The 72,089-nt window shown below is 37.0% G+C and overlaps 1 protein-coding gene across 1 annotated transcript; it reads left to right on the top strand.

Moving 5' to 3' along the window:
- The first annotated feature begins 18,474 nt into the window (after positions 1-18,474).
- Positions 18,475-58,618, top strand: LOC121374523 (multiple epidermal growth factor-like domains protein 10). The gene is made up of 18 exons (XM_041501626.1): positions 18,475-18,637; positions 19,354-19,410; positions 23,544-23,675; positions 25,663-25,815; positions 26,284-26,430; positions 27,604-27,747; positions 28,859-29,008; positions 30,431-30,583; positions 31,097-31,243; positions 34,506-34,652; positions 36,756-36,902; positions 38,201-38,341; positions 40,394-40,537; positions 47,470-47,610; positions 52,252-52,395; positions 53,708-53,851; positions 56,116-56,215; positions 57,434-58,618. The coding sequence occupies exons 1-16, from the start codon at positions 18,475-18,477 to the stop codon at positions 53,758-53,760; spliced, it is 2,163 nt and encodes a 720-aa protein (XP_041357560.1). The 3' UTR covers positions 53,761-53,851; positions 56,116-56,215; positions 57,434-58,618.
- The last annotated feature ends 13,471 nt before the right edge of the window (positions 58,619-72,089 follow it).

Below are 72,089 nucleotides of genomic sequence, written 5' to 3'. Positions count from 1 at the left end.
GTATCTTTCAATATTTTAATGTGACAGAAATAAAATGTATATGTTATAATTTACCATTTACTGCTTTATTAACGTTTAAAATATGAAAGAAGTGCAATGTTATTTGTTAATATGGCAAGACATTTAATGAAATAGCCTAAATAAAATACATCCTGCACGCGTGGCTACTTTCGATTTGTCAAGATGCACTGGGCAATAGGTCAGCTATTTGTGTAAGAGGTCAGCCATAGACAGATAGTCCCGAAATATGACTATCAGGTTTTATGTGGGTTTTTTAAAAGTATTATCATTGTTTGTAAATTAAGTTCTGGGTCGATTTGAATGAAATTTGGTACTTGGTTAGGTGACAGTGTGTGCGTATATGCGGGTTGGGGGGGGGGGGGGTAATTATTGATGTAATTATATAATATTAGTAAGCCTGAGTAATAGGTGGCGGCGTGTGCGTGTATATATATATATATATATATATATATATGTGTGTGTGTGTGTGTGTGTGTGTGTGTGTGTGTGTGTGTGTGTGTGTGGGATGGATGGGTGGGGTAATTATTGCTGTAATTAAATAATGTATAATTATGTCTGAGAAATGTACAGCTATTAAATCCATCATTATCACTTGCGGTTATATTTATAATTTTTATTAATTCTTCTTTTTCTTGGTTTGGTTTTCATGATCAACTTTAAAATGTACTCTAAATGTGTTCTGGTTTTCTCATTGAAGCCTTTAATAATCAATATTTTTTTTTTAATCGTGAACTCGGTGCTATAATTATTGCTTATGTGGGTATTAGGGGCTGGTTGGACTTGATGGCTGTCTGGTCAGTACTGGGTGAACGACTGGAGCACGCTAAGCTGTATTATGTTTTGTGTTGTATGTTATGGATAAAAACAACACGCAATACAGCATAGCGTTTTACTATACGTCGTATCGCGCTCGACTCGTTCCATCCAGTACTACTAAAACGCCAGCAACTCCAACCAGGAACCGAACACCGGCGCTTTCCATCTGTCCTCATGTGTATCTCTGCACAAAATGTCCAACACAATAACTCGTTAATCAATTATCAAAGTTGTGGTGGTACCGAATGAAATGTAGAGGACAATTCAACTGTAGAGGTGAATGCAGTTGTTATGGAGCATAATCATGAGACAAATATAATATTCAAAAGGAATGACATATTCAACGTTAACGCGTTTAGTTGTTCTAAATTTCGACAAATTAATATACATGTTTGTTAAATATTAATTTTATGTTGACATATGAGAATATGGGTAAATATGTCACACGACTTACCTAATTCGTCTCCCAGTGAGGATACTATTTTTCTGTTATTATCGGAGGGAGGAAGACTTTATTTAACAACGCATCAGACATTTTAATTACTATTATATGGCGTCGGACATATGATTAAGAAAACCCGCTGCCGCCATGCAATGGGTTACTCTTTCCGATTAGCAGCAAGGGATATTTTATATGGAGCATCCCACAGACAGGATAGTTCGGCCTTTGTTACACCAGTTGTGGAACACTGGCTGGAACCAGAAATGGGCTACGTTCTGCCCCTCTGTTAGTATCGTCCACAGAAAAATAAGCACAATCAAGGTTGGGATTTTCAATATTAATTATTAGTATTATATCCTAAAGCGAGAAGTTGATTTACAATTTGAGGCATAAGACGTTTGGGGCCACATTAGAGGTTACCATATGTACAAACTAATTAGACTTTTAAAGGAAATGAAATAGTTCACTTTGTTTTTCCATTACCATAGTTTGACACCCAATAACCGATGTATTTTTCGCGCTGAGATGTCGTTAAACATTCATTAATTCATTAATTCATTCTTGAAGGTACCCAATACTTTCCGATAATATATAATATCAAACGTCGACTGTTTTAAACTAACCACTCCCACTATTATAACGCAAAGGGTGTATTATGTTATCTGAGGTTAAGGCTTAGTTGCAACGGATTTTGCCAATAATTTAGTAGAAAGGGTTTATGGAACAAACTAATCAGTAGTTTTATCTCATCAGATAAGTTGAGAAGAAAGGGTGTCCAGGTGTACACTAACACAAGGGAGAGAACGTCTAACACTGGACATCTGTGTGGTACTGTGACTGGTAGATCAGACGGGTCTGACATTCCTGATGTGATAACCATCACCTGTGGCATCAGCGTGAGATATGTGACAATCTACCAAGGAACCGATAATGGTGGATCAACCGCCTTGGACTTCCTGGAAGTTGAAGTCTATGGTAATATTCCAAGTTTTGCTTGCTGATTTAATTAATATATTGAGTAAACAAATAAGACACGCTTCCCCAAACGCATTATGGTTCTAGTCAAATAGTTTAAGCCTAAGTTTGTTGATATTTGTTCCTAAAGTTACTTATATATTCTATTCAATATGTTCTTGTGTTAAATGCACATACAAACATTCACAAACCTCAACATAAATCATACATAATTCATCATCCAAAATGCTCAAAGATTAGTTATTACAATTATAAACAAATATATTTCTCATATCAATATCTAAAGGTATATGAGTCCTGAAGCTACGAGAAAGTCAGTATAGCTTGTTTCATTATCAGTTCCTTGTTTTGTGTAATGTATACCACCGTTCTTTAATATGTACTGCAAATATGTATGCACAAACTACATGTAATAACCCGATGTATATCCAATTTTAATTAATTATACAAACATGTATGCATTTTATTTATTTATATAATATTATGAACTAACTGACCGTACCCATAACAAGGTCAGATTATAACAGATTCTGCAGTAAGAGGTCTGGTGAACTCTCCCCTGCCCCAGCATTGTTTTGTTTTCATTTGGGACCATCTTGTGATTCAATCATTTTTATGTATGAAGTAATAAATACTGTTCATACATTTTTGGACGATGTAACACTTACCCCTCCGATATGTACTGACCTGAAAATCCCTAATAATTATAATTGATTCATTGTATGTACATTTGTCAATTGTGAATATAAATTATAAATTATTTTATTTTATTTATAACGTTGATTGAGTAGCAAATTATTTATCATTGCACGTGGTATAGTAGCAATATGTAATCAACAGAAAATACAAAATGAGAGGGGTATATGAGTTGACTGTTCACAGAAAATGTATTATTTGACATGCCGTATATTATTTTATTTTTATTGTAAACCATGGTTAAAATATATATGCTTAGAAACGATTAGTATATATAGATAGATAGAGAGAGATTATTATACGAGCTTATGTTTCGTACAGATTTTATGAAATGAGTGTTAGGATTCTTGTATTGCCGGAGCGAGAGCGAGGGTAATACATGAATCCTAATACGAGTTTCGTAAAATCAGTACAATCCACATACGAGTGTAACATTTTTTTATTATTCACAATATTATTTTTAGGAGTGACAAGGACCATGTCAAACTGTTTCAAACATTACTAGAAAGAGATGATGAAATGACGTCATTTTCAGAAATGACGTCCTATTGGTAAGACTGGGGAAGCCGCATTATGTTATGATGTCGCTTCCCAAACTTACCACATTTGCTGTTCCCGTGAAATAAATATGACATATGTGTGTTATACTGGTTATATTTTCATGTATATCTTGAACTATGCGGTTAATAAATTGTATTATATCCAGGGAGAATTCCAGTGGGAGTCAACAACAGCCGATGAAGGGCCCTTTCTTTTTAGCAATCTTAGCCTACGTAATCGTAAAATCATTGTATGCTGGGACATTGCGCACGATATTGCTATCAGTTGTTAAACGGAGGGGGGGGGGGGGGGCGTAACCCAGTAGTAAAGCGTTCGATTGGTGCACGGTCGGTCTGGGATCGATCCTCGTCGGTGGGGAATTTCTGGATGGGGTGTTTCAGATGTACGATTAAAATTGCTTTTGTTCGAGTTCCCATTAGGCTGTTTCTCGATCCAGCCAGTACACCACGACTGGCATATCAAAGGCCGTGATATGTACTACCTTGTCTGTGGGATGGTGCATATAAAAGAACCCTTCCTGATAATCGAAAAGAGTAGCCCATGAAGTGGCGAAAGCGGGTTTCCTCTCTCAATATCTGTGTGGTCCTTAACCATATAAACCGAAAATAAAATGTGTTGAGTGCGTCGTTAAATAAACCATTTCATTTTAATTTCGTTTCTTGTTTGTTAAACGGTGGGGTTCGAATTACGTGCTTTGCTTTTTAAAGGCTATTTCACATAGATATTATTAAAGCCTTCAGTTTATAGAAGAAAATATATTTCTGCATTAACAGTTTGGTTCATTCTCGGCTGTTAAATGTTAAACATAATAAATATCCCCTGCGTGTGCTGTAACCTCACCGTGGTGCAGGGGTGTAACCTTCTCTTTGAGAATGGCCAATACAGCACAAATTGAAATTTTGAGTAAAAGTCAGTATCTATCTGTGATATTTGTATTTTTGCACAATTCTTTACACTGTGTTTTTGTTTAAATCTTGGGTTTTTATATTGATGTTGATCATCACTTTATTTGTTTGCATTACCATAGTTTGACACCCAATAGCCGATGTATTTTTCGTGTTGGGGTGTCGTTAAACATTCATCCAATCTTTCATAGGAAATATGTGCATTCTTCGACTGACCAACGTCGTATTGTGACGTGCACATTTACAGACGGTCTCCTTTGTTTCAAACATCATTGTTTTAAAATGCATGCGAAAATGTATGGTTCTGAGTGAGCGACATTCATGCCAGGCGTCTCTACTGACATCACATGATTTTAGACTGATGAATGTTCAAAAACAACTAATGCATGTCCAAAAAATGGTATACAAGAATATTCAATTAAACGTTTAAATTTGAAGGAAAATGATATAACAGCAAATACAAAGGTTAGCTTGATATGTACAATTTTAATAGCATCTACAATATGTTTATATTATTTTAAAGGTTTTTTTTTTCTTTATTATTAAGATGGCATAAAATATAGTCATTAATATTACATTTTGTTTTCAAGCTATACATATTCCCATGTCAAACAGAAATGTCCGAACACAACAAATAGATACTGAAAGTACCGAATTCGAAGTTTTAAGTGTGCTGGTGAAAATAAATCAACATTATGTGCAGTTTTAGACCCGATATATATCGAGTTCCTTGTATTGGTGTCTGAATACGTTATACATAGGGAGTGTATGTGCATTTGATCAAACATAAACAATTTTCCCACAGATCAGAACAAAATGTTTCACATTAGAAGTTTGACGCACCACCCATAAGGGTGTATACTACCAAATCAAATCCCATAGACGACAATAGTAACATATGTGGCTAAAACTCCTACCTGCAACGTATCAATCGACATAAACGCCACGGATATAAATACTACCACCCCTCATCCTTAAAGTGAATCACAAAAAAGTGGGTGTTAAGCTGCTCATTTCTGAGATAACGGGTAGCGTCTATGACTACCCTAGTTCCGCACAAAATTTGAGTACTTTATTTTACAGGTACCCCATACATGTTCCAAGCATAAGGCTACTCGACACAGTGGTACTAGATGAAATAAACTTGCATACATTTTTAGCCCAGATGAAACTAATTTTTTTTACAACCAACACACTCACATTTATAACCAATCACAGGACTTGTGGTGTTCACTTCTCTATCAAAAGTTGGGTGCACCTCGAACTTTGACCCAGCCGGAAGTTATTTGGTTTAGTACTACCATAAGAACGTTATATATATGTATAACACAGCATAGAAGTCAACAGAAAACACGATTGGTTTTCAAATACATTAATACAAATATTGTGAACTCGGGCACTAAAGGTCTGATCTATGCTATACAAATATAATTTGATCGATTTTCAATCATAAGTCGGTAGCTACTAGCTGTCTGCTACGGCTTGATTCACATACATCGTAATAGAGGATTTCTTTTCTTAATAATGAGCGAATGAACTATCTAATTAATTTAAAAAAAAAAACGCATGAAGTATATATAATTTATATTAAAAAGAAATAAACGAAAAAAGATGTTCCATAATATATGAAATAAATACATGTAGTTATATATTAAATACAAAATTATTTAGTTTGCTTTCAATTTAACAAAAGTAACAAGAAGAAGAGAAAACTCAATAGGAACTCACAAAAGGCAAACTATATACATGTAACTTTCAGGATTAAGATATACTTTAGAAACGTTTGAGCTGAGTTAATATTGGTTTACATCGGCATACAATTCCGCGTTTGATGGTGATATTTATACATTTTAAATGCATTAAAATTAGAAGTAAATAAGAACTGACACAACACCAAACAATCGAAGCGCTCAAAACACTGCCTATTTTGTCGACGTTTTTGACGTCACATAAACTGGCAGCAATACCGTGAGTCACTCTACAGAAAGCATCACTTTTCAAAATACAAATTCAAGATAAAGCAATGAAACTATATGGAAACTAGATGAACAAAAAACCCCAGAACAGATCATATCTGGCCATGCAGCGCTGTAATGGGTCTGCACTCGATGTCATTGGTGTCATAATTCAGGAGTGTGATCCAACTGGTTTGTAACGATCAAGAGCGCACATGGATGTGTTATTTGGGTGTCCCTAATAACATAAGAAACAAGATTAAGTTAACGATCCATTCATTTATTCATTTATGTAGTTATTTTCGTATTTATACAAATTATGTTGATCATCACTTTATTTGTTTGCCTTTACCATAGTTTGACACCCAATAGCCGATGTATGTTTCGTGCTGGGGTGTCGTTAAACATTCATTCATTCATTCATTTCTTTGATAGCTTACATTGTTTCATGAAGCGTATATACCACGTGACGAACAACTCAGTCTGCATCCACCCAGACTTATGAACCACACACAGTGAGCCAAGAGGTGCCCAAATCTTCAAATTATATTTCATTCTCACCCTAGAGAATATGATCATTGGTGGGATATAATTTGCAAGTGCGTCCATACATATAGTGGCAATGCTCAGTGTTACCACGTTCTCACTTGAACAATTTTTCTACGCGAATTCCGTGCGACTGCCAAATCGTACAGGGCGTACGGGAGTCACACGGCAGTATGTTGGTGATTCGCACACGTTGTAGGGGTGTCGTGTTTTTCAAATGTTGAACATTTCCATACGGCTGTTGCACGTTTCGCATAGTTCGCATTGGTCGCATGAGGGTTGCGACATATATTAGACTGCCGTGCACCCTGTGTGAATCTCATGCGAGCGTATGCGAGCCCGGTGCGACTGCCATCAGACTGCTGTACAAGCTGTATGAATATCATGCAAGTGCGATGCGGCCTCATGTGAGCGCGGTGCTACTGCCGTCCAGCCTGGGCGGATCTCATAAAAAAAAAACACATAAAAAGCGGCCTCAACGGCCTGAAAATCATTCGACGCCAAAAGGCCCCGCTTTTATGCGATTCGCGCGGATCGAATGGCGCTTGTATTGGGGTTGCACCACGTTGGTTGTACGGCGGTTGTACGGCATGTGTACAGGTCGCACGCGAGTTGAACAAAAATCGCATGGTGTTTGCGCGGGACACGTACAGGTCGCGCTGTAGTCGCACGGAACTTGAACCGTTGTCGGATGTATCGGGAGGAAAAGTCGCACGGGAGTTGAAGAAGGAAATGTGTTATTTAACGATGCCCTCAACACATTTTTTTTTACGGTTATATGGCGTCGGACTTATGGTTAAGAACCACACAGATATTGAGGGAGGAAACCCGCTGTCGCCACTTCTTGGGCTACTCTTTTCGATTAGCAGCAAGGAATCTTATATATGCACCATCCCATAGACAGGATAACACATACCACGGCCTTTGGTGTACCTGTCGTGGTGCACTAGTTGGAGCGAGAAATTGCCCAATGGTCCCACCGACGGGGATCGATCCCAACCCGACCGCGCATCAAGCGAGCGCTTTACCACTGGGCTACGCATGTTTCGTCAGGTCAGGTCATAGGGCTTTACGTGCACATTCAGAGCATGCTGTTGTTGCGCACGCATGTCCTGGGCATGTTTTGAAAGAAAGAAATGTTTTATCTAATGACGCACTCAACACATTTTATTTACTGTTATATGGCGTCAGACATATGGTTAAGGACCACATAGATGTTGAGAGACAAACCCTCTGTCGCCACTTCATGGGCTACTCTTTTTGATTAGCAGCAAGGTTTCTTTGATATGCACCGTCCCACAAACAGGGTAGTACATACCACGACCTTTGATATACCAGTAATGGTGCACTGGCTGGAACGAGAAATAGCTCAAATGGGCCCACCGACGTGGATCGATCCCAGACCATACCTTCAGCTATATGCCTATAAAAAATTACAACCAAATAATTCCATTTACTAGAAGAAAATATGCATTTTACGGGGGAATCTTGAGAGTGTCACACGCATTAACTAGTTAATAATTATAAACTGTTGAAACTAATATAATTGAAAGATAGCGGTCATTAGTGGGGAATGCACTTGTTGAACTTCACACAAATAAAATTTAAAAGTATCTTGATAAAGCAATTATCTACATCTGATTACAGTGAATGTCTGACATTTGACAGGCTATCAAAGTTCGAGAGCCTGAATACTGTTCAGTTATATCTAAGATATCAAACAAAATGTGAATATTAGTGTTACAAGTAATGTAGATATACTGTGATTCATATTATTAGGTTAAATAATATGGGGAACAAAATAAATGGAAGTTCAACAAGGGCTACATGTCGTGACGTAGATGCAGATTTCAGTAAATTTTAAATCGAAATCGGCCAGCTAGACCACTGCTGCTATTACGAGTATTTACTTATGATACTAATCTACCTAGCTGATGAAGAAAAAGAGAGACAGAAGGTAGTCAAAATGTTATTTTAATTGGACCTGAAATCTGCCAGTTACTGCAGAATGAATCACATGCTCCCTATATGAGATGTTCTAAATGCACCAAGACAAAGCCTAAGTCCCTGGTTGTGTATAGTATCTAGCATTTGCAGGTAAGACTTGCGTGTCGACCCATACACAATGCATCCATAATCAAGTTTTGACCGCGCAAGAGATCTAGACAGAATGAGAATAACCTTTCGGTCTGCTCCCCATTCCGTATTAACAATAACTTTTTAAATATAGACAGCTTTTAAACCATTATTTTTAACATATTTAAGATGGGGCACAAAAGATAGCTTCCTGTCAAAAGTAATCCCCAGAAATTAATCTCCTCCAAACACAACTGTGGATCCAAGTGGAGACCTCTTTTCTGGCAAATATCCCATATTTTTATGTACTGACACTAAAATAAAAAAAATGACCTGCCTGTCAAACGTGACGAACTAGTCAAATTACACTAAGATGTGTGATTTTTATTGAATACGAAAACAAAATAACCGTTTTGTGATTGCTGTCCATTTTAGGACTAACATGGAACTGCACCACTGTAAACTTAAGTAATACATTTTTTTTTATAGAATGTTATTTAACTTCACAGAACATCAAGTGTTTTTGCCTAAACCGTTTTCTTTTTTCCCTACTTTGACACAAACAAAAATTACATATGAAAAACATGTTTTGGGTTTATTTTGCGCAAGAATATATACCACGAAACTGCATAGCGATCGAGTGGTATGTTCTTACGCAAAATCAACGAGTGCAATAAATAGGAAGCGAAAGCAACGTATGTGAGTTTCTTTATTGATTACACCCCTGCGTGTGCTGTAACCTCACCGTGGTGCAGGGGTGTAACATTCTCTTTGAGAATGGCCAATACAGCACAAAATTGAAGTTTTGAGTAAAATTCAGTATCCGTAAAATTCTGTGATATTTGTGTTTTTGCACAGTTCTTTACACTGTTTTTGTTTAAGTCTTGAATTTTTATATTGATGTTGATCATCACTTTATTTATTTTCATTGCCATTGTATGACACCCAATAGCCGATGTATTATGTGTGCTGGGGTGTCGTTAAACACCCATTCAATTCAATTATTGATTACATACATTTTATTTTTCTTACAAAAACGGTTTTTAATTTAACGTCATAACGACACTTTGTTAAATCTATTAACAAATCCTCCTTTCGTGGATTTTCTTAATGTTAAGAGTCATACTCTACGGCAATCATGTGTAATGTTTCAAATGCGAAGTGGCGTAATTTGTAAAACATACATGACTTCATTAACAAAAAAGCTCTAAACTTCAGTAAAAATAAAAAGGCAATTCCACAATTGCAAGTTCCGGTCCAGATCGCACATAATATGTCGAAACAAAAGTTTAAAGTAGAAAGATTTATTCCATATTAAAATGTACTAAATGTTTAATAAACAATGAGCTTCATGGGTTAATTTATTTCATGATAATGAGTAACCGACATATATCATGCTAGCTTAATATCTTTGAAAACAAGAATAAGAAACAAACACCATGCCTCATCTTCTACTCCTTTCTCCTCTTTCTTATCTTTACTTTATAAAATCCCAGATCAAACCAGTTGCATGTATGTATATTTACTACTCTAGTAATATATATATATATATATATATATATATATATATATATATATAGTGTGTGTGCGTGCGTGTGTGCGTGTATGTGTGTGTGTGTGTGTAATGAGGTAATATGTATATTACCTGAAATATTCGTATTACCGGAGTCACTCTGTTAATGTACATTTTATCTAAACACGTCAGGTAATATATATATTACCTGAAAGGGACATTCCTGAGTTTGCTACATTGTACGATGCTTCCGACTAATAAAATATCTCTACGAGTAAACTTACATATTAAATATATATTTAATGTTTAGAATATCAGTGTCTGTATATTTAATGTGTTTCTGGTCGTCGTAATATTTGCAAAAAGCCGAAACTGGATTTTGTTTTCAAATAATTTACGTACGAAAAAATATATTTTAGGAAATAAAATGAAATTTAACCTAGTACAGATACTAGAAACGATCAGAAACACGTTTAATATATTATGCAGAAAAATATATTTGATATGTAATTACAATCATTAAAAAGTCTCTGTTAGTCTTGCAGCAAACTCAGGAATGTCCCTTGAAATATGTACCACCATGTTATACAGATTACCTGAAATTTTCAGAATGCTATCAACAATGTTGTAGTTTAACTCGGCAAAGGCAACTTATCCAACTAATCCAGTGTATCTCTCTACTTGATACATATTACCTGCCACTTTCCAAGACAAAACAATCAGATTGTATTGTGGTAAACTTTATTCACCGGAACCCTCATATTAATCACTATTGCATTATAGTGCAACATCACATGAGCGAGTTTGATAATATCAAAGGTCTGCTCAATACTAACAAAGTATAATGGGCTTTCCTGGTATTTGCGTTTTCGGATTACCTGTTGAATATCACCGCATTGCTTACCATAGCTTGATACCCAATAGCCGATGTATTTTTCATGCCATAACTCTATAACTCTGCCATAGTTCAGCACCATTATTGCTGCTTAATTAGCAGTCATTTCCACATACAAGCTTATAAACCATAACCCCGCACTGTTGTTCCAACTAATCCTGTCTCTTACTTTGAAAGACTTTACCGGCATCGGTGGAGTCGTGGTCAAGTCATCAGAATACAGACTGGTAGGTACAGGGTTTGCAGCCCGGTACCGGTTCCAACCATGTGCGAGTTCTAAAGGGCTCAGTGGGTGGGTACAAGGCCATTACACACTCTTCTTCCTCACTAACCACTAACCAACTAACAACTAACCCACTGTCCTGGACAGACATCCCTGATAGCTGAGGTGTGTGCCCATGACAGCGAGCTTCAACCTTAATTAGATATAAGCACGAAAATAAGTTGAAATGAAATGAAAACCTTTGATGTTCATTGTCACATCATTTCCACATACCGGTAATCTTGTGTTAGAATGAAAATGTACATGTGCATCAAAGATATAATTACATTAAGAAAATATATATACTCTGTCAAAAATGAAACGCATAGGCGAAATTCATGGAATTATCTCTTTAATACAAAGTGGCAAAATTTCGTTATTTATGATGGTATCACAGTAAAATTTGACGTGAGTATGTGACAATGTTCGTGCTATGGACTGACGGCAGTGGAAGCGTTTTCGTTACCAAACAGCGTCGCGCGAGGGCGCTGAAAGTAGTACCTTGTGTGGCCACCAGCAGCAACGTACACGTCTGTCCAGTTCGTGCCATTGATGTTCAATGGGGTTGAGATCTGGCGATCTTGATGGCCATGGCAGCACATTAATGTTCTCATTATGTTAGAAATCCATTGTTACACGTGCCGTATGCGGCCTGGCATTGTCCCACTGAAAGAGTTCTTCCTGTCGATCCAAAATGGGAAGCATGTGACGGCGAATAATTTCATCTCGGTAGCGTAGCTGTCAGGTTGCCTTGTACGAACACAAGTTCGCTTCTGCCGGTGTATTAGATGGCTCCGTGCATTAAATTTGTTTTAGGGTCCATTTGGGCATGCTGTCCCATTCCAGGAACATTAACAAACATGGTCATTCAGAAACATTGTAAAAAAAACCCCGATATTTTGTAAAATTAAACACTTTTCTTCTTCCCCTATCACCTATGCGTTTCTTTTTTGACAGAGTATATGTGTAATGCATATGTGTGTGTGTGTGTGTGTGTGTGTGTGTGTGTGTGTGTGTGTATACTCTTTAAAAAAGTAGGGGAACCTAAAATATTAATGTTAATGTCAACTATTAGACCGAACATACGTTTTGACCACAGATATCCTAGTAAAGAACGTTCAACACACCAAAACACATTCCAAAGTGTGCACGTGCCTCACGCAGTGGCTCCGTACACGTGCGTGTGGTGTCATTCTCTTTTGACAATTTCCAGGAAGGTCGGTTAATCACTGTGGCACATTATTGCTGTCAATCTGTTTCATTCTGCTGATCATACAGTTGTTATTGTTTTGTTTTTAGTTATTTTTATTGTTTGAATTTGCGATTTATTGATAAAAAATCGTCAACTTTCAAATTTCACTTCTGACCCCAATCGTCCTACAATATCTTTGGTGGTCATAAAACCTATTGTAATACTGAACTACCGGTTGTAATGTTTGCCCAATTAATTCACTATTATCATATAACCATTCCATGTGTGTGGAGAGAGAGAGAGAGAGAGAGAGAGAGAGAGAGAGAGAGAGAGAGAGAGAGAGAGAGAGAGAGAGAGAGAGAGCGAGCGAGAGACAGAGACAGAGTATAACAATGTGATATAGTTATATGTACTGCAGTGATTCAGGACTCCAATCCCCGATAGAGAGAGAGGGGGCGGAGGCAGGCAGACAGACAAACAGGGTATATATGATATACAGTTATTATATGTACGGCAGTGATTCAGGACTCCCATCCCTGACATTGATGCTTGTAATCTGGGACAATTAAAATAATAATAGGAAATTGTAGCAGTCTATATCACGTGCACCGTTATTAATCAGCGTTGTTTTCTTTTCCAAGCACAGTGTCTGCTGAATATAAACTACGGACCTTACTGTAGTATGTACTGTGACCAACGTAAATGCGCGTCTTCTAATCCATCCTGTGACGTACAGTCAGGGCACTGTGGTACTGGCGGATGTCAACCTGGATACCAGGGAGACGACTGTATTCGAGGTATCTTAACTTTATATTTGTATTTATACAAAATAATGTAATGTGTAATTACCTATTATCATCATTGAGGTTGGAAAGAAAATTACTGTACACGGACATTAGCGAGTTTTATAGTTAAGAACAGCATTCTATTTTTTTTAAAGAGCGAAAAACGTGCTTTAATCAACAATCGATGATATAATAGTCATGATTCTTCTATGATATTTAAACCATATTTTACTCCATGGCAGTATTACATCTCCTTTGTATGGTTCTAGATGTTTACTATGTGTAGTGATGTTTATAATGATAATTAAACACCATCTTAGATCATATCAATATTACCTATCCGTGGAGTGGTTCTACTTGTCCACTGCTCTAGTACCTATTAGGAATCTTAACTTCTCTATCTTTTGTTTTCGCGAAATTCGCATCAATTAATAAATATTATGTTTCAATTTAATGATTAATGAAACTTGCTCATTTCTCCCACGAGTTCAATCTGTTTCGACCCTTTCTGTCAGTTTCCCCCGACTCTGTCTTCTGAGTTGTTCATACTATCGTCTACTTGTCTCAACTTCCTTGAGGAGTGCAATCTCTGTGTACTTCTCTGCATGAATGAATGAATGAATGAATGTATGTTTAACGACACCCCAGCACGAAAAATACATCGGCTATTGGGTGTCAAACTATGGTAATGCAAATAAATAAAGTGATGATCAACATCAATATAAAAATTCAAGATTTAAACAAAAACAGTGTAAAGAACTGTGCAAAAACACAAATATCACAGATAGATACTGCATTTTACTAAAAACTTCAATTTTGTGCTGTATTGGCCATTGTCAAAGAAAATGTTACACCCCTGCACCACGGTGAGGTTACAGCACGCGCAGGGGACTTCTCTGCAACCACTAACGACCGCCGGTAGTAGGGGTGTATAGTAGGTGGTAACTACTGAACACTCCCCGAAGTAGTCAGACTAAGCACACAGCTAAAAGCTGATGGGGAATGGTAGGTGTGTGGCACAGGTAGCCACAAGAGACAAGCACCTGTCGCGGTTGGAGAGACAAGGACTGGGAGGTGGAGGCGGACAGCGAACTAAATTGAAAGAGGGGAGGAGATGCCAGATCGGGAAGCAATGAGATGGAACTTAAAGGAGAGAAAGGAAAGGGGCAGTGGGATAAAACATTTTTTAATATGTATATATTTTTTTAAATATAAATATAGTCTTATATTATATTACTTAAATCATAGGTCACCGGACCAATTTTTTTTATCCACGAGTCATAAAGTGAATGGATGGATCACTATGACGTTTCCTTTTTTCCGTGTGTAGTCGAATTAATCATGTTTCATATACATTAATCATATTTAATTATAAACATGTAATTGAAAGAGAACATTAGTTGTGTTGCTTAAACTGACATTCAGCAGCCACACACGTACATATCTTCACTACTAAAACGGGAGTTTTAAATGGATTGGAACTAAAGGAAACCAGGACTTTTTAAAATATTTACTATTTGCTGTACGGTTGTTTAAAGAATCTAGAAGTTATTACACATTTATAATTTTTACAAAGATAGTAATGCCGGATGAGTAAATCAATATGATTAAAACGTTTTTACAGTCAAAACTTGAAATAGCCCATACATAGATACAAATTAATTATATTTCCACTATAAAAAACCCAGCTTCATTGGATGGGTCAAACAATACAAATAACATTATTTCCAATAAAAAGAAATACATTCTGGGGCTAGGGTCGAGGCGGACGACGGGGGTGGGGTGGGGTCATTATCCCCACATATCTATACATACTGATACTAATGCCATAACATGACCGGCCAGATAGCACACCACGGTTGGCCCAACGTTGGCCCAACATAAACCGTTACAGTTGGCCCAACGTAAATTGCCGATGTTGGCATATGATCATTTTGACCGTTGGGCCGACGTTGGCTCACTGTTGCTAATTCCACGTTGCACCAACGGTGTAACAACGTTGTGCCAACATTTTCATACCACGTTATATAGTTGGCCCATCGTTGTGCCAACACTGGACCAATGTAATTAAGAATAACAAAAGCACAGTTGTAACATTTATTATCAAACTACATATCAATTTTGTTCATCATCTTTATACAGATTCTGCTAAGTTCACCATTATTAAACAAAATATAGGTAGGGGGTCCAAAGATGTCCAGCCCCACCCCCACTTCGATGACTTTTAACAGGAATAACCCTAATAAAATTATAAACAGAAAATAGTCAAATATGATGGCAAAAACTAACTCATTTTCTTATCATGCGTCCTTTTGCGGCCCCCACTTTGGCACGATGCATATCTCAACCAATTTCTAAGAATGGATCCACCGAGGTGGATGTGCACCGACTGCACAAATATAATCAGCTACTGTGTTATAATAATTTTCTAGACAAATAAATTATAGACAGTTCACCAAAGAGTTGAATATTGGGAAAATTAGGCACTGCAGACAACTGAACTTTTTCACAAAACCAGTTCATTATGATACGCGGCTTACATTTAAAATAGCGTGTGATTCAAAACGTGGTGTCAAAAAAGCTATACCAATGAGAACGTACTCAACTATTCACGACTTTCTTTCACAAAGTCGAGACATGCTGTGGGCAAAATTAACACTCGAAGAAACAAAGAAGTGTATCATATTCTAGAGGAAAACAAATAATAAAAAAGACTATGGGCTATAGGAGAAACAAAAAGCGACCGTTATTTTAGTATGTACAGACAATGTACAGTGGAGCAGATAACAGCAATTTTACAGTGAAATCGTGCAGATGGTGATACAAGCATCACATTTAGCACAGTGATTCCCATTGGAATGCTTAACAAATCAGTCAGATTGACCATTTGAAAATTCGCCAAATTGTCCTTGAGCGAGCTAAATGATCTTATTAGTCCCCTACTGGTACAACCAGACAGGACTATAAGTTTCACATCTGTTCTTCTGTATGTATGTATTTATTTATTGCTGTCCATCCGTACGTCCGTCTCTCCAACATATAGTTCTCTGGATTTGATTTTCACAATGCCTCAAGATATTGAGATGGAATTTTGTGTATAGCTTTAGCATGTACTGCTATAGATCAGGTTTGACTTTCATAGCGATTTACCCATTTTGACACAGAGTACTGGTCCTTGAAATTTAAGAGATATTTAAATTGTTTGCTGGACGTTTTTTTTTTTTTTTGTGCATTGCCTCAAGATACTGAGCTGCTGAACTTTTGTGTATAGCTTTACCATGTTCCGTTGGAGATCACGTTTGACTGTCATTGCGATTTACACAATTGTGACGGAGTTACGGAATAAGAGACATAAAAAGGTGTTGGGTCCGGTAAGGGGCATGTATTGCTTTAGCAGTACTCTGAGAATGCTTGTTGTTGATTTGTATGTTTAAGGCATGCTGCATTCATTTTTGTCTAGTTTTGAAAGCCCAAAATTAACATTTCTCTCAGTTTTCGCGATATGATGCTTTTTATCACATGGCCAGCCAACCATGCAAGACAACAGTGGAGTTAGGTCTCATTACACAGATTACATCTGTCATTGAAATCCATGTTAAACTGCTCAACTTCAAGTGAAGATTGCCAATAGAATGGGTTCTCGGTGGCATTAACAACATACACCATTGCGAATATACATTATATACATTGTATAAGCATTTGTTTTCACTCACACATTGTGAACATTTCCGTCTCAGTTTTTTGCTATATGACCGCATCTGGCTGTTGTACTGGTCCGAACAGGTGGTTCATTAACCGATTCACTTCGGCTGTCTCTTGCGCTATTCACCCATGTCCCAAAAGGTCAATGCACAATATTACAAAATAACATGGGCAAAATACAGCCAGAAGGCTTACCATTAAACATACATATTGTTTTAATTCTTTCCCAATTCCTAGAAGTGAATGTGTGAACCACAATATGTGTCACAATTAGGAACTATAATGGACCGTGATGAATGAACTTTCACCCGGAAGTGAACTGTGTAGCGAGACCTTAAAGTCTATTAACAGATTTTGTCAAACTTGTTTTGAAGTCATTTTGATAGTTTGGGTAATTTATACCCAAAAAAAGCCACACTAGACCAGTGTAATTTATGAACACCAAAAGATAGATGCACCATACCATCCAATAAAACGTAATATCACATTGTCACACCTTGGTCATCCACTCAATAGATGGCCATCAAACACACAGCCACTACATGATAATGTTTTACTTTTTTGGTAGTTGTGTTATAAGGAACATACAAAGAAGGTAATTATCTAGTTAGTTCATTAAACATATTAGTTTTCACAAATGGTTGCTATTTAATAGTGAAGTGTTGAAACTCTCACCCATAAGTGAACTGTGTAGTGAGACCTCAGTTAGTTGAAGTGAACATTTAATCATTACTGCCCTTGTTTTGAGACCAGGTTCACTGTTGCAACCACAAAGCACGCCATGAAGAAGATCCTGAATACAGTAGCGTACTTTAACCCTTAGCAGACAACTGTCATAAATGCTATATTCCATAGCCAAACATATCCAGTAGCAGGGATTCAAGTATGGAGATATCAAACATTGCTGCACTGGGATCAGCAGGGACACTACTAGGAGATAGTGGCTGTACTAGTGTCATTGAATAAGGTTGGTGTGGCCTCATCTTGTACAGTAGTCTTTCCTAACTGCATCAAGTCTCACCAGAATAAGGCTGGCTCATCTGATCAGAACTCGCAGCCTGTAAACACTGCTGGAAGAAGCATACCAAGATTACTACTATTAGCAGTCTGGAATATTAACCGTGACTTTTGAATGGTGGCTGGACGCGAAGTATGTCATCCAGTTGCTGGATATCAGACAACATCAATTGTGAAAGATGCAACTATCACCAACAGAGCGCCCAGAAGTCTGTCCCTGAGAAGGTGGAAGTCAGAAGACCTGGAGCTAGAGACAAGCGAACTCGCTGAAATGATTGGTACAAATCATCAGGTAGGCGGTGATCAGTTTCAATTATTCATGGATGGCTTGCCAAATGAAGGACCAGGTATATTCTAGTATTCAATTAAGTAGAACAAAGATGATTGTCAGTTGTTCTCGTGACTGTTCGTCGCCTGCCAGTACAGAGAGTGTGACTTTCAAGATTTATTCAAACATGAGAATCAGTCAGAATCTGTCTCTCTCAGTAACAGTAACACACTTTATATGTGCCAGATGTTCTAGCTGGTTGAAATTATCCAAGAACAGAGAGAGAACCAGAGGGAAATACCATCAGCAATAACTGAGCCCTTAGCAAAGCCGTATCGCCCCGGATGTCAAAGACATATGATGTCTATGCCCGAGGAGTCCTGAGGAGTCCTGAGGAGCAGATATTCGGATATTCACACATGCTAGGGATTCTACGATTATTCTAATCATACATATCTACAAAACCTTGGTCTCCAGAACATGTGAATTGGAGTTAGCCAAGGAGCTAGTGTTTGATAGATTCCAGTTCATAAGGTAGTTTATGCAATAGGCCCTATCAAAGACACTGGGATCATATACTTCCATCGTGTCTGTTTTCCGTGAAAAGGTAAAGACATTTCCATTGCTGATATGGGATGTCTGTGACAACTTCCAACTGAAGTTTATGATGGTGACCTGCTGGAACTGGAAACTTCGTTGTCCTCATGTACGACACATATTGTGCAGCCATTGGTGTGGACGAGGCAAGGTCAGATCAGTTTGCCCACAACCTGAAGTCGTCTTGTACATTTCAACTATAGACTTGATGCCAGTAGGTTGTGCTTATGACAGGTGCCATCGGTGGGACAGAATATGCTAACCTTTCCTGAACAACAGTTTTCACAGAGATTCATGAGTGCATGTTATCACAGCTAATATATATATATATATATATATATATATATATATATATATATGTGTGTGTGTGTGTGTGTGTGTGTGTGTGTGTGTGTCATTGTCTGCCCTGTACACGTTTGGGTTTCTAAGCTAGTATTTCAAGTGGCAGTCCTCCTACAAGCAGTGTAGAAAGGATAGAAAGGATAATACGTCTTGTTACGGATCTCCTAGGGGTGTGACGGTCCTACTAATGACGAGTATCCGATTGTGAACCATGGAAACGACTTGGCCTAAAACATCCATAGATACAGTTTTGATCACAGAATACGGTTTTGTCATTCAAATCCAGTACAACCCCACCAAACAATAAAATGCATTACAAGAACATGAACAACGTGCAGCCTACCAGATTGGGATCATCTGAGGTCATACAGGCTACTATCTCCAATGCGGATATATGCAGCCCTTCTGAGTCGAAATGGATGCAAAAAGGAGAGACATGGAAGATATGTTGGACAACCCTTGAAACTGTTATTACAAGTTTATATATATTATTATAATTATTTAAAGTTTGATTTTTTTAATATATAAAAACAAATCGTCATTTTATATTACTAAAATATTGTAAGGCTGCTGAAATTAGGACAGATTAATCTGTCATTCTTGAAAACATACAAATCGATACCAACATCATTCATATGTACTAAATAAGTCAATTTGGCAGCTATCTTTAAAAATGGCTTTCATCTTGGATTTTCAAATGGCCAATCAGGCAGATTTGTTAAGTATACCACTATGCCAAATTTAGTGTTTGTATCACTATTTGCTCGATTCTTCTGTTATCTTCTCCACTAATAGTATGTAGTCAATAGTAGGCTTATAGCACATTTTGATATTATTTTTTGTGTTAAGCGCAGTTTGAAAAGTGTGTCATGTATGAACATATTTTTTACTTTCAATAGACAACACAATATACTGATTTTTATTTGCAAAACTGCAATGTTCTGATTTACATATTTGTTCCGCTATTCAACAGCTATTTGTCTTCAAAAAGTGGGATTTTTAAAAATCACCCTTTATTTATATTATTTTGTGTAGACTGTCCCAGAGAATCCCTGTCTCAAATTTAAAATGTTTTGAATCACAATTCTACAATACATTATTTTGTCAGACCGTCCCAGAGAATCTATGTCAACTTTCAAAAATACTCAATCAAAACGCTAGGAGAAAATACATGTTAAACCTTTCATTGTTAAATGTAACTTTAGATTTGATAGCTTTCAATACAAACTCAAACATTTTGAAATATCTCGTATTAGTGTGTGGACATGCCCCTCCCAAACAAAAACAACAACAACAAACAAACTCACAGACATAAAACAGGTTTTACGGACAACAGACAATGTTACAAGAAAAGCTCTGCCGAGGAAATCCTGGTGGAATTAAAAATAATGTTCTATCTGCCTCACATATTACCAGCATATACCAGCATCTTTATTGTAATGAATACAAAATAAATTCGTTTCTAGCTTGGTCACACATGTAATCATGTTGCAGCTATGCTATTCGTAGGAATATCCTTGCAGTGGTGTGCACTTCCAACTCTTCCATGGAAGTGATAATACATAATTTTATTACTATTATCATTATTATTATTCAAACAACATTTTTGTTTTTATTTGCATAGCGCACATGTTATACGGTTTTATGAGGAGAGGAAATAGTCCAGAATTTTTCAATATATAAAATAAACCCAATTTGAATTAAAGCATACTAAAGAGTACAATAACCGTCAGACACACTTATAATTTAAAAATAATTTGAAAATAATGTCCCATATATAATTATTCGTAGATAACGCTTTATACATTGAAAATCGTTAATATGTAGGAAATCAGGGGCCGCGGAATAATGAGAGGGGATAGGGGGCATACTTACAGTCTATGTTACCTAGATATTATGCTCAGAAGGCTGGAAACACCGTGTGTGAATACATAAAATGTAACATTGTCGCTGAGGAGCATGCCCCTCAATCCCTTTTTTTTCGGGTTTGGGCCCTCAAATGTCCACACATACACCGTACCATCGCATAGCAGTGTTCTTTCCCCCCATACTTTCAAATACACTCTGCAGATCTTTACGAAGAAGTATATCAGCAAAATAAGTATTAACTTTAAAAGGGTTTCTCTAACTCTTAACGGTTATCAAATACTGTCAAAAGCTAGACCAAATAAGCAGCTGAAATTCTATCTGAATAATCTAGGATAAACTGTCATGCTGCTAAGGGTAAATAACAGCCCAAAATCGCATTTATACTCTCACCTTGTTGAGTCGTTGTCTCTATTAAGTCGTGCCATTTGGGAGTTTACCCCTTTTTAAAGTAATGCACCACTTACCGTTTGTTTACGTTCCAAATCTCACAGTAAGATATGTAGACAGTCAAATAGCTAAGAAATTTTAAGTATATCTAATTATTTGCTACAGATTACCTTAAAAATTATTTTTGTACACATGAACCAAAATAGGTCAAAATTGCATGACCCGTATGTCAATAAAAACATTTGTAGTTTTCGTAATTCATGACGATCATGCCTAAAATATATATCGAAGTGTCGTCTGCATGTGCATGTTTATTTTTACGTATTAGTGAGTGACGTCAGTAAAAATGTGCGGTAACACGTCAATCGTTTTTCCATGTATGCAAATAAGGGCGCTAAAATTTGAAGACGTAAACTAAGGTCTAGATCAATACAGTTTTGCATTAAAAATATGGCTATTACTACAATATGTATAGTGAGTATTATATTTGAATAAATATTTTTAAAATATTCAGATAAAAATTACAATTAGAAATAACCAAAGCTATTGAAAAAAAAAAAAAAAATCTTTGTCCCACCTTATCTTGCAAGCAGTATTTTAAACACCATGCAGCAACCTGCTGACTGCTAAATCAATAATTATTTTCATAAAAACGGTTCATTTTTTATTGATTTCTTCAAGACATAAATTCAACCAAGCAAATTGCTGATATACTTTGTTCTCATGACGTTTTTCGCTTCTATACTTGAAAATAGTAAATAACACGACTCAATAGGGTTATGTTTGATTAGTAAGCGGGGTAGACCGATTGTAAGCACGTGTGTACTTTTGATTGCATCAAGTATGTCGATTTTTCTGCATTGTTGATTCAAGTAACAATTAAAATATTTCTTCAACTAATAATTATAATAAAATTACAAAGCAGTTTTAAAATATGCTGATACAATTATTAAGTACCTCTACCCACCAGGGTCCCATTTTACACACAGTTTGATTGAAATTAGTTCACATTGCCAGGGGCCCTGTCAGTGTTTCGTTCGGGCAATCAAAACACTACTGACAGAATCGTGTATTCACCCACACGGAACTCATTTTAAAATGGGTCCGGCCTCGGCAGTATATAAGTGGTGAAGCTATCGGCCTTAAGGCTACTATGTACTGGGTTCTCGTACCGGTACCAGGCAAGGCGGAACGAAGTAGACACTGGGGTGGGTGGGGAGCTGACAGATCAAAGACGCAGAGTAACGTTTCTAGGGGAGTTCGGGGTATGCTCCGTTTTTGATAACTGAAATCATAGTTTACGTGCCTCTGAGAAGTAACAGCTATAAAGTCCAGTTTTAGAGGGTATTTCACCATTTCAAAGTCACAGACTCCTGTTTCACTCAATTGTAATTTTATCCAAATGTGTTACGGGTTTGTAGATTAACTGAACTTAGTGTTAATTTTCACGGGTTAAAACTAGGGTCTGTCCCTTTAAGAGTTACTACCAATAATAATTTTTATTCGCCGTGCCTGGGTACTGGTTACCCCCAAACTGTTCTACATTAAACTGATTTGAATTGTTTCAACGTGATATATGTATTGCCTTTTGTCTTTTTAACATAATATTATATGTTTTTATCACAGTAGGGCAATATATATATATATATATATATATATATATATATGTATATATATATATACACACACTTAAATACGATATATTTTAGTTTGCAGCTTAGGGTGGTATGGTTCTGGATGCACACAACGGTGCTCAACTCGACGGTGTGCGAGAGACCAGACATGTGATCATGTACATGGAGTCTGTGTGAACGGGTGCCGAGCTGGATGGAAGGGAACAGACTGCCTGAACTGTAAGTGAACATTTTTCTTCATAACTTTTGAACAGGCGAATAAAGTAAATATAATACATGCATAAGATCCGATGGGCTGTAGTTGAGTGCGTCGTTAAATAAAACATTTCCTTCCTTCGATGGGCTGTGGAACCGATCTCCGTTATTCCACCTATCAATTGTTGTCCTTTCCAACCAATGCTCCATTGCAAATTCCTCTAATTATATCTGTGGTCCTTAACTATATGGCCGACGCCATATAACCGTAGTTAAAATATGTGTTGTGTGTCAAATAAAACATTTCTGTCTTTAATTTACATAACCAAGGTCGTTGTATATGATGATGTATATGGTGACATTTAAGGACAGTATTTTGTTTTTAAACAGCTCTTCATTTCATTGCAACACAATTTAAAACGTCTTGGGAGTGTAATTTCATAATACAATGTTTAACAAGTATATTTATCTAGCAATAGCTCCTAACGTTATACCTGAGATAATTGGTATGATAGACATTAGTCCGAGTACTCTGACTGTAAGAGAGCTAGACGGACATTTCGACATAAATACGCTCTCATTACAGTCAGAGACCAAGCTATGTATTGTTTTGGCAATTCCCGACAACCAAAAAGTTGGCAAAGATTTCCGCTCTAATACCACAACAATCCTATGTTTGACGTCAAATACCTTTACATCGATCATTTTCGAGTTGACCGATTTAAAAAAATCCACATATTAATCACTAATACACATAGTACAGAAAGAAATCCGACAGCACCCACATTCAGCTACGCTTCGTGACACTCCGTCGCAAGAATTACAAAGCTCGGTGACCTATTTCGTGACGTAGATCACGTGATCGCCCACTGGCCGATTCCGCCTAGTAGACGGAATGGCTGAGTGGGCGATCATGTGACGCAACGTCACGATATAGGTCGGCGAACTTAGAATTCTGCTGTCCGGAGTTTGCAGAAGCCTAGCTGAATGTGGGTGCTGTCGGGTTTCTTTCTGTAGTGTGTGTATTAGTGATTAATATGTGCATGTTTTTTTAATCAATTAACTCGAAAATTATCGATGTAAAAGCATTTAACGTCAAATATAGGATTGTTGTGATATTAGAGCGGAAATCTTTGCCAACTTTTTGGTTGTCGGGAATTGCCAAAAAAATACATAGCTTGGTCTCGGACTGTAATGAGAGCGTATTTGTCCGTCTAGCTCTCTTACAGTTAGATAATCTAATTAAAATTAGCTCCACTATTACATGTGGATCTAACACCAGCCAGTTGGAGCTCATGTCCACCAATCAAAACCGTACTTGCAGAATCATGCCAGTGATTTGAAAATAATTTGAAAATATTCCGAATTATCCTGAGGTTATACGATATGTTTCATGTGAATTACGAATGCCTTATTTAGACCAATAGAACTAATTTTAATCGGATTGTTACAACACTGCGTAGTCTCCAATGTCCAGGTAACATTTCGTAAGTAAATAATAATTTAAATATTGACCAATCACACTTCGCCTTTTATAACGTTATTTGGGAGCATACAAATTCTAAAAATATCGGGCGAGTCTATTTTAGTGGCCGCAGTACAGCGAACCATAGCAATACGTACGGGATAGGTTATCAGTCTTCAATTTTACATTAAAAATTATTTATTTATTTATAAAAAAAAAAAAACCCAACTAAATCAATCTTCAGTTTTACATTACAAATTATTTATTTTATAAAATAAAACATGTTTAAGGCATTCGTAATTCACACGAAACATGTCGTATACCCTCAGGATAATTCGGAATGTTTTCAAATTATTTTTAAATCACTGGCATGATTTTGCAAGTAAGGTTTTGATTGGTGGACATGAGCTCCAACTGGCTGGTGTTAGATCCACATGCAATAGTGGAGCTAATTTTAATTAGATTGACAGTCAGAGTACTCGGGCTAGATAGACATACGCTGTGTTTTTAACATGAAGAGGACTAACATTAGCTCTTCCTCTCCAGCGTGTACACGGGGAGACAACTATGGAGCTAACTGTAACAATAATTGCCGAGACAGACACTGTGTTTCTTCATCTCCGCCCTGCAGTACAGAAACAGGAGATTGTGGTACCGAGGAATGTCAACCTGGCTGGAAGGGAGGCGACTGTACACAACGTATATGATTTTTTTCAGTCATTAGTTTAACTAGTAATACTTGCTAATTGTAAATATAGTAAATGTAAATAAAGTACATGTTTAAATACTCTGGTCGTAATATACCTTCGATGGTTTATACATGTTGCTAATTAGATTGTGAAAACAATAATATGCATTTTGGAAAACAAACAGACAATTAAGAAATGTTTCCAGTTTGTAATATGTGGCTAACTTTAATGATCGCACTTTTCACCGTCATCACTGACAGTGAGCCTACCACGATGCGTTGTTACTTGGACATCTTTGTTATTATAATAAATGATATTGCTATTTATACATATTAATTATTATTTAAACACATATGTTTATAGGGTTTTTTTTTAATTTGGAGATATGATATCATCTTTATCTCATTTACTTTTACTAAGGATTTTAATAACACAATTTTAATGGCAATATGAACATTTCAGAACCTTGTTTTTACAGAATGTCAGGAAAATACCAAGTATGGCTATAACTGTAATAAGTTCTGTCATCTTCGATATTGTGCTGTATCATCAACCTGCAGTAGAGAGACAGGCGCCTGTGACGGTGCATGTAAACCCGGATGGGCAGGAGTCGACTGTGCTCAAGGTATAGATATATTGTCTTATCGTCGGTACCATAATAGCATGTTCTATAATATACTAGTAATTTATCCGGAACATGTGCTCAAACGGGTTTGATATAGATGTTTTATTTTCAGCACAACTGCAAAAACACGCTATTTGTCACTGCTACATTTGTATTTTTTAAATTAGTATGTAGTACACATAATGGTTTGTCAGTTTCTAAATGTTAACGAAAGTAACGAAAGAAACGCTTTTAATTTTTAATAGTCTTTATTGTATATGTTAGTTTACTCTTTAATGCCAATACCAGCAACTAGTTTCGATTCCAGACTGCTGCACATTCATGGATTCTCTTGTATATTTAACATATTACGATCTGACACTATCCCAATATCACTCCTCATAAACACACCATGATAATAATTTTTGAAAATACTAACACAGAGTACTTTTTCTACTTTTATACACACTGTAGTTTTTCTTTTTCTTTTCTTTGTGTTGTTTTTGCGGAATATTAAATGAATAACAGAAGTCAAAAATTGGTGATGTAGTTTCTATTTCACTTTCCAACATAAATTATGATTAACAAGTTAACAACATTGTGATACAGATAATATATGTCTACGGTCAGCGACTAAGAACCCCAAGGGAATGAACAGCAGAGCTGTCCTTGGGCCCCGCTTTGGTGTATCTGGGTCTATATCTTTCGCTTCTCACTTGGGTCTCTCTAGGTCTATTTTATAGGACCCGGCTTAAATGGTTACATGTTAATGTGTTTCGGGAATTTATTTCTTATCACTAGTGTTGCTCTAGGAAACATACCCAGGGTAAGACCTCTTTTGGGAATTGTGTCGTTAGTTGTCACATACCCATTATTTTATCAAATGACACAGTGTAATCTACTAACTGCTGCCGATTTGGACATAATAATAAATAGATACGTTTGTTGGCACATTGGGTATCAGCTGGGGCAGCGATTAAAATTCATAATGTTCTTGATTGCTGTAATTTAGTTTCACACTAATTGGTCTGATTACTAGCCCCTCTTTAACTAAAGACTAAGTTATTGCTAAATTGTCAGGTGGCACAATAACAATTAATTGAATCGTACAGCCAATTATATATAAATTGCATTTGAATATAGTTGCAAATGTTTCACTATGACAATACAAACAACAACAACAAATTGTTTCAGCTTGTAGTAAAGGTAAATACGGCGCTGCGTGTTCTCTGCAATGTTCTGCTCGACAGTGTGAGGGAGACTTGACATGTCATCACATAACCGGTGTATGTGTTAATGGATGTCAGGCCGGATGGATGGGGACTGACTGCACGACAGGTAATGGAAACATTTTAAAAATAATTGTGAGTAAATGCATTGTATAAATGCGATTATGTACTTATACAAGTATAATTTTCGATAGTTATATACGTGAAACACATGCAATGACTGATATGTAAACAATTACACCAACAAAACACAGGTGACGCGCTAATTCCAGCTCACTTCACACAAAAAGTGTAAATTTTTAAACATAAACGCGTATGACTTTAAAATAAATGCTTCGAAATAAAGATAATCAACAATATAAATGAACGGCAATATAAAATGTACCTTTAGGTAAACATTTGAAACCACAAGCAGTGTAGTGCGAACTGGCAACCTTACGCCAGTTGTGGATCACTTTGTCCAGTTCCAAATCAGTTTTGAAAATAGCATCTGACGATTTCAATAACACAATTTCCAACATCTTAGCACTTTCAATATGTTCGTGGATCCTACCTGACATATTTTATTTTCATTTGCAACTCCATGAGGTGCCCATCCCCTGATTATGCCCCTAGATAACAATTTCTAAAATCGATTGTCACCAGGATCTACGGGGCTTGTGTTAAAAAACATAATAATTGCAACGTGCAACTTAGTGCTAGGCGCACATAAAGTGAAATAACCAAACACTTTATACGTTCCTTCGTTCGTTTATATTATATTATATTTTCTTGTACTGTATTGTAGTATGTTGTCTATATACATTACTACGCATATAGTACATTACACTACTCTACATTATACTTCATTAAACCACACTACACTGCACTATACATCACCACACCAAACTAAACTACTCTGTACCACACTAGTCGACACTAAGCTACAAAAATGAACTATAGTCTATAAATCAAGAGATAATAGTTTGTTCAAGATATACCGACATATACATTACACCTGTTATATGTTTAACACACACACACACACACACACACACACACACACACACACACACATACATACGCCGCACAAAATAAAACGAATTAAAAAAACGACAGGCATAAAATCAGAAAATAAATACGAACTAGTGAACTACGCTATTTCTCACAGAGGACCTAACCAGTTATTTTTGTCAGTCATGGATGTTATATATGAAAGTATCCAATGTCTGCTTTTACAGCATGTTCGAGTGAACACAACTATGGACCAAACTGTATGAAATACTGTCATCAACGTCACTGTGTGTCATCTACATCCTGTGATATAAAGACAGGAGCCTGTGATGCTGGGGGATGTACTGCTGGCTGGATGGAAGCTGATTGTACAAAATGTAGCCAAAAAAAATTCTGCATATGCATGCATATTACACGTACAAGCCAGTTTTATTGTATGTTGCTTGCGATTTCTCATTACATCATGGAGTTTGATCTCAAGCATGCGTAAACTAAATTATGTGGTTTAGATTTTTTTCAAGTTTTGTTAAACAACACTGAGACACATTGCAATGTGTAACAAGAGGACATTTCCAATAACTAACATATATGACAAGAACAGGCGTCAACATAGAAGGGGCGGGACGTAGCTCAGTGGTAAAGTGCCCGCTTGGTATATTGCAAAAAGTGATTTTTGACCTTGGTCTACAAGGTGTTGCTTTGCATTAAAAAACAATTCCCATTATATTTGCGCGGTCGGTCGGGGATCGATCCCCGTCGATGGGCCCATTGGGCTATTTCTCGTCCCAGCCAGTGCACCACGACTGGTATATCAAAGGCCGTGGTATGTACTACCCTGTTTGTGGGATGGTGCATATAAAGGATCCTTTGCTGCTAATCGGGAAGAGTAGCCCATGAAGTGGCGACAGCGGGTTTCCTCTCTCAATATCTGTGTGGTATTTAACCATATGTCTGACGCCATATAACCGTAAATAAAATGTGTTGAGTGCGTCGTTAAATAAAACATGTCCATCCTTCCTTCCTTCCTTCAACATAGAAGTATCTATATCTATAAAACACAAAAATCTTCAAGACCATTTCGAAATATTGAAAATAAAAATGGTGATAAATCCCCCCCCCCCCCCCCCCACCCCCCACCCCCCTTACGAATCGTAGTCTGACAACTGTGTTGCCCGAATTGGTGAGTTTCTTTGTCCACTGGGGAGGGAGCTTAGTTATATGTGGCATTAGAAGTACACGCGCCTGTTATAAACATTTTGTAAAATTAAAACATTGCAAAACAAAACTTAAATCAGAAAAAGAATAAAAGGTTAATAAAGTCGTGTGCCTAGGAAAGCGTGCCTGAATATTATTTGAATATAAGGACGAAAACAAAAATAAATAGAACGAAATGTTGGAATAATAAATAGAAAGAATTCCAACGATTACAATAGCAAGTATTAATTTAGTAGTAGTTGACATAGTAGTAATAGCAGTGTTAGTAATAGTAGTAGTCGTAGTAGTAATAGTAATATAATTAGTCGTAGTAGTACTAGTAGAAGTAGTAGTAATAGTTGTAATAGTAGTAGTCGCCGTACAAGTAGTAATAGTAGCAGTAGTAATAGTAGTAGTAATAGTAGTTGTAGTAGTAGTAAGTGATAGTAGTAGTATTAGTAGTACTAGAAATAGTAGTAGCAGTAATAGCCACAGTAGTAGTAATAGCCACAGTAGTAGTAATAGTAGTAGTAGTAGTAGTAGTGGTAGTAGTAGCAACAGTAGTAGTAGTAGCGTTTAAAATATTATTTCTCTGTTCTGTATAGCATGTGTCCGGGGTGTAACGTACGGCTCTAACTGTATCAAGTCGTGTGCTACTCGTCACTGTGATTCTAGATACTCGTCGCAGTGTCCTACAGATACTGGAAAATGTTCTCGGGGATGTGAACCAGGATGGAAGGGGGACGACTGTACACAAGGTATTGTAGTTCATAATGAAAGGTATTTTACTGTATAATATTAGCTCATCAGATGGCCTAAACACACACACACACACACACAAACACACACACGTACACACACACAGTGACACATACATTCACAAACACATAAGCACCAACAACGTTTTAGCACTTCATTTTTGTTAAGCACTTCAGTTTCGTTATCGTCGTTGATGAATAGCTGTCTATGTTTGAGAGTGGCTGTAGTATGATAACGGCTCGCAGCCACCGCATGGTTAAATTCGCTTGTTGATACATTTACGTCTGATCCATCGTAGTGAATTGTGAATTAGAAATAAGTAGCATTAGTATTGCAACTTAAATCACACACACACACACACACCTACCTCATAATGTGGATATACTATCGGTTTACTGCATTTGCAACCGCACCAGCGTCCGCTTTTGTATACATGAAAAGCGTTCATGGTAACAACGAGTTTCATTAAATGCTGGTTGGGGACTTATTTGAAAACATATTCTGTGTTATAGAATGCCAGGAAGGACTAGCCTACGGTTCTGGCTGTACGAATCAGTGTGCTGGTCGTCACTGTCTACAGAATTCTTCTTGTGACACGAAGACAGGGAGATGTGTAGGAGGATGTCGACCAGGATGGAGAGAACCAGACTGTTCACAAGGTAGGCATATGGTGTAAATACTGGTTTTATTATTGATCTATGCGTGCGGTGCAGGCAGAAAGAAAGAAAGAAATATTTTATTTAACGACGCACTCAACACATTTTATTTACGGTTATATGGCGTCAGACATATGGTTAAGGACCATACAGATTTTGAGAGGAAACCCGCTGTCGCCACTACATGGGCTACTCTTCCGATTAGCAGCAAGGGATCTTTTATTTGCGCTTCCCACAGGCAGGATAGCACAAACCATGGCCTTTGTTGAACCAGTTATGGATCACTGGTCGGTGTAAGTGGTTTACACCTACCCATTGAGCCTTGCGGAGCACTCACTCAGGGTTTGGAGTCGGTATCTGGATTTAAAATCCCATGTCTCGACTGGGATCCGAACCCAGTACCTACCAGCCTGTAGACCGATGGCCTGCCACGACGCCACCGAGGCCGGTACCGGTGCAGGTAGAATCAGGCCGGTAATAAATGTTCTCAAAAAGAGAAGCATGTTATTCAAACATTATGAACTAACTACCATGATGTCTCTTAAAGATACAAGTATCATATATCGCGATGTTTACATATAGTTGTAATAACTAACTATATCTTAATCGATTCTACGTATAACATTTGTATAATTAACTCGAGAATATCAAAAGTATAATGTGTTGCCACTGGGCTAAAACAGTGGTTTCCTTGAGAATCATTTCCAAAAGCAAAACAAAAAGTAAATGCATTACATCAATTACAACAGCAGCCAGCCTTTTTATCAAGATGAAGATGCAATTCGAATTTAAACTGTGGCGTTATGTGTTAACATGTTGGTCACCCTTATTGGAGTGTGCAATAATATAATTTAATTTATAAAATAATAGTATCAACTGGAACTATTTGAGTGTAATGTTTTGTAGTATATTATAATGCAAGGTATCATCTTTACATTTCACAAAATTATTAAATATTTCAATTATACAAGTTTGATACTTCCCCATTAATGCATTGTACATCACTGGGCTATTCGTGTTAGCAATTTGTTAAATATACTGGCTTTTCTATTGTCTGGCAAAATCAGGGTGTAGGGAATGAAATGCCGTTTTTATTATTATTAGAGCGAATATTAAAATATATGTTTATACAGGGTTGGCATTCGAGATTATACCTTTCTTCAAAAGCATCACTATACCGATATATATGTAACCAAGTGTAGTTTTTGCTATTTAATATATTATTAATTAGATAGTTAGGGCATTAATTGTTTGTCGTTAGTCACTTACCTTATTACAGTTTATATATTAATAGTGAGGGTAATGTTATCGGTTGGTTGGTTTAGATTGGATATTGGGTTGGTATGTTTTCGGTGGCACGTGTAATTAGTGACAGGTGACGGTTGACTGAATTCAGTGACGCTTAGGACAGTAGCACTGCATGTTGGGTATTTTGTCCACCTGTTCCCGCCAAATTAACCACACCCGATCTCATTCTTTGTTCTGCTTTGATCTGAACAACATCTTTCAATTTACGACTGCAAAGTCAAAGATTAACTATTATATTTTCACATGAGTTTTAGTGCAAACTAGAACGAGATGTCTGGTAAGTGAATGTTTTATAATAACATATTTTAACTCAATATTTAATACCAGACTGTTATATTTTATTTGATATAAGACAAATGTATGAAATATGTTTTTATATAGACATGTACATGCACAGGTGTTTGTAATGAATGAAGGTGTGAGTGAATGAAAGAATGAGTGAGTGAATGATTGAACATCTCTATTATTATTATTAGTATATTGATTTAAACACGATTATAAGAAATGTATTATTGTTATTGCAGGTTTTTCATATGATCATCATTAATAAATGAACCTGTGGAAACAAATCTTGTTATTGTCTTCACTACCCGAGGTTACATATATATTAAATATTATTTCTTATAAATCATATTTAGACAGTATTTCTGTTGGAAAGTATAAAACTGATTTAACGAACTTCGCATTGCTGCTCATAGATTATTAATTGAACGGGAAGATGGGCAAATCCTAACCCGATTGCACTGGAAAATCGTAACTGTGTTACTTGATATTTAAAGAAAATGAATTCCATTCTAAACTTGTTTGTCGTATGTACATATCAATCAGACATTACATACCAAAATATTACAAACATGTATGTTAAAATTTATAGAATTGTTAAATAACAAAAATGAACGAATGGTAAGACGATTAGCTTTTTATTGTTTTAAAGCCTTTGAAAAAAGAAACATAATTTTGTACAATTAAGTTTTCCCTGCATTTGATTGTGAATGCGTAAGAAGAAAGTTTGTTATAGTTATTATGTGTATCTATAATTTAGTATTTATTTATTTTATAAACATCATGTTAATACTCATACGCGCTGCCCCTGCGTGTGCTGTAACCTCACCGTGGTGCAGGGGTGTAACATTCTCTTTGAGAATGGCCAATACAGCACAAAATTAAAGTTTTTGAGTAATATTCAGTATCCGTAAAATTCTGTGATATTTGTGTTTTTGCACAGTTCTTTACACTGTTTTTGCACAGTTCTTTACACTGTTTTTGAATTTTTATATTGATGTTGATCATCACTTTGTTTTTCCCATTACCATAGTTTGACACCCAATAGCCGATGTATTTTTCGTGCTGGGGTGTCGTTAAACATTCATTCATTCATTCATTCATACGCGCTATGTCACTAATGTAACCGAATTATGTGTCAATGCGATTTTACGTTATACAAGTTGTATACTAACAATATATTTCTGTATATATGTATATATTATGGATTCAAGGCCCATTAGGCCAAATGCGAATAAAGTTATTATTATGCATATATTCTGTAGCTAAAATATTGTGTAATAATATCTGGTAGCAATCCAATTAATCACACAGTTACCCTTTTGTTTTGTATTCCTATCATACCTTAGTCAATATTTGTGGTCATCTACAGAACAATAATCGACATATTGGCATTTGTTTCATAATCTGTATTGTTTACTTTGTAATTCTATGCGCTATTGATCGAACTGTGTAAGCGCAAATTCCTCACAAACAATTTATAAGATCTATGATATTTAATGGGAACTCACATTTTGTTGCTAAAATATTGTGTAATAATGCCTGCTAGTAATCCAGTGAATAACAGTGTTACCTTTTGTTTTGTATTCCTATCATACCGTAGTGAGTATTTTTATCGTCTACAGAATAATAATCGGCATATTGGTATTTTGTTTCATAATCTCTATCGTTTTAGCTTGTTACTCTGAGCGCTATGGACCAAGATGTTCACTACAGTGTTCATCTCGACACTGTAAGAGGAGCTCATCTTCAACATGTAATCCAGTAAATGGGTCATGTGACAATGGTTGTCAATCTGGTTGGCAAGGCATTGACTGCACAGGTAATCATCCTAGACCAAAATTAATTTATAAAAAGGACTTGCTTTGGCATATTTGTTATTTCCGGCAAAGTATTGCTTGGTGTAATCTACATGACATACTAGTACTAAAAATAAGAGGCGGAAATATGTATATCAAATGAACGCAATGCCACTAACCTACAACATGTATGAGTCATATTAGTATTATTATTTATTATTCAGTTTCAATTCCATTAGTTGTTGAGTCTATTAAAAATTATAATTATCTTATGTATATGTAATGCCCATTTTGACAGTCTATTTACGGAATTAATATTGTCTTTAATGTTTTGTTATTAAAATATTCACGTATATTTTATTGTTCGCTATATGTACACCACCTAAAATGTATCTAACAAAATAATAAATATATCAAGTGGATTGAAATGAATGTCTGAAAATTTATACAATTTGGGATAAAAAAGAGGAAAAGTAAACACATGTATGTCTTTGTATAACAATTAACAGTATATACCATCTAAAAGTCTAAATTTTGTCAAGCTGACTTGAAAAGAGAAAAATGATGAATCATATTCCAGGTCCCTTTTCAGTTATATTTGATCGAGTGAAATAATTGTATGTGACCTGTTCAATGAATATTTTTAATATTGTAAATTACATATCACTCGTACATCCTAATATCAACTGTTTGCCGCATGTTTCTAACCTTAAAGAGACATTCCTGAGTTTGCTGCAATTTTTAAGATGTTATCGACTAACAGAGACATTTTAACTATTGTAATTACATATCAAATATATTTTTCTGTCTAAAATATTAGTAGCTGTATATTAAACGAGTTTCTGATCGTTCTACTATTTGTACTAGGTTAAGTTTAATTTTATTTCCTAAAATATTTTTTTTTTGGTACTTACGAAATTATTTGAAAACAAAATCCAGTTTGGGCCTTTTACAAATATTAAGACGAGCTGAAACACATTGAATATACAAACACTGACATTCTAAACAAGAAAATATATTTAATATGTAAGTTTAATCGTAGAAATATTTTATTTTTCGTAAACATCTTACAATGCAGCAAACTCAGGAATGTTCCTTTAATGGGCAGTATTTTGTTTTATACTCATGACAGATGGTATTTCAAATTTATACACACATCGTTTTTATCATTATAATTTTATTCTTACACACCCGTTTTAAAAACATACGACTGGCTGCTATAGGAGATGACCAGGTTACCAATGTCATACCATCCAATTAAAAATTAGCTCACTGGTTTATTACCTGTGGATCTAACAGCACCCCGTTGGAGCTTCTGTCAGTTGACCTTGCATTCGATCAATCAAAACCTTACTTGCAAAACGTGATTTGAAAATAATTTGAAAACATTCGGGATTATGCCGAGGGTATACGAAATGATTCGGGTGAATTACGAAGTATGCCGGAAACTAATTTCAATATAACATGTTATATAAAATTCGTTTCAAGACGAAAAAAAAACCCTCCGTGATGGTATAGCCATAAATTCTGTTTATACTAGTATACAATCCAGAGTTTACTACTATACTTTTCCCTCTGTTTTTTAATGTTGAAATAGACCAACAAGTTCGCCTACAGCATAAATAGTCTCGCCCAATATTTGTAGAATTTGTATGCTCCCGAATAACGCTATAAAAAACGAAGTGTAATTGGTTGATATTTAAATTACTATTTATAGATGAAATGTCACCTGGACACGGGAGTCTACACAATATTGTTACATCTACTGGTAGACCAGTAGAGCTAATTGTAATCAGATTGGGTCGAACCGATCCCTCTGTCACGTACAATTTAACCTGAAATTGACTTGTCTGAGACACTCTATAAATATGTTTATTTTGAAAAGGTGTTTAAATTTATTTTTAATCTGTTTTTGTTTCCAAGATATGTAAAAACTAGAATACTACATTCCTATCCGTCAGATAACATTTATCATACTACTCATTTAAAAACGTATGCAACTCGATTTCGCTCGTTACATACGTTTTAAAACAACCCGTCATAAGACAAATGATATCGAACGGTCATGCATGTAGTATTCTCTATCTATCACAAACTATGATACATAATTATGGTTTCTATTACAGATTGTAAAGGAGGACTGACTTACGGTAATAACTGTGGCAAGCGATGTGCTGATCGTCACTGTCTTAATAACTCGACATGTGAAGCTAACACTGGACTGTGTGTAGGAGGTTGTCAGCCGGGTTGGAAAGACGTCGATTGTTCAAAAGGTATAAAATGTGTGTGTGTGTGTGTGTGTGTGTGTGTGTGTGTGTGTTATTACAGGGGACGGTTACGGGGTCGACCCATGTACACGCGTGCGCGTGCGCACACACAAACACATATATATATATATATGGACACATCCCTCCCTGGCAGGGGCGGGACGTAGCCCAGTGGTAAAGAGTTCGCTTGATGCGCGGTCGGTCCAGGATCGATCCCCGTTGGTGGACCCATTGGACTATTTCTTGTTCCTGCCAGTGCTCCACAACTGGTGTAACAAAGGCCGTGGAATATACTATCCTGTCTGTGGGCTGGTGCATATAAAAGAGCCCTTGCTGCTAATCGAAAAGAGTAGCTCATGAAGTGGCAACAGCGGGTTTCCTCTATCAATATTTGTGTGGTCCTTATTCATATGTCCGAAGCCATATAACCGTAAATGAAATGTGTTCAGTTCATCGTTAAATAAAACATTTCCTTCCTTCCCTCCTCCACCCTAACGCCTCCACTAGCGCCTGGGGTGTGCATGGCTGTGTGTGTATGAACATCGATGGATGGACGTATGGATGGGTGGATATGTGGATGGATGGACCCATAGCTACCTTGGTGTATGGCTACCTGAATGTGTGTATGTACATACACACTTACGCATACATACAGAAACACGTATGTGTTTACATTATTAAAGGGACATTCCTGAGTTTGCTGCAATTTTAAAGATGTTATCGACTAACAGAGACTTTGTAACGACTAATTACATATCAAATATATTTTTCTGGATACAATATTAGTGGCTGTATATTAAACGTGTTTCTGATCGTTCTAATATTTGTACTACGTTAAATTTCATTTTATTTCCTCAAGTATACGTTTTTTCGTACGTACGAAATTATTTCAAGACAAAATCCAGTTTGGGCTCCTTACAAATATTAAGATGACCAGAAACACATTGAATATACAGACACTGATATTCTAAACAAGAAAATATATTTAATATGTAAGTTTAATCATAGAAATGTTTTATTAGTCGGAAACATCTTACAGTGAAGCAAAGTCAGGAATGTCCCTTTAATTAATTTAAAAGATAAAATATATATTAACTTTGTACGAACTATACATGCATTAACATTCGGTTTTAATATAAATATAGTATTTGAAAACTTGCTAGAAAATAACACCGACTAAAACAATGTAAATTACAATCCACCCGTTTGTACCTTAATGTGTTTAGAACATTTACAAGAATTGTGTTTCTCAATACTATTGATATACACTATTGCATTTCCTAATAAATGTGCTTTCCTTGCAGTTTGTTTCTGGCCGTGGTATGGAGCCAACTGTTCCCTGTCATGTACAGACAGACACTGTAATGGACAGTCACGTTGTAATAAGACTGATGGGAAATGTGAAACAGGTTGTCAGACAGGGTGGAAGGGTGTAGACTGTACAGGTACAAAGCCGTTGCTGTGCAGCTAAATCATTTTAATTGGAAGCTGTGTTCCATTTACTGTTGTAGCCAGGATTTTATATTAGAGGGGCCAACCACATTATATACGAGTCATGTTATGACATTGTGGCGACAGAAAAATATATAACGTGGTGGTTCTCTAGTCATGTTAATGTAGATGTGTGTGTGTGAAATAACTTGATAGTCTATTTAGGGTTAATTTGGGAAATGTGGTCACAAATCCTTTTCAATGTATCATAATTAATAATATAGTCCAACAATGGTCGAAATGCATGAATTAATCCTATTTGCAACCCTCAAAGTCCCGATTTGGATACCATAATTTGTACTATTTATTTGTTTCCTGTTTTAGTAGCATATATTAAACTTCTCTTTTATTTCAGTTTTCAAAACATGTTTCTTATGTCTGGTTCACATTTGCCCCGGGCGCCGTGCGATAAATGGGTCTACGATTTTCCGTACGATTTTTGAGGCATCGTAAGTGGCTACGGGCTACGGCGTATGTGTTCACATTGTGTACGAGCATCGTGCGATTTTTCGTACGGGCCCTCCTGGGCAGGCCGGGGCAAAGCCGTACAGAGGCTGCGCGGAGATTGTACGGAAATCGTGCAATTTCAGTGCAGTTGTCGTGCAGTCTCCGCAGCCTCCGCACGGAAATCGTACGGAACCCGTGCGGTGACCGTGCAGCCGCCGTGCCGTTTTTGAGCGTCCGAGTCCCAAGTGTATAAGGAGGAGCTCTGTGTACTTCACATTTCTGCTTGTGTTTGCCGATCGCACATTGACAATCAAGAAGTTCAAGATATTTTTTCAACATTGTGTAGAAACAATACAATGGCACCTAAAACAAGCAAAGGTGGAAAGGGAAAGAAGTCCAAGAAGGACCCACAGCCTGCTGAGACAGAAGTTGAGAGGCCTGATGACGACGACGAACCTGACGACGAAGAAGCTGACATCAACGACAGGGTTGTGCAGTTTTTTGAGGACCGGCCCTACTTCTACGACATCGCCCATGAAAGATGGACCAACAAGAAGCTGAAGGCGTCCTCTCCCTGCGCCCCTATCGGGCCTGCTGCTCTTCCAGGACGGCCAGGGCTGCAATGATCACCTGCTCTATTCTTCTGTTCTGCCTGAACTGCAACCGGAGGTACGCCAGTGTCACCCTGCGGGGTGGTATCAGCGGCATCTTTTTCTTCTTTGACTTCTTTGACTCCTCTGAAGAACTGAGACGAGTGATAAGGAACTGCTGGAGATGACCCATCTGAAAAATGTTTGGTCCATCTCAAGGCGGCTGCACGGCCATGGTGCGGCCGCTGTGGGGTTGCCGCGGGATGACTGCTCAATATCCGTGCGATTTCACGGTTACTGCATGGGCAACGAGCGGCAAACTTGTGATAGCTGTGCGAGGGCCGTGAGATTGTCCCAAGAGCCTAAAATGTCCGTACGATTTTTTTTTGCCCCAATGTCCACCTAAACTCTTGCATTTGCTGTACGATCAGCGCGCGGCGCCCGTGCGGGGATTGTGCAATGCCACCTATGGGCTACGGGCTTACGATTTTTTCAAATGTGTATAACTTCTCGCTAAACAAAATCGTAGAGGCCGCGGCGCCCGTGAATCCGTACGAAAATCTCACGGCCGCATCCTGCCTCCGCACGGAGGCCGCACGGAAAGGGGGATACGGACAGGATACGGGCTCCGTAGTCCCATCGCAGGTCAAATGTGAATTAGGCATTACATACAATACAAGTCCATCTAGCAGACCTATATGAATTACAGATTTGGCCAATCAAAGAAGAAAAGTATATGTTAATTCAACTAGTTTTCGTGTAAATCTATCTGGTTTAATATTGTGTAAGTATACATGTATGTATTGTTTTATCCACACCACACTATGTATTATATACGATGCGAGTATATTGATGATAAAATATACATTAGCCAACATTGATAGTTCTGATAAATATGTTACTTGTTAAATGTTTAACATGAACACTTAGATACAGAATAATATACCAAGTCATGCACGATTATTTCAGAATGTGACCACAGATATGGTATGAACTGTAGTCTAGACTGTAGTTCGAGACACTGTAAGGACGACAACTCGCCGTGTGATTCCCGGACTGGAGCGTGTGTTGGAGGCTGTAAACCTGGTTGGATCCTTGCAACCTGTACTGAACGTATGCATAAATTTATAATAATTTGTAAATGAGTGGGTGAACGGTCGTAGACGGTCGTAAATGTAAATGTAACTCTTTTTTTTCTTCTTTTTTTTTCTTTTTTTTTAAATATTTATTTCCCCCAGTCCATTCTGACCATGTCAAGGTTGGGGAGCCTTGAATTCATGGCCTTACATCAAAGTAATATAATTTATATACAAGTACATATATCTAATTTGTTGTATAGTAATGTTATATAGTCATATATAACAATTTGATACATAAATGCATTTGTAATGTTTCTGTATAAATTAAAGATTGGTACAAAAACAATTGCTATGACGCATATAATGGAAAGGACTGGGAACTATAGGAGAAGAAGAAAGAAGATATAATGGTTAAAACACATACTAATAAATTGATAAATAAATAAATATGCAAACAAACAAACAAAACAAAACAAAACACAAAACAAAACAAAACAAAACAAAATAAATAAATAAATAAATAAATACATGGGGGGGGGAGGGGGAAGGGGAGGGGGGAGGGGGGGTAAATCTATACTAGCGCGAAACGAAAAAGGCCTGGAATTCGAAACAAGCTATGTTTAGGAAATGCGTTTCAATATACGTTCAAAATAAATGGACACAAATAGATAAATAGATAAATTGAGCAACAGTGTTCACCGAAACCAGATATACACACGTCGAAAATTTGCGAATAAATCATCAATGAAAATATAGCAAAATCCAATTCAAATAAAATCCAAATAAATAAATAAATAAACGGTACTGTTGTTGAGCGAGAAACTGCCGGTTCGTTATATAGTAAATATGATTAAACACTCATCCTCTCAATATAAAACAACACATTTTACACACATTTTATTTTCATTGTTGTAATCTTTAGAGTGTAATAAACTGTTGATTAACGTTTGTTAATTTTAGACATTTTTCAGATAGATTTTGCAAATGAAAATTGCACATATTTGTGCAGTTTGTGTCTTTAAATCTATGAAGGTCACAGAAATAAAAATTAGTATCTTAGAATTAATCCTTCACTGCTTTATTAACGTGTAGAATATGAAACAAGTACAATGCTATTTGTTAATATGGCAAGACATTTAATGAAATAGCCTAACCAAACTACATTCTGCAAGCAAGGCTACTTCAGACGACTGGTCGCGATGCACTGGACAATAGGTGAGGTCTGTATGTAAGAGGTCAGCCATCGACAGCTGCTGCCCTGTTTTAAAGGAATACTTGGCTGAAATTTGTTAGTTGGATAGGTGACGGTATGTGCATATATGTGGGTTGGGGGGGGGGGGGGGGGGAGGGCGTATTTTTTTTAATGTAATTATACTGAAACACAATGAAAAAACTACTTTTCATTGCAAATAACGACAAACTATTAATGAATTGATGGATAATGTAATATGACATTAATGACTGGTATTCATGAGATACATTCACATGGAAACATGGCCAGATATCATCATCAGTAATCGAGTTGAATTCGTAATCGAAAAGTTCAACCACCCATATCAAGGTCAGTATCTGGTGTGTCCACCGTTGGCCCGTGACCATGCGTGAAGACGACGGGGAAAGGATTGGCACAAACATCTCAAATAAGCCACAGGAATGTTCCTCCACTCCTCCTGCAACGCCTGTGCAAGCTCAGCGACGTTACGCGGTGGCGGCTGGCGGTGACGTACACGACGTCCTAACTCATCCCACATGTGTTCAATTGGGTTCATATCCGATGAAACGGCGGGCCAGTTCATAACGGTGATACCGGCTTGTTGCAGAAATGCCTGGGTAATTTTTGCAGTATGTGGACGGGCATTGTCTTGTTGAAACAGAAGGGGACCTCCTGGTCTTCGGTGACGGCGCAAAAGTGGCTGGAGAACTAGTCTTAGAATAACGATGGGCTGTAAGGGCATCGTGGACAATGATGAGATCACTCCTGAAATCACAGTTGATTGCCCCCCATACCATCAGACAACTGTCAGCGTACCGTTCATGGAGTCCCCTGTACACACGTGCTCTTCCATCGGCAAAAGAGAGAAACGGGATTCATCTGAGAAAACAATGCTTCGGTTAAAGGCTGGTTGATGATTACCATTCTGGAGAGCAAACTGTAGTCTCGCAGCACGATGTCGCGGTGTCATGATGTTACCGTTGTACGGGCGTCTCCGTCTAAGTCCAGCCGTTCTGAGTCGACGGATGACCGTCATCGGATGAATAGGCCTTCCATGACGTCATATCGTGTTGTTTGCTGTCATCGTCGCAGTTCTGAACCGGTCACGGAGGTGGTGTCGTCGAATCTGCCAATCTTGGCGTGGGGTCGTAACAGGACGTTGACCAGGTCGAGGTCGATCACGGACACTCCCGGTATGTTGATGACGTTCAACAAGTCGTCCAATAGTTGATGGATGGACTCTGAAGGTCTAGCAACTTGGCTGTGCGAAGTTCCCCCTTGAACCATGCCCAACGCTCGCTCCCTTTGTTCTTCTTTGAGTCGTGGCATTCTTAATGTGACGAGGAATATGACACCGTTACGTGACTTTTATGTGTCCACATACTGGCATTTCACGTGCATTGCATGCAACATGATTGAGCATGTAGTGAACGCATTTCACATCATTTTGTGTGTTTCTGCTATTGTATGTGTAAATAGAACAAAACCAGGATTAAAACCCAGACAAAAGTACCAATCAATGGCTTCCTCTCATAAATTGTTATTTCAAGTCCAATAAATATATTTTTCATTAATCACAACAAAATATTGAAAAATATCTGTTTTGCGTTTTCATTGTGTATCAGTATACTTAACCTAAGTAAGTATTAGTAATAGGTAATAGTGTGCGAGTGTTCGTGTGTGTGTGTGCGTGTGTGCGGGTTGAGGTGGGGGTGTAATTATAGCTGTTATTAAATAACGTATAAATATGTCGGAGTAATGTACAGCTATTACAGCTTGGGAATCGTCATTACCACTTGCAGTTATATTTAGTAGTAGTAGTAGTAGTAGTAGTAATAATAGTAGTACTATTGCCTATGTAGTGTCATCTTGTAAGAACTGTTCTGGTCTGATTTAGCTGAAATTTGATATGTAGTTGTGTACTTCGGGGGGGGGGGGGGGGGGAATTGATCGTATTAAAACATTAGGTTATGTGTATTGGCCTCATTCGCAAATGTTTTAGTATTTTGTATTAGATTTAATTTCTACTGCCTATCTACACAAAAGTATTGAAATATTAATTAATCTGCTGCGTCCGGGTCCCTTTCGGCCAGTTTTTTGGGGGGTTTTTAATGTGAAAATCAGTGTAAGTCAATAAGTTGTCAAGTTATACCAATAATATTTTCACACTTGTAATCTACTCTTTAGAGAATAAGAAACTGTCGATTTACATTTTTGTAAAAAACAACAATTAATCTTTCACACAGATTTTCCAAATGAAATTTGCACATATTTGCATCTTTAAATTGATGAAGTTCACACAAATAATTCGTATGTTAGAATTAATCATTCACTGCTTTATTAACGTGTAAAATATGAAAAAATTGCAGTTATTATTAATATGGCAAGTCAAAATAAAACCGCAATACAGTCTGCATACGTGGCTATTGCGGGCATCTGTTTGAAAACTGATGACACGAGTGGTCAATACACAACACACTTTACCTGCTTTTGGTGTGTAAGGTCAGCCTTATTGTTATAGGTATCTTATCATATTCTGTTTGTGGGTTTTTAAAATTTTAATATTGTTGTTTGTAAAGAAAGTTGTAGGTTGATTTGGCTAATGTTGTAGTTGGTTAGTTGAGTGTGTGCTATGACAGTGATTCATGAGTGCATCACAGCTGTACCATTGAGTTCAGTCCGATGCTAGTTCTGATTTAGTAAACTATTCTGGGAAGGAAGGAAATGTTTTATTTAACGACGCATTCAACACATTTTATTTACGATTATATGGCGTCAGACCACACATATATTGAGAGAGAAAACCCGCTGTCGCTACTTCACGGGCTTCTCTTTTCGATTAGTAGCAAGGGATCTTTTATATGCACCATCCCACAGACAGGATAGTATATGCCACGCCCTTTGTTATACCAATTGTGGAGCACTAGCTGGAATGAGAAATAGCCCAATGACGGGGATCGATTCTAGACCAACCGCGCATCAAGCTAACGCTTTACCACTGGGCTACGTCCCGTCCCACTATTCTGGGAGAGTGAAACCTCTTTTTGTCGGTGTAAGAGTGATGGAATCTCCTGTAAAGGATCGCATCTGGAGTGTCCTATAGACACGGCCCTAGATAAGACTCATGGATTCAACCACTATTTATGAAAATGTCCATTAGACTGAGTTGTGCAGAGATACAGCTTTGATCATGTATTGCCATAATTCCTACACCTATTCGTTAATTTGTGGGAGTCAGGACGTAGCCCAGTGATAAAGCTCTCGTCTCATGACCCATAGTTATACTCGGACAAGATGGCCTTAATAGGCTTCGTCATAAACTACTGATGGTACACGTACATAATCAATAAATCAAAAACCCCTTTACTAGATGAATCTGGGTTACACCCTTAAAATGCCCTCTTGCATAAATAATACAACCATGCATAAATAAAATATTTTTATAATTTATACAAGTTGCCATGAGCTACAATTTATGTGCTAAGCCAACCATGAGCCACATGTGTTATGGACTACAGTCCCTAAACAAATATATTATGGACTAAGCTGTCCATGAGCATCAATTATATGTATTAAGCCATCCATGAGCCACATACCTGTACTATGGACTACACTGTCCATAAACAATACAACTTAAGGACACAGCTGTCCATGACCAACAAATGTATGGACTAAGGTGTCCATGAGCCATATATTATGGACTACACTGTCCATAAACAATTAAATTATGGACTCAGCTGTCCAAGAGCATCAATAATATGGACTCAGCTGTCCATGAGCATCAATTATATGGACTAAGCCGTCCATGAGCCACATATTATTAACTACATTGTCCATAAACAGTTACATGTAAATTATGGACTCAGCTGTCCATGAGCAACAATTATATGGACTAATCCGTCCATGAGCCTCGTAATATGAACTACATTGTCCATAAACAAATTAATACGTGTAAATTATGGACTCAGCTGTCCATGTGCAACTATTATATGGTATAAGCCGTCCATGAGCCACGTATTATGGACTACACTGTCCATCAACAAATACATGTAGATTATGGACTCAGCTGTCCATGAGCAACAAATATATGGATTAAGCCATCCATGAGCCACCTACCCATATTATGGACTACACTGTCCATGAACAATACAGTTTAAAGACTAAGCCATCAATGAGCCACATATTATGGACTACACTGTCCATGAACCATATGAAAGTATTGCCCAGCCATATTTGATCAAGCTACCCATTTTTAATGACAGTTATGTAGAGTGTATGTAATAAACATTTATGCAAGGGGGGGGGGGAGCAGAACCTGGAAACATTTCACCATTCAACCAGACCAGTCTCAATAGTTTAATAATCCACCAGAATATCAATATGTCCGTCTACGTAAATATATAATAAACATACCGACCATGATCATCTGAGCCGAAACAAAGTGAGAAAACTGATATACATGTATTGTGTATTGCAACATGTGTTTATTTTAGTCATGTATACAATAAATTCAAACAAAATTCAATTCTGTATTTGAATATTGAGATAGAAAGGGAGGTCAACCCTCATACTGGTGGTGATTGTTATATTTATTATTATTATTTATTATTATTTCTGCCATTCCTTATGGAAGAAGAAGAACCAACATTATTATCATTTAATTATTTACAGTGATAGAGTACAGGTTGAGAACCCACAAACCTGACTTTTTCACTATTTCCTTGAATATCCACTAATTTAATATTTAGTGAGTGGACAAGTACTTTCTGCACCCCTGTTCATGCCTAAATTGTGGGTTTGTTTATGGTAGTCAAGGCTATACTATCAATTTACCTACTGTTCAGCATGTGGCAAGCATTAATAATTGCTCCCCTTAAAGATTTATACAAATAGTACTGACCTTTGGCATTCAGATGAACACCATCGGGACCAAACAAATCTCTGCCATTCACAGTGTCAAACTGAAACTTGGAGTGTTGCCAAAACTTTATATTAAAGAATTTGCCACCACTCATCTCAGATAACAATATCTCATTTACCTTCATGGCTTTGGTATAATACATGTCCTTGTAGGTCTTGTCATTCTGCACCAAATGACTAGTTAATGTCTTACCTTGTTTATAATACCTAGGCAGTAACTGACATAACATAATCTGTTTAACCGTGTGCCTATTCGTAAGAACCGTACAAAACGAAAGTATACGATACGCAAGTTCCTCCGCCGAACAGTCGAACGTGACTTTATTGCCTCCGACCAACAAGACCACACAATGTCCAATACTCGCATGTGCTGTAGAAGCAGTCTATTCACATTCAAACCACCAATACCGTAAAAAGAAATTGTTGAAATTCTACTTCGCCCAAGAGAAAGCTTAAAAACGGTCATCGCATTCTGACTGAATGTGACGCATCAACCACTTACAAATCGAATGGCCAAGTATTAAAGTGTGTACAGGCATACTTATCACTATTTCCTAAAAATCTGTCAGGTCAGCTTGACGACTGGTTCCGAAAAGATAGACGAAAGTCAGTTAATTATGCTTCCGGTTATGTGAAAAACGGACCGGACAGGTTGAACTGAACAACATTGATACGGACCTAGATATTTACAAATTCCCCATAAAATCTTTTACTAACGTAAAATGTCTATTTGTTTAAATATAATATTTGTAAAATTGTTAGGAAACAATACTGACTAAAACAATCATTGGTACACACGATTGTATTTCTTAATTAATCTCTTTTCCTTTTAGCTTGTTCCTGGCCGTGGTATGGACCCAACTGTTCCCTATCATGTACAGACAGACATTGTAATGGACAGTCACGTTGTAATCACACCGATGGGAAATGTGAAACAGGTTGTCAGACAGGATGGAAGAGAGTCGATTGTACAGGTACACACACTTTGCTATGCATGTTAAAGCTATTCCTTTGTTATGTTAATATAGATGGTGATATGCTATAACGTAATAGTCTATTTAAGGGAAATATTTCAAAATTGGCTACAAATCAATTTCAATAATAATATAGTCCATCAATGGTCGAAAAACCTGAATAAAGTATATGGCCAAACCTGAAAGTCGTGAATTCGACACTGTCCTACTGATTTGATGATTTCAAAGAGACTAGTATCTGTTTTCAGTAACATATATTATTCACAATGTCTATCTTCTCTTTTATGTCGGTTTACAAAACGTAAAACTATGTCCTTCCTGTAAATGCCAATAGAATGAGAAATGCATAATTATGTTGATGCAAAATATCTTGCTTAATAATCTTGTACACTTAGTTTTGGAATTTACATTATACTCAGAAAGTATATTTATTTAGATCTGTATCCGTCCTGTTATTTAGTAACAACAGTCAAAATATAGTATACCTAGTCGTTATAGTTGTTTCGGAATGTGATGTCAAATATCACCCAGACTGTAGTCTAGACTGCAGTAAGCGAAACTGTAAGGACGACAACACACCATGTGATTCCCAGACTGGAGTGTGCTGGAACCTGTTGTCAACTGCGCAGGGGAATGCGGTCGGGTCCTTGTTACAATGGAACCTCGTCCATTGATTATGTTAGTGGAAGCGTTTATGTGATGTGTCATTACAACCTAGCTGTACAGTATTATTACAATCCATCATATGCGGCTATGTAGGACAGAAAATAATACACCCGAGATGGTAGGAATGTCAGTCTTGGACAAGACTTGTTCTATACTACATGCGGTGGAGTCTCGTCCACTCATCCATTCAGTAAATAAACTATTTTATTCGAACAGACAAAACATTGTTAGAAAAAAGTAACGTTTTATACGGCCTTGTTATCATAAGTAAACTGAACTATTATATTTTAAATTTAGCACTTCAGGTTAACAAGGTAAGTGTAACTCATAAAACATCAACCTTAAATTGTTGTCCGAGGACATTTCATAAACTATGAATTAAGTACAACAATAGAGGCAAAGACATAAGAATAGAGTTCGTCCCACGTGTTAACCCTGATTACATGATAGCTCATTGGATAAATCTGTCCTATATATTTAAGTTTGAGAGAAAACATGACGTAAAATGTCCATTAAATCCAGTTAGTTTATCAAATACTTCAAAGATTACAGTTTTAGTTTGGACACCGTAATTTGTTGCTAGTATATATTTCATTGATAGTTTTGATAAATATATTGCTTAGTTACAGTATCACAAACACTTAGTATTAAAAATACAACCCCTGCAATTGCCAGCGGCAGTCGGCAATGCCGTGGAGATTGCCGCGCACTTTTTCGTTCCCTGCGGCATTTGTTGTTGTTTTTTGCCGTGGATTATTGGATTTTTTTTCGAGATATATTTTTCTTTTTTCTTTATTGTTAAAAATAAAATATACTCTGTGAATTGAAAACAGATTAAAAGTAAATATTAAAACAGTAACTGCATCGTTGTTACTAAGTATCTGAATCTAAGCGTCGTCAAGCATGATCGTAAATGCATGTAAACAACCAGCACTAAGCGAGTATCAACTAGGTCATTGAACTCTGTTGACTGTTCATAGCACGTGCATTGCTGAGGCGGTGGGATGTGGGTGTGACAACCTATACACCATTGAACCGTGGCTACGCGTGCTTCATATTTAGTAAAACATTTAACTCCTACAAGTGATTTGAAGTGCTTTACACACTGTACGCGAGCGATTGTTGGCGCGAATTTCGCGTTGACACTAGGGATAAGTACATGCACACTGTTCGTGAAAAAAACAAAAAAATCGTGCGAATTTTCAGTTGTCAGTGACAATACTCGCCGTTTCGTGAAGCAGTTTCTGCTGAATAATGATTAGCAATAACTTTGAGGTCTTGTATGCATATATTAGTTTCATAAATAGTAAAAATAGACAATAACTTAAAATTTTCTATCCCCATGTTGTAAAAGAAAGAAAGAGCTTTTTTTATTTAACGCAAGGGGTCTTTTATATGCACTATCCCATATACAGGATAGTACATACTACGGCCTTTGGTACACCAGTTGTGGAGTTGTAGTTGCAGCTGCTTTTATCATAAAGCATTGGATGTTCTTGGACGGCTATTATCAGTTCTTCCTTTTTATTTTCTTTGGTTGACGGTGCCATTTTTTTTAACCACGTGTTGCTTGACCGGAAACAGGAAATGACGTTGCAGGCGAATTGTTAACGCGTACGAAAAAAAATAGGATTGATTCTATTTTTAAATTCGCTCGCCTACGTATTCGCTCGCTCTCCATTCGTACGCGTGCAGTGTGCATTCACAGTATAGTTTGTGTTTGTTCTATATTTTTCACTCGCTCGCTCGCGAATTCGCGTATAGTGTGTAAAGGCCTTATTGTCAGTCTGATGATGACATATTTGTAGATGTACATACATAGAGAGATAGATCGTTCCGATAGTTTAATTAAAAACAAAAAAACATTCTGCGCCGAGTGGCCTAATCCAATCTGATTAAAATTAGCTCCACTATTACATGTGGATCTAACAGCAGCCAGTTGGAGCTCATGTCCACCAATCAAAACCTTACCTGCAGAATCATGCCAGTGATTTGAAAATAATTTGAAAATATTCCGAATTATCCTGAGGGTATACGATATGTTTCATGTCAATTACGAATGCCTTATTTAGACCAGTAGAAATAATTTTAATCAGATTGCTAACAACACTGCGTAGTCTTCAATGTCCAGGTAACATTTCGTCTGTAAATAATAATTTAAATATTGACCAATCACACTTCGCCTTTTATAACGTTATTTGGGAGCATACAAATTCTAAAAATATCGGGCGAGTCTATTTTAGTGGCCGCAGTACAGCGAACCATACCAATACGTACGGGATGGGTTATCAGTCTTCAATTTTACATTAAATTTTTTTTATTTATTTATTTATAAAAAACCCCAACTAAATCGGTCTTCAGTTTTACATTACAAATTATTTATTTTATAAAATAAAACATGTTTTAAGGCATTCGTAATTCACACGAAACATGTCGTATACCCTCAGGATAATTCGGAATATTTTCAAATTATGTTTAAAGCTGCAATGTCTGGTTTCAATCGTATATAATCAAGCACTTGCGAGTTGTCGTCATTAACGCATATCGTCAAATGCTTACTAGCCAGTTAGAACAATTCTCGCCATTTTGTAATACCGAGCGGATTCTAGCAGCCACTTCCTAGCAGCCAATTACGCTAGCAGCCAATTTCAGCAGACACGCATGGCGACGTTCTAAACACCGGACTCATACGACTTTTATAATGTGTGTTGTGATGTGGGCTATACGAAACTAGTTGGACATCCTACATTATCGTAGTACAGATTGATTTTGGAAGTGATACTTCAGATATTATAAAAGTGCTTAATAAAACGGTTAAGTTGTAGTTATACGGATATTAGTAACAATAAGACTGTGAAAATGAGTCTTGGTGGTTATTTTGTTTTTGTGTTGTTATTATATAAAGATACTCTTTAAAACTCTAAAAGTCTTAAGCTGTAGTGAATAATAAAAATTAGCATAACAGTTTGTTTAAAAGTGTGTGAAATACAGGTAACAATCGAAAGGCGTATGAATCCGGTGTTTAGAACGTCGCCATGAGGGTCTGTTGAAATTGGCTGCTAGCGTAATTGGCTGCTAGGAATTGGCTGCTAGAATCCGCTCGGTTTTTGTAATGCAACAATAGCCGAACCGTACTATTTTTAGCCCAGAGGGAGCCCGGCAAAAGTGTCCCACTTTCAAAATAGTGGGTTTATTTTAACTTAAAAAAGCCAGTGTACCAAACGTAATGGCATTTTCTGTTCTAAATGCTTAAATAATAAAAATATTCCAGACAATGCACGTTTAAATCACTGGCATGATTCTGCAAGTAAGGTTTTGATTGGTGGACATGAGCTACAACTGGCTGCTGTTAGATCCACATGTAATAGTGGAGCTAATTTTAATTAGATTGGGCCTAATCCAAAACAAACATTACCGATTTACTTGGGTTTGAAAGGGGGGCATTTGGTCTTGATGAAAGATTTCCTTACAGAAATTATGCCGTTATTAAAGAAAATTATTTCAATTATATATCGCATACATGTCACTGCGGACTGACTACGCTCTATATGATAATCTGTCAACCCCATTGTTCTTGATCGTGCACGTGGCGCTCGCGTGTTAACTGTTATGCCACTTTTAATCAACGAATACCGCCACTGGTATAAATAAATCGTACAGCATATTGGCAAACAACACAAATAACAAACTCATCATTCAAATATACTTACAATCCAGAGTTGCAAATATGTTAACGGAAACATTGCCGTGGAAAATTCCGTGACACTATTTTTCAACAGCAAATTATTTGCCGTGGACATTTTCTTAATTGCGGGGGTTCAAAATGTATTACATTTATACAGTGTATTTATATTTATATGATCCATTATTAGAATTGTATAGTACTCGTTGCCAATGATGTGTATACATTTTTGCTATATATACCCCCCTCCCCAATCAAAACACGATTATACCTAGCCACCTATACTATTTCAGAATGTGATGACAGATATGGCGTAGATTGTAGTCTAGATTGTAGTACGAGACACTGCAAGGACGACAACTCGCCGTGTGATTCCCAAACTGGAGAGTGTGTTGGAGGATGCAAACCTGGATGGATAAATAGAACTTGTACTCAACGTAAAAACATATTTTTATTAATTATATATGTAAATGGATAACATTGTAAAATGTGTTGTGGGACGTAGCCCAGTGGTAAAGCGCTCGCTTGATGCCCGGTCGGTTTGGGATCGATCCCCGTCGGTTGGCCCATTGGACTATTTCTCGTTATAACCAGTGCACCACGAATGGTATATCAAAGGCCGTGGTGTGTGTATTCCGTTTGTAGCATGGTGCATATAAAAAGATCCCTTGCTACTAATGGAAAAAAAATCTAGCGGTTTTCCTCTCTAAGACTATACATGTATGTCAAAATTATCAAATGTTTGACATTCAATTGTCAATGGTCAATAATAAATCAATGCGCTCTTGTTGTGTCGTTAAACAAAACAAACTTTAAACAAACTTTTTTTTTTTTTAAATGTGTTACTGTTTGTTCAGTGTGATGGTGTTTCAGTGTGTGTTTTCCCCAATACCACACCCGTTCAATGGGCGTTTTAAATCATTAAAATTATATTTATTATAGTTCGTCTTATTTGATACTGCATTGTCATGCGTTATAACACGTATGATGTACACATTGACAATTAGTACACTGTATCTACTTCTGCATGGTGATTATTTGGGGTATTTTATTAATACATGCACAATAAGTTAACAGTTATGTTATACATATATAAAAAGGTAAGTATTTAATGTACCAAAACTTATCGTTTGCAAATACTAGTATTCAGCATGTTTCGTGTAATCTTACTATTATCATACTATAACCTCTCTATTGTGATGATCATGCATGCGATACATTTCAGCTTAATAAAGCTGATCAACATGCTTATAAATACAACACAATGCATACGTAGCATGTCAGCTGCCCACATTTATCTTGAATTTTAGTTCTTAAGTATATATTGTGCCTTGTTGAGTTCCACTAATTATACCGAACAATATGTTGTTTTAAATAAGGCACACCATATTTTGTACATCTAATACAAATTCAGTAACATATTGTGTACTACTGCTCAATTAGACAACAAACTCACCATGAAATGCAATATTGCTGGTGTAAATCTAAAACTGAACAGAAACAGTGCATGTATAACGTTTGTTTTGTAGCTTGAATACATACCAAAGGTAATAAGTCGTTGATTTAACGAAACATTATATTTTTGCACTGTAACTATTGAAATAGATAATGCTGTCAGTATCAAATAACGTTCAGACAACACTTTACTAATAGTAATGAACAAACATATACAGCAATCTACTAAGCAATTTATCTTATTAGAATTAGAACACTGTAGTTTCTACATTTTGAATAAATATATCATTTTAGAATGTCAGTCTGGCAGATATGGAGAGGGGTGCCTGCAAGAATGTATTGACTGACGTTGCTATGGCAGCCAACGATGTGATCTGGTCACAGGACAGTGTGTTGATGGGTGCATTGCTGAATGGCAAGGAGTGTCCTGCAGCGAAGGTAAAACGGGTCCGACGACAGGTAGCGCTTAGTTGGTTATAAACCCTTAAAACACTTCACACCGCTGTAGTTTAATTGTTACGATTCAACGCTGAAGACCTCAATGTGCTAATAAGGTCTTGCATCATACTTAGGGTTTTACCTGCACCTCCCAATGTATTAGCAATTTTGAAATTTCGCTCAGAAAATCTGTAAAAAAAATAATATTTCAATTAGCTTGGCTTGAAAAAACAGAGTAGGTCCACCAAGAGAATGAACTTTTCAAATTATCTGTTTGGCTAACTAATAGTGAAGTAAATTTGCCAAATTTAACTTATTCTACAGTGAGGATTTAATCATATTGCATAGCGTATACTACCTCAAATTATGGTGCTACCTTTCATACATGTGAAACTACTAAACATGTTCAATATTGTACACACTAACCCCCAGTAAATAACTCCTGAATTTGTGCAGGGTCCACGGGACGTAGATATTGTGGAAGTTTTCCTTTTTGGTAATAATTGTGAGTGGAATGTGTCTTGTTACATATATTTTAATGAGTAATAGACTTGGTGATGGAAAACCACTTTGGAAGATCCATTGTGGCGGACATACAAGATGATTGCATATAATTCGATATGGCTGACATAATCAAATTAGAAAAGACACATAGCTTGTAAAATATCGCTTCCCTTCAGTTTTCAGAGTGTGTTGCTGGAGTCTCGGTTGCATATTGACATTACCCTACACCGTAATCCAAGATGGCTGTCCAATACAAGACTGTCTTCTGGACAGAACTGAAATATTTTTAATGACTTCAAAATTAATATAAACAGAATCACTTAATTCTGTATGCCAGTATAACGACTCTTTTGCAAATTTACCATAGAATTATTCAACACGTCATTAAATTCACTTAGTTTGATATCAGCTTTGCAATATTATGAAGATACACTTTTTAAAATTAGTTTATTTAATTTTAGACTGCCCGCTCTAAAATTGCGACCAAAATAACTATATAAATTATTATTAAATAATTTTATTATTTAGATTGCGCACACAAATTAAGTAAAGACCCACTATTCCTGTTGGCAATAAAATTCAAAATTCTCCCTCAACGTAATTCTGCCCTGGACCAGGTTTCTGGCTATTCACAGACATGCTCAAAACCTTCATGGTATAGGAGCATGCAACAATGTTATAGATAGATGTGGGCACTTACTCTTCGTATTTCAAAATGGGCTATGATAACGATAGGATACAAATTGCTAAACATTTGTTGGTACTGGAGTCAATAAATGAATGATCCTGTTTATATTTCAAGTAATTAGTGATTTTCTCAATCTGTTGCCGGAGACAGCCTTATGATATTGGGCAGCCATCTTGGATTACGGCGTAGGGAAAGGTAAAAACGTACCTCAGACCCCAGTAATATATTTAGGTACCCTGCACGCATAAACAATGTTATATTACAATCCATATGTTGTTTCAAATATGCGTATTTGTGTCCGCCAAATTGTATTTTATGCCACCATCTTGGATTCTGCTAGAATGGACATTCCAAAGCGGTTAACTACCACGAAAACGAGCCAAATGAACCCGAAATTCTATAAATGAAATAGTACAGCAACATACTCATCATATAGAGAACAATTCACATTTGTTGTACCGAGGGGGTAGGGGACTACACAACTTTAGTGGATATGTACAGGGGGTTGTTAGCATATAAACTATTGAAAGTGAAGTGTTTAGTTCTTTCACTATTATTAAAGATAATCCCATATTTTGAGATCAGGCGGTTTATCAAAAGTATTTTTTTTAATTAACCTCTAAAACTACTTATTCACATTTGGCGATTTTGAAAACGACAGCTTTAATCCACGGTGGCGCACTGGTTAAGCCATCGGACTATAGGCTGGTAGGTACAGAGTTCACAGCCCGGTACCGGCTCCAACCCAGAGCGAGTTCTTAAAGGCTCAATGGGTAGGTGTAATGTCACCACACCATCTTCTCTTTCACTAACCACTAACCAACCAACCCATTGTCCTGGATAGACAGCCCAGATAGCTGAGGTGAGTGCCCAGGACAGCGTGTTTGAATCTTAATTGGATATAAGCACGAAAATAAGATGAATAAATGAAATGAAATAGTTGTAGTAACAAGGAGTTGTATAACATGGATATGTTCAGATATTCCCTTCAGTTTTAAACTATTAGCACTGTCGAATATATTTTAGATTTAGGTTGTATTACATTTTTTTTACTCAATAAATATACTTTCAGTTTCACCACAAAAAACCAGCGATTCGACAACTGTAGTTTCCTCAACGGTTATGGGAGTACTATCCGTAATTGTGATTATACAGTTTATCGTTATTATCAGGTAAATAATTATAATGAACATGTCTGCGAACTCATTTCTTAACACATAACACGAAACAAGTGGAAAATGTTACTGCAGTTTCACACTATTTATCAAATAAAACTACGGATGTCCGGTAGCATATTAATATAACGTTAAACACATGTACACAAACAGCAATGTGTTCAATATTATCTATAAAACATAGATATAGCAATGTAACATGGAACGAATATTTGTTAAACGACATGTGACTATTTTGGTATCTAATGTATAGTTATTTTGACAACTGTTCGTGATAAAGAGAGGGGAGGGGAGAACCCGCAGCAATGGTCCTTCGATATATACTTTCCCAGAGTCCATAGTGAGAAACATACAGATGTACAAACAAAGAGGTGGGAGGATGGCATTAACTAGTAAAATGTTTCTCCTTTGTTGAATTTTGTCCAGTTGTAGTTGTGTTTCAAGTTTCTATTCTAGTGGGTAGGATTTTGTTTCGTTCCGAATGATAGCAAACTTCAGAAATGTTGATATATTATATCCACATAGAGATCTAGTTGAATAATTCAGCATGTTTTAGGAATGTGAATGGTATGCTAGAATAATTCTGCTGAGCTTAAACTTGGCGGTCACAAACAATTAACCGAGTCAAACAAATTATTTCTTTAATACTTTTGTACGTTGGTACAGCACATTGATTTGTTTCTCAATTTCACAATCAGTAATCGCGCTTAACTTTGTTTAACTATGGTTTAGAAGCGAAAACATAAATTATCTGTGAATCTAACATGTTCTGAATGCTATTCTAATAAAAAGCCTTAATGCAGATACTGAAAGATGACAGTTCTATTATAAAGTTGACTCCGTTCGATCTAACGCACGTGTGTGTGTGTGTGTGTGTGTGTGTGTGTGTGTGTGTGTCACCATCACAGTGTCCTTACAATTTCTTTCTTTTTTTAAACAATATTTATTAAAATAAACGAAGTGGATCAACAAACAGGCGGTAGCCTATATAAATGCCTCTTCACGAGATGATGTTAAATACTGTACAAAGTTCAATGAATGACATGCATGCACCCATTCACCGTTAAGAACTGCAAAATATAATGTTGCATTACTACTGATTCTTGAATATATGAGTAGTACCCAAGCCACTAGACATATGGTTCTTATTTGCAAACAAGAATGCATGCATATCTTTTTTTCTGCTAATAAATGAATCGCAATTCTTCTTTTCAGATTTATTCTAATTTTTAGAAAGTTGCGTGCATCGAGTGGGCCTAGTGTCTCGTTTTCAAATAAACCTAACACTAGAATGACGACCACGACATCCGCGGTCTATGAAGTTGTTGACGGTGAAACCAATGTTCGTTCTCCGCCAGTTGAACGTGTTGTTAACACTCAAGATGACCAGACCAATGGTGCGCAACATGATTACGTAAACTCGTCACATCCGGCAGAAAGCAGCGAGGAGAATTTCAATAATTATGACAGGCTGGATGTTGATGTTATTGGTGAAGGATCTCCATACAGTAAGATAGAAGTCTAAGATACACTATGTAACGAAGTTTAGCAAAGTATAGCCAAATATCAACAGCTGATATTTCACAAGAAATGTACACATTAAAACAGGTGGACTATATTGACCTGACATATAAAATTGTATATATTGTTTTAAATCATCTGCGATATAACCTGTTGTTTCTAGATGTATTGTTAAATAAAATAAAATTGTTTTGTTATCTTGACTGTTATTGTTATTATTATTATTATTATTATTAGTAGTAGTAGTAGTAGTAGTAGTAGTAGTAGTAGTAGTAGTATTTTGTAAACATTAAATCTTCACGTACTCGCAATTACTGAATGTGCACCATTTCTGGCGTATTTTAGTGGATATGCACCTGTCAAATTAATCACCAACGTTGTTAATATTTTCAGAAATACAATGAATTTCTTGTTTAAATTAGTCGACTAGCAATCAGATAGGAGATCCGATATATCGTGAGCTAGTTGCGTATTTCGCAGTGTGTTGCGTCATGGTGCGGTTCTGTAATTTGACTCCCAAAGTTGAATGGAGTTACAGGATATGCAGACCCATTCACTCCTAGAGCGAACAATGCTTCAGTGTATGGTATACGACAATACTCGGTTACTGTCTGCATACTCCAGACACTTATGAACAGGGTCCCGATGTCTACGCCATCCATTCATTTATCCACACATGAACATATTTAATCGGTCATTTATTTTTATATCCGTCTATCTCTCTGTGCGTCTATCTACCAGTTTTCATGCAATGTTAGGTTACTGTCTGCTATGATTAGTAAAAACTCTCCATTTTAAAATGTTAGGGTGTATTGTATTATATGCATTGTCTGTTTCATTTTAATGTGCAAACACTTTAATAAATACAGTTTAATAAAACAGGTGTTTCTTGTTGTTTAATAATTATGTGCTACATAGTCTACTTCTTAGAGTAACAGGAAAGATTGCTTTTATGTGTAGGTATATAAGGAAGGCAGGAAATGTGTTATTTAACGACGCACTCAACACATTTTTGTACGGTTATATGGCGTCGGACATGGTTAAGGCCACACAGATATAAAGAGAGTAAACTCACTGTCGCCACTCCATGGGCTACTCTTTTCGATTAGAGCAAGGGATCTTTTATATGCACCATCTCACAGACAGGATAGTACATACCACGGCCTTTGTTACACCAGTTATGGAGCACTGGCTGGAACGAGAGATAGCCCAATGGTCCCACCGACGGGGATCGATCCTAAACCGACCGCGAATCAAGCGAGCGCTTTACCACTGTCCTACGTCCCGCCCCGTGTAGGTATAAACGACTAGTATTGTGTGATCTGGCTTTGAACGACAAAACCATTATCATGATCAAAATCGTATCTCCAGGCAAGTCAAAGTCGAAGGGGTATTGACGAGGTTATGATTGTTTCCACGAATCATCAGGCCCTTCATCTACAGGATGACTGCACGTCAAAGGACTATGTCCGTACATCATGTGTTGGACGACTAAACCCACACATGTGATTACGATAACGGTCTGTCGTTCAGCTATTGCATCTATTTTAATGTATTGTTTGTGCTTCTGCTCATGTGCGTTTCAAGCATTTTCCTGGGCACGTGTGTTGGCGCTCATTTTGTAATAAACGACCCATTTTGTAATATGTACCCATTTAGTAATAAAAAAACCTACCCATTCTGCAATAAACATAGGCACTCATTCTGTAATAAAATAATTGCCCATTTTGTAATAAAAATTACCCATTCTGTAATAAATACTTTTAAACATTGGAATATGACCATGGTGTTAAATATATATTTACAAATTAAAATAATTTTAAACATTCGTTGACAAAGGGTCTTCCTGTGGTGCGAGACGGCTAAGGTCGATCCCACTTAGTAGATCTTACGTAGACCAGTTGACATTTCCCTGTTCCGTCCAGTGCTCCACAACTGATATACACAAATTAGGTATGTACTGGTGTTAATAGTCAATGCGGATGTGGCATATATCTCCAGTAGTCTTTGTATGAACATTATTGAAGCATCTGACTAAAAATATGTCATATATAATTCGGCGATTATTTTAATTATCACGTCTTTATTTCAATGTCTGCTGAAAGGGACTTCCGACTAAGGTCTTTTTCTCAGAAAATTGATATTAATGTATGTTAATATACTCTCCACTTTCTAGTGAAACACCTAGGCAATACATTGTTTTTAAAGTTGTGTGATATCTGTATTATGTGACAATACTGAATCGCCCGCTATTCAATGTCATACAGAACCAAAATGAAGTTATGATAGCGTCAAGACAGTTTACAAGAATTAATCGTTATACAGTGCATTGTATATAGCAACAGCAGTGCTGGATATCATCATGATCTATTATATCCACAGACTATAGGAGAACTGTCACTCCCAATAATTTTTACCTTTTTTCTACAGCTACCGTAAATATTGGGACATCTAAATGCGTAAATGTGCACATATTAATATCTCAAATAAGGAACTATAGGTAGCCATCCACCAAATAGCATCTCATCGGGTCAAAAATTAGAAGTGCACCCAACTTTTTACAGCACTAAATACTGCTACGCCTGCCATTGGGACTATGCATGACAGGACTTTGTGTCACATGGCGTTGTGTTATCTGACCTGTATTTGACACCAGCCTCGGTGGCGCAGTGGCCAAGTCACCGGACATAACGTTGGTAGGTATATCTCGGTACCGACTCCAACACAGCGAATTTGTGAGGTCACTACACCCTCTTTGCACTCACTAACAGACTCATTAACAACAAAGCATTGTCCTGGGCAGGCACTCCAGTTAGATGAAGTGTGTGCCCAGAACAGCGTGCTTGACCCTAACTGGATATAATCACGAAAACATGTTACAAAAAAACAAACGTTATTGACAAAAATATTGCACTAAATTTATAGAGGAAGAAGTCCCTCTGAAATAGGTCCAGTTTGCTTTTATGATGTTGACTGTATATCTTCTCTCCCTCTACTTTACAACTGAGACGTTTTGCATCATCAGGCTACGGTAAGAGTTCCACCGAGTGTGGAGGGTATATCATGTTAATTACTTGTGAACCATTCGTTATACGTGATGGTACGAGTTATTTCAGCTATTACGTAATGATGTCTTAAACATTGATTATTAATTTAACGAAATATGCTTTAAATCACAACCTAATTATTGATTCATTCTAAAATTAAAAACAATGTCCCCATAGCCGTGTCAACAAATTGAAGTTGTTGGCCAAACTGGCATCGTATTTAACAATACAGGAAATCCCACCTAAAATTTAAAAAAAGAGTTAAAATCACAACTGACTTATATAAGAACTTAACTATGGATGGAAAAAGGAAATTTGCGTCGTCTACTTAGGGAACCCAATTGAGACTCTTCGCACACAATGTGGACCCTCTGTCACTTAATGTTTAATATTCCAACGTTTTAAAGCATTTATTACAGAATGGGTATTTTTATTACAAAATAGGCACCTATTTGTTATTAAATTTATGGGTCGCTTTTTTATTACAGAATAGCCACCTATGTTAATTACAGAATGGGTCGGTTTTTGTTATAAAATGGATACTTATTAGAAAATGTGTCGTTTATTATTACAAAATGGGTACATATTACAAAGTGGGTGGTTAATGGGCCCCAACACACGTGTCATAACTGCCTGGTATGTTTGGCCAGGAGAGAGATTAGTCGTTAATCGTTGTGGACTGAAAGAAAAATGGTCGTAGTAGCCTTCCATAACTCTTCAGAGCTGCGCATTCAAACTGGTGGGAACCGATATTGACATACGAACTCAGTACCTACTAGTCTAACACCTGGTATACATACTCTGACACAAAACCTGGTGTTACTGATTAACACCACCAGCTGTTAGAATCGCACCCGGAAGAAAACACTGCAGTGCATATAGATGTAAGTGAAGCTTGGTTGTACAGAAACTCCCATAATGTTTCAGTGCGTCTTGTTTCAATGTGGTCAGTGTATTTTGGTAACCAGGAAGATTGCGTGATGAGCAATACTGCACTGTACCAACACAAGTATTTTGCACAACAGTGTCGAGTGTGGGTGTGGGTGTACATACATACATTAATACATATATATATATATACATACATACATAGCTGGTGTAACTAATGCCCTCCTTTGCACTATTCTGTCTGTGGGATGTTCCATATAAAACAATATCTTTCTGGTAAGCGAAAAGTGTAACCCATGTAGTGGCATTAGTGAGTTTGTTCTCTCATTATCTGTGTGGTCCTTAACGTAGATCACATATATTGGGTGCGTCGTTTGATTAAACCTTTTTTTTCATTCATTCATTCATTCATTCATTCATTCATTCATTCATCCATCCATCCATCCATCAATCATTCATTCATTCATTCATTCATTCATTGTTTTTGTTTTCTTAATAAATGAAATGTCAATAGTGTAGGTAACAAAACGTATCAAACAAATATTCTATCAGGCGTGTACGGATGAAAGATAGTCAAATATTTGTGTTGTGTGACAAACGAATTGTTATGTACCCTCTTTCTAACCTAAAGCGGTGAAATGAGATTGTATTCCTGGTCATAAAAATAACGCAATTAATATCCAAAATAAGTAACGGGCCTTGTAGTACTTGTGAACGGTGTGTGTTTTGGCTTCAATAGTAAACGAGTATCAGTCATTCGTTATTACCTCGTTTAAAGGAAGATAGCATCTATTGTTTCTGAATGACTATTCTTCCTGGTTCAACTGCATACAACATGGCTCGAAAGTGAACGCGTTTTACTTTTCTCGTTTCTATCTACTTACTTGTATATTCAGAAGTGACATTGTCGGAGTTTGGTAAGTCATGACTTTAATATTACTTCATGTGAATTAATAGTAAGTCATATACACGTAGTAATACGTAACAACTAGCACTTAAAAAAAGTAAATAGTTAGTGTAAACCCATTTCTTTGTTGGGTTGTTATTAGTAGTGAGGCTACTCTTGTTGTTGTTGTTTTGTTTTGTTTCATTTTCCTTCTTTCTTTCTTTTTTTGTCTTTCTTTCTATTTTTATTTTTATTTTATGTGGGGGTAGGGGTGGGTGCGTGTTATAGTAAAAGTGCATAATATAAATTGGAGTGAGATAACCTAATAAGTTGAATTGACGAAAAAAAATTTTTTTAAATCTTCCGACAAGTTTACATATATCCCAAGTCTCCTAAACTACCCTTATAAAACGTATTTATCCGGTACCTGTCGACCTACCGCGAACAGAACATCAATTATCCATTCATTCATTTCAGGATATTTGTACTTCTACCCAATTACGGTTCAAGCACGCTGTATTTGACAATTCCTCAGCCAGAAAACATCTCTAACCCTGAAACCGGCCTCGGTGGTGTCGTGGCAGGCCATCGGTCTACAGGCTGGTAGGTACTGGGTTCGGATCCCAGTCGAGGCATGGATTTTTTAATCCAGATACCGACTCCAAACACTGAGTGAGTGCTCCGCAAGGCTCAATGGGTAGGTGTAAACCACTTGTACCGACCAGTGATCCATAACTGGTTCAACAAAGGCCATGGTTTGTGCTATCCTGCCTGTGGGAAGCGCAAATAAAAGATCCCTTGCTGCTAATCGGAAGAGTAGCCCATGTAGTGGCGACAGCGGGTTTCCTCTTAAAATCTGTGTGGTCCTTAACCATATGTCTGACGCCATATGACCGTAAATAAAATGTGTTGAGTGCGTCGTTAAATAAAACATTTCTTTCTTTCTCTAACCCTGAAGAAGAGTTTAGTTGTTTGTAGTTTAGTTTGTAGTCGGTGTAGAAGCAGCACCCTGTTCCTTACCCCACTCAGTTGACCTGTGTACCCATTCTAGAATGGAGACGTACCTTGATATAAACTCATGTCCTAACAACAGTGTAATGGAGATCGGTTTACTGTTATGAGCTTCAATCTCAAGAATATATTTTAAAATAGTTAACCATTTAGAATATCTTCTGTGTCATTTGGTTGTACCCACTATCTACGTCACTTGAACCACACTGCCTTACTTTCCATTTTGAAACCGAGAATGGGGCTTCCGTTTATCCAGGGAGGGGAGCAACGTTTAGAAAGAGGCTCACAGCACTGACCATGTTGAAAAGCACAGTATTGGCAATACAGTGCATGGCATTACTACCCCAAAGACCACACCGAAGAAGGTACTGCATGTTACCCGCTAAACACATAGCACTTCATTGTATCCATTTGCTACTCATTAGATAATTCGGGGCACTTCGATGTTCGAAGGGTGTGCGTACCCCTACCACCCTCCTGGGTCTACGTCTGAAAGTATTTAAAACAAAAAAGCCACAGCAAATAGATAAACGGGACACAAACCTCAACAATATTGCGACAGACGTATATTTTACATGAAGACACGATATTTGTTTTTAATTTTCTTTCATTTCAGCTTAATATACTCTTCAAAAAAAGTAGGGGAACCTGAAATATCAATGTTAATATCAACTATTAGACCGAACATACGTTTTGACCACAGACATCCTAGTAAAAAACGTCCAGGTCTGTTTATCAACACACCGAAACACATTCCATAGTTTGCACATGCATCACGCAGTTGTCCCGTACACGTGCGTGGAGTATCGTTCTCGATTTTGACAATTTCCAGGAAGGTCGATTAATCACTGTGGAACATTATTTCGGTCAATCTTTTTCATTCTGTTGATCATACAGTTGTTATTGTTTTGTTTTTAGTCATTTTTATTGTTTTAATTTGCAATTTACTGATTAAAAAACCCCGTCAACTTTCAAATTTCATTTCTGATCCCAATCGTCTTTCACAATATTTAGTGGTCATAAAACCTACTGTAATACTGAACTACCGGTTGTAATGTTTGCCCAATTAATTCACTATTATCATATAACCATTCCCCACAGCTAATATACCTTACAATTTTGGCAATTGTAAATTCTTATTAGAGTTCCCCTACTTTTTTGAAGAGTATAGTTTCGTGCGGGACGGGGTGTGTTGCAGGGTTAGAGGGTTTGTCCAAGTTACCATAGGTAGCAGAATCGATCGGTCTGGGTGGCTTAACGTTCCGAACCATCATGATGGTTTCACACACCTACCCATTGACTCACTGGCGTAGCTAGGATTTTATATTGGGGGCGGGGGCACACTATGTATGCATAATTTTATGAAATTTAATACAGTAAAAAAAAAGGTTTGATTGGGGGCATAGCCCCGTAGCTCCCCTGGCTACGACACTGCATTGAGTCGATACAATTCGCTCTGGATGGGAGCCGGTACGGTGATGCGAACCCAGTACCAGCTAGCCTGAAGTCCGATGATTTAATCACCAAACCACCAAGACCGGTTTAGTAAGTGTTCTTGTGTTCGTGTTTTACATTAAAGTGACGTCACACTATACGACTGCCTCGTATTATAGTAGCCACGAGAATACCCGATTGTGACTTGACAACATAAGTATGATTGCATCGGTTGCTACATAATATATGCAATGAGTTATTCTCGTACGAAGCGCTCATATTGTTGGGCGTCGCCTTTAGTCCACGATGTTACCATAATGCTTTTATGGTGAGGCATGGCTGCAGAATTAGCAGCAATGTGTTTCTTTGCTGTATCATCAAGAACTTCCATTGTATTACGTATCCTTTGTTTGAGTAGTCCACTTATTTCGAGACCTGGAAGTGAAATCGGTAACACCGCACAATGGCAGCCTAACAGCTTGATTTTTCAGTCGTGTACAAACATTGTGTAAATGCGTTGTATTTGTTATCGTACCTAACGGCAGAAATGTCGCTTAACTGGTTTACCCAAGGTTAGCCCTGTGACCCAGTTTTCTTTATGTTCTGTTTAACTCGTGACAAAAAAAGAGAAGAAGAATGTTGACGATACTCTTTCACGAAAAATTCTGCTACTGGGTGTCAAATGTAAGAATGAATGAATGAATGAATGGATGACATCAGTAATAACATTTAAAGTATGTGTGATAATACAAATATTACACGTAATTATAATTAATTAACGAAATATACATAAAGAGAAAATATATTTTAATAATTAAAGTAGCAATATCGCCTACCCATCTGAATGAATGAATGTTTAACGACACCCCAGCACGAAAAGTACATCGGCTATTGGGTGTCAAACTATGGTAATGCAAACAAATAAAGTGATGATCACATCAATTCAAGTTTTAAATAAAAACAGTGTAAAGAACTGTGCAAAATACAAATATCACAGATAGATACTGACTTTTACTCAAAATATCAATTGTATCTCGAACAAAACAAGGGGATTTGTGCTATATTGGCCATTCTCAAAGATAATGTTACACCACAGCACCACAGTGAGGTTACAGCACGCGCAGGGGGCTACCCATCTGATTACAACGATTAATAAAGGAAAACAAACTCGTATACACCTTAAAATCTCGTGTATTTTCCACATTAAATGAAATCGTTAACTGATCTTAACTGCTCGGACCGCGCATAGTGTAGTGGGGCTTTAGTGAACAAATTCTCACAAAGATGATATAAGTAGATTTCTGCAGAAGCACAATTATATATATAAACAAGAACATACGCTACAGTATAGACATATTTGATGTTCTTTAAGGTATTTCTTAACGGGAGAAGTAAGGCGCATATACCTCAGAAATTATATTCACTTGTGTAACATGTATTTAGTGACAAAACCTGTTCAATATAAATTACCAGACGGCCTGAACTTTGCTATGCATAGAATACTTTAAATGAAACTTACAATAGATTGTGTGTGTGTGTGTGTGTGTGTGTGTGTGTGTGTGTGTGTGTGTGTGTTTGTTTGTTTTATCTGTCACAAAAGATAACCCGGTTTCGGCAATACACTTCCTGGTTGATTGTGATTTGTACAAGAAGTTAGATATGGCTTCCAGTTGGATATTTACTGGTTTTCTTGTGTGTTATTTTATTTTACAATATGAACCGACGTTTGCTGCTTTCGGTAAGTTATACAATTACCTTTTATTAATATTTTTGTTTTGTTTCAAAATTAACAAAACATTACTAGTAAATATTCTTGTAGAGTGTACCGAGTCTTATTTGTATACATCAAGTCCTGGCTAAACCTGTTCGGCGATTTCTATAAATAAGATCCATGCGTCTGTGAATATACTAGTCGTTAATTCAAGACCGGTCGTTATACCACGAGAGCCCAGGAACAGGTAACACAAAACAGTGCAACTAAATGTCCCATAAGTGAGTGATACATGCACGTAATACCTGTTTTACTCCGGTAACTGGAGAGATATGTAGAGCACACCTTGCCCATACGTACAATAAAATGGCGACTTGCTTAGTAGCTAACACTGTGTAAATGACAGTACAACACACACGAATTGGCTATGTGCATATAATACATTGTTATTATACTAGTGATCTGTCTATAACGTACATTTTGTAATAAACGACCCATTTTGTAATATATATCCATTTTTTAATAAAAACAACCCATTCTGTATTAAAATTTAGTGCTCATTCTTTAATAAATGTAGGCCCATTTTGTTACAAAAATGTAGTCGCCCGTTTTCTAATTTAAAAAATACCCATTTTGTAACAAATGCTTAAAACATTAGAATATAACAAAGGTGTTAAATATTTACTGATTTAAATACATTTAAACACAGGATTTAGGTTGAATGTTTATGTTGTGTGGGTATTAATCTAAATATGTTGCAACCTGTTTCGTTTTTTTTTAAATGCAACAAACATTTATCACGGAGACACAGACATTTTATGTTTGACATTACAAACATGGATGATGCTGAAATGAATGGTAAAGCCGCAGTATTTCCATTTCGGTATGGGACTACTTGACAAGTCCGTGCTCCACGCTTGCTGTCAGCTGAGCTATGTTGGTATCACCCGAGCCCGCGGTATACGGAACCGGCAGTGCATGCTGGGTAATCATCCCCCATGTGGGTCATACACTCTGGAGATACACGGATACTCGCACCCGTGAAGTAGGTGAAACTGAAACTTACAATAGATGTGTGTGTTTTTGATTTGTAATGTGGCGTTACACCTAGCCATTGGGCCTAGCGGTGCACTCACTCTAGGTTGGAGCCGGTACTGGCATGAAAAATCCTCTGTTGCCTCAGGTGAGATACAAACCCAGTACCTACCATCCTGAAGTCTGATGGCATAATCACTACACCACCGAAGCCAGTTGTATAGTTAAATTTCGTTGTTTTGAAAAGGTGCGCTGCCCATTTTCCACATAATGTTCCACTTAATTGTAGTTTAAATGTTGGCGTCTCGACTACATACTCATATGGAGGTGTCTGCATATATAATCATCCACCCATGCACATTATAATGAGCACATCATTATATAAAACTGTAATGTAGGAGAAAACAGTTTAAGTATGAAGCTAAATTGTTGCCTCAGATGTGGTAACTTATTGCATAACTTTAAGACCATTTCAATATCACATATTTAAAGTATGCATTTGATATAAACAATCTTATTGCAATACTGATGGAAAGAGAAAGTCATAACGGTGTTTGAGACGAAATTTAATTCACTACTATGGTAGTTAGTTATACCTGTATGAAACTGAATATTAGTAATGCTGGACTGACTGCAAGTAACATGGTTAACTTCCATACTCAGTGCATCAGAGTTTTGTTTGCAGTCAATATGTTTTTTGTTAGTATTTGTGTGCCGTGATTTCTGTCCATCAGTATGTTACTTTCAATATCCAATTATCTGCGAATATAGCAACAGGACCCATTGAAAATAAATACTAGAAGAGTATAACGATGAACAAAAATAATAAAAACATAAAATAACTTTAATAAACATTTTGTGTTTCGACCATAATGCCTGAAATGTGGTCGCTTAGTTTATACATACTCCCTGGCATTTAGTTTTTTTCTGGGCGGGACGTAGCCCAGTGGTAAAGCGCACGCCTGATGCACGGTCGGTCTAGGATCGATCTCCGTAGGTGGGCCCATTGAGCTATTTCTCATTCCAGCCAGTGCATCACGACTGGTATAACAAAGGTCGTGGTATGTGCTATCCTGTAAGTGGGATGGTGCATATAAAATAATTCTTATAAAACAGTCCAGAGTTCAATTGCAAAAGAATAAGTCGCTGACGTTTTCCAACATTTATGGTGTTGCTAAGATGGACCGGCCTCGGTGGCGTCGTGGCAGGCCATCGGTCTACAGGCTGGTAGGTACTGGGTTCGGATCCCAGTCGAGGCATGGGATTTTTAATCCAGATACCGACTCCAAACCCTGAGTGAGTGCTCCGCAAGGCTCAGTGGGTAGGTGTAAACCACTTGCACCGACCAGTGATCCATAACTGGTTCAACAAAGGCCATGGTTTGTGCTATCCTGCCTGTGGGAAGCGCAAATAAAAGATCCCTTGCTGCCTGTCGTAAAAGAGTAGCCTATGTGGCGACAGCGGGTTTCCTCTCAAAATCTGTGTGGTCCGTAACCATATGTCTGACGCCATATAACCGTAAATAAAAATGTGTTGAGTGCGTCGTTAAATAAAACATTCACCCATGCACATTATAATGAGCATTTTTTTGCTAAGATGGCTAATAAAAAGAGGAAGACATTAAAAGCAGACAGGTCTATTCTGCACAGACTACTCATTGCCTGTGAAGCTGGTCGAAGTGTTCACTTGAAAAACGTACTGAAACACGAACTTATCCCAGTACATCTGACACTTGCATAGATGGATAGTAGTCTTCGCACAGGACAAAACCCAGTGCTTATGGAAGAACTAACAAAGAACCGTAGAAGTCCCCAATGGTGCAAGTCTTATAATTTATGACCAGACACTGGTTGTTGCTTCATGCAAGCCAGAAAGTGCATTAACATTTGGTGATGTCTTGTTTAGTTATTTTGGAAGTAATTCTGTACGATTTTTGTTCCTTGATGTGCGGTGTAATAAATAAAATATTATACTCAATTGCAAAAGAATAAGTCGCTGACGTTTTCCAACATTTATGGTGTTGCTAAGATGGACCGGCCTCGGTGGCGTCGTGGCAGGCCATCGGTCTACAGGCTGGTAGGTACTGGGTTCGGATCCCAGTCGAGGCATGGGATTTTTAATCCAGATACCGACTCCAAACCCTGAGTGAGTGCTCCGCAAGGCTCAGTGGGTAGGTGTAAACCACTTGCACCGACCAGTGATCCATAACTGGTTCAACAAAGGCCATGGTTTGTGCTATCCTGCCTGTGGGAAGCGCAAATAAAAGATCCCTTGCTGCCTGTCGTAAAAGAGTAGCCTATGTGGCGACAGCGGGTTTCCTCTCAAAATCTGTGTGGTCCTTAACCATATGTCTGACGCCATATAACCGTAAATAAAAATGTGTTGAGTGCGTCGTTAAATAAAACATGTCTTTCTTTTTTGCTAAGATGGCTAATAAAAAGAGGAAGACATTAAAAGCAGACAGGTCTATTCTGCACAGACTACTCATTGCCTTTGAAGCTGGTCGAAGTGTTCATTTGAAAAACGTACTGAAACACGAACTTATCCCAGTACATCTGACACTTGCATAGATGGATAGTAGTCTTCGCACAGGACAAAACCCAGTGCTTATGGAAGAACTAACAAAGAACCGTAGAAGTCCCCAATGGTGCAAGTCTTATAATTTATGACCAGACACTGGTTGTTGCAAGCCAGAAAGTGCATTAACATTTGGTGATGTCTTGATGTCTTGTTTAGTTATTTTGGAAGTCATTCTGTACGATTTTTGTTCCTTGATGTGCGGTGTAATATATTTAAATATTATACTCGTTCCCGTGTGAGACCGTTTTCGCTCGTGATGTACGATTAAAAGTATACCCGTTGTGATGTAAACGGTCTAACACGGGAACTCGTTTAGTATTATCTATATAATATTATGATACTAAATGAGTGGCCGTTTGATACCATTTATCTTACGAGTTGCTTAAAAACGTATCTTTTTAAGCAACGTGTTGTAAGATAAATGGTATCAAACGGTCACTCATTTAGTATTCTATTTATCACCCACCTGCCATTACCGTGGAATTTGTTGTATCTCCTGAAAATGTAAACATTTACGACGCTATGATCTAATTTTACCGGCGTATGAATATATATCGAGTGATGTTAATAGAGTATCCGTTTAACATAGAGTCTATTTCTATAAACAACTAAACGCAAACAACAAAAACAATGTGCCTTTAATAAATTATTGTGTTATATTTAAAATGCACCGATTGATTTTCTTAAAATATTAGTAACTGTTCTCCTTTTTTATTTGATTGTATCATTCATGAAGCAAGTACAGAATAAGAATACATACAGACAATCTTACCGGATTTCACTTCAAATCCATATTTGACAATGATGTCATTCAAATTCAAAATTAGCTATATGTTCATTTCATTTCAACTTATTTTCGTACTTATATCCAATTACGGTTCAAGCGCGCTGTTCTGGGCACACACAATCAAATATCTGGGCTGTCTGCCCAGGACAGTGTGTTAGTTGTTAGTAAGAGAGAAGAGGGTATAGTGGTCTTATACCTACCTACCCATTGAGTCGTTAAAACTCGCTTTGGGTGGGAGTCGGTACCGGGCTGCGAACCCTGTACCTACCAGTCTTATGCCCGATGGCTTAACCACGACACCACCGAGGCCGGAGCTATATTAATACAATGTTTTGCCAGATTAAAATAAAACCGGTCTACTTGCCTTGACTACTTGACCCAGTTGTCTTAGATTAGGATTGATTCAATATACTGTATGTAGATGGAATGGTTACATGTAGTTTAACGTATATGTTTAAAGAAAATGTTAAACAAAGCTGGTACACATTCCAAAATATACATGACCTTGATTCAATGAAACAAGCTATAATAATTTTCACATAGCCTTAGATATATAATACAATGACAACTGTTTATATGTGTATTGAGCCAGAAACTCTGAAATTGATTAATGTGCCTTCGATATACTTGTGTGGTGATCTACTGAAATTTATAAATGTCTTATTATATGCAAAAAACATGAAAGACGTGGAAACATGTTGTTGCGGCAATTTGCAAAAGGTTCAGAATCTGTTAAAACACAATTATTTGTGAGTTAGTGTAGTAATTAGTACGCGGGTGCATTATGGGTGAAATTTACATAGGATACCATGAAGGATCTTAAAGGAGCTCAATCACGGATTTAGTGGGCCTTGTTTCTCTAAATATGCATTATAAATGAAACTTGCATTCATTTGGAATACCAAACCTAGTTATTGTATGTACCAAAATATTTTAATTGAACTACGATCGAGGGAATTCCATGATACGCT

Source organism: Gigantopelta aegis, chromosome 6 (genome assembly GCF_016097555.1).
Source record: "Gigantopelta aegis isolate Gae_Host chromosome 6, Gae_host_genome, whole genome shotgun sequence".
NCBI lineage: Eukaryota > Metazoa > Mollusca > Gastropoda > Neomphalida > Peltospiridae > Gigantopelta > Gigantopelta aegis.
This window is presented reverse-complemented; position numbering and strand designations above follow the sequence as displayed.

Bases quoted from the DNA above. Each gene is read 5' to 3' on its own strand.
- LOC121374523 (XM_041501626.1), top strand. From the start codon at position 18,475: ATGGTGGCTGGACGCGAAGTATGTCATCCAGTTGCTGGATATCAGACA. The intron at 25,816-26,283 runs GTATATGATTTT...TTGTTTTTACAG, and splicing joins GGGAGGCGACTGTACACAAC to AATGTCAGGAAAATACCAAG. The intron at 26,431-27,603 runs GTATAGATATAT...AAATTGTTTCAG, and splicing joins AGGAGTCGACTGTGCTCAAG to CTTGTAGTAAAGGTAAATAC.